This window comes from Lonchura striata, chromosome 20 (genome assembly GCF_050655825.1).
Source record: "Lonchura striata isolate lonStrDom1 chromosome 20, ASM5065582v1, whole genome shotgun sequence".
Lineage (NCBI taxonomy): Eukaryota > Metazoa > Chordata > Aves > Passeriformes > Estrildidae > Lonchura > Lonchura striata.
This window is the reverse complement of record NC_140722.1, coordinates 14,529,202-14,590,149: the sequence shown is the minus strand read 5'-3', so window position 1 is coordinate 14,590,149 and position 60,948 is coordinate 14,529,202. Positions and strand designations below refer to the sequence as shown.

General features: G+C 47.3%; 1 protein-coding gene across 3 annotated transcripts; it reads right to left on the bottom strand.

The window, feature by feature from the left end:
* Positions 1 to 1,336: 1,336 nt before the first annotated feature.
* ATP9A (ATPase phospholipid transporting 9A) lies at positions 1,337 to 54,711 on the bottom strand. 3 transcript variants are annotated; one of them, XM_021534034.4, is made up of 28 exons: positions 54,534 to 54,711; positions 46,495 to 46,639; positions 46,064 to 46,177; positions 44,544 to 44,652; positions 39,386 to 39,444; positions 38,478 to 38,529; positions 37,380 to 37,474; positions 36,141 to 36,221; positions 35,879 to 35,954; positions 33,776 to 33,852; positions 33,018 to 33,178; positions 32,203 to 32,345; positions 31,262 to 31,374; positions 29,030 to 29,242; positions 23,635 to 23,796; positions 20,163 to 20,255; positions 18,926 to 19,009; positions 17,529 to 17,699; positions 15,184 to 15,282; positions 14,840 to 14,929; positions 13,849 to 13,993; positions 12,153 to 12,217; positions 11,244 to 11,399; positions 10,833 to 10,897; positions 10,020 to 10,128; positions 8,711 to 8,768; positions 6,412 to 6,615; positions 1,337 to 5,295 (listed from the first exon to the last, which is right to left on the bottom strand). In XM_021534034.4, exons 1-28 carry the CDS (start codon positions 54,599 to 54,601, stop codon positions 5,159 to 5,161), a joined length of 3,144 nt encoding a protein of 1,047 aa, XP_021389709.1. In that variant the 5' UTR covers positions 54,602 to 54,711; the 3' UTR covers positions 1,337 to 5,158. The 3 variants fall into 3 exon arrangements, with proteins under 3 accessions (XP_021389709.1, XP_021389710.1, XP_085414439.1); XM_021534035.4 differs by having other exon boundaries at positions 29,030 to 29,239; XM_085558313.1 differs by lacking the exon at positions 54,534 to 54,711 and adding an exon at positions 51,305 to 52,309.
* Between the last annotated feature and the right edge of the window lie 6,237 nt (positions 54,712 to 60,948).

The window sequence follows — 60,948 nt, the reverse complement described above, 5'->3', positions numbered from 1 at the left end:
CAGCAATGCAGGGATGAAGAGGCAGGGATGAAGGTGAGGACAGAGCAGCTCAAAGAGGTTTTCCTCTCCCCAACGCTTCATGTGCAGGGAAGCCTCCACAGCTCCACAGGCTCAGAGGCAGAGCCAGACACCCAATTCCAGCCAGCACCTCTTCTTTCTCTTCAGAAGAAAGGAAAACCAGAGCCACACCAGTGTCAAATACAAGCCCAGTTTGGAGAACAAGGCCACTGGCATTCTTTGGTAAAAACTTACCCCAGGATGTGTGATCTCCCAAAAGTCTGCCAGCCCCTGCAGGGTTCAAACTTCTTGCACGACCACAGCCACATGAAGAGTGGAATGAAACCCCATGGAAATCTTTGACATTTCTACTATTATGCAATGCTTGGGTGAAAAAAAAAAAAATTGCTGAAATTCTCCTTCCCTTCCAGAGTGAGTTTAGAAAAACTATTTCTAGCTTTTTTAATTACACATTTCACCATTAAAAAGAAACCGTTCATAAATTAAAGGAACCACTATCCAGGCCTTATGTAACCTATTTAGAGTGGGAAATTGGTAACACTTGGGAGCAAAGTCTGTTCCTGTGATTCTGGAGTCTAGACCATTCATTTGATGTGTGCAAACATCACAAAAATGGTTTATTTAATATTTGCATTAACTACTTTATACCAAAAAAAAGTTAGTCATTAAAAAGGGCATCTGTGTCCTATAGAATCTAAAGGAACACTTCCATAGATGGTCAGTGATCCCAGGGATAGTTTAACACTGCTTTCAGTACACAGCCTCCCAAGTTAGAAATTTACTTTATCCAATTGCACTCTTAATTTTCTTTTTTTCTTTTTCTTTTTTTTTTTTTTAAGAGTGTTTATGGCTCTATTACATTTTTGGTAGAAGATTGCTGTACTGTGTTTGTACTCACCATTAGTGATGTTTCCCCTGTGGAGAATATTCAGTGTTAAATCCTGCCTCTCCCCCTGCTCCTGACCCTGGGACTGCTCCTGTGCTGAGCCACTCACTGAATCAAATATCCAGAGATGAGAACATGCCCAAAATAGTTCCTGATGCTGCTGCACCACTGCTCTTCCCAGGGCAGGACAGATCTGTGTTCCAGTGAAATCCCCTCCTCATTCCCAGCTCTGGCTGCCAGCAGCAATGGCCACCCCTGTTAAATCCAAAGCTGGCCCTAGGAGGGATTTAACCAAGCAGCTCTGATCACTTCTTGGAGATGAATTTCCCACACACAGGTTAAAGGCCCAGGGTACAACTCCCCTATATCCTGACAATTCCCATATATCTGCGACTGATCATGCCAGGACTAACCAGGTGCATCATACAGGGGTGAAATAAAGAAGTTGCATAAAATTTATTTTTTCCACCTTGTTTTACAACATTCCCTTTTAAGGTCTTACACATCTGCGACATGTAACTCCACAGAACAATAAATAATTGGCATTCATGTTTCTCTTGACTCAGGGTATTTACAGGTTGTTTAGCTGGATGACAGGTACAAAACATCAGCAACACAGTAAATACCATTTTGACACCAGAATCCATTTCCCCATTAAAAATTAACACTGATTTTTTTTGACAATTTTAACAATTAAAAATATTCTCAAAGGCATATAAGTACACAAGTTGTCGTAGGCAGTAGTAATGGACCATATTGGCAAAGCTGTGAACCACAGGATTTCATGCAAATCATAGAGTTTAACCCTTATGAAATAACTAATAATAAATACTGAGCCCATCCTGCTGACGTGGGCCCTGGGCTGGGGACACTGAGCTGCACCAGGCAGGGCTTCACATCCCTGGGGCAGAGCTCTGCTTGCACACACCAGGGCCTGGTGATGCAGCAGAGCTCAGCTTCCTCCACACAAACCCCACAGAGCAGCTTTAGGGACCCCCCTGACCTGGGAATCCCTGACAGACCCAGCTCAGCTCCAGCACAGCTGCCCAGGCAGCCCCAGAGGCCGAGGCTGGCCCGGGCTGGGCTGGGACAGCTCTGGGAGCACAGGAGAACAGCCCTGGTGCAGCCCCAGCACACAGTGCTCACCCCCAGGGACAGCAGGATGCTCCCAGGGGACAGCAGGATGCTCCCAGGGACAGCAGGATGCTCCCAGGGGACAGCAGGATGGTCCCAGGGACAGCAGGATGGTCCCAGGGACAGCAGGGATGCTCCTGACCACCCTCCAGCCAGCTCTCATCAGACCCTGCACAGACAATGTTGGGTTTCCACTGCCCCACGAGCTGAGCTACACAAAGGTTTGCACAGAGGAACAGGAGAAGCTCAGAGGAGGAGAGAAGTTCAGAGGGAAGGGGATAGAGAGGGCTGTGACACACCTGGAATTGCTGCAGAAAGAGAACAGAGGGTGCCACAAAGCCCCACCCTGCAGCAGCTCAGCACGGGCAGCAGGAACAGGGTGAGACTCCACGGGCACCCAGGGGCATCACCTGGAGCAGCCCCAGAGCACACAGGTCACACAGGAACTGCTACAGCACAACCCACACAGAAAAAGGAACAGCAAGAACACTGAGGCCACAAACAAGATACTACACAGAAGAAGAAAACAATGCTTCACTCCCCAAAAGTACAAATTATGAGCGTACCAGAGGAAAAGATGAAATTTCCAGCAGAGAATCCATTTATTTTAATGTACAGTAAATAGGGACAGGTGTATTAAATTTTGCTTTAAAAAACATTTTAAAATAACTTAAGAGAAATGGGTTGCAAACATAAAGTGCTGAACTTGAAAAACAGAATTCTTCCTCTTTCCTGCTGTTGGTTAGATAGCAGTTTTAGTCTCTGACTGCTTTGAAAAAATGTAGTGTATATCCAGGCAGAAATGACTTCTGGATTTACTACCTTGTGCAAAAACACAAACTGCAAAGAACATAATCCACACCCCGAAACACAGCTCTAGATCACTATCAATTCTACTAAATATGCTACTAAACTTATGATGCAATAAATACAAATGAAATCACAGTTCACTCCCTTTCTTGGTGTAAGCTAACAGTTTGCAAATATGGTCCACTCAGTGTAAACGGTATTGACTCGAGGAAACAGTGAATTCTACCATTTATATGTCTCAAATATTTACACACAGGAGCTTGGCACTGCTGCTGTTGCAGGACACTGAAGTACCAACACACAGGAGAGAGGGGCAGGGCTGGGCACCAGAGCCCACTGGGCTGCTCAGTCACACCTGGGGATGAAAGGAATTCCTGGTTCTTGTACTTGAACCAATGAAAGCAAATTAGATACTGAGAAGTTCTGCCCTAGGAGGGTGGGCAGGCCTGGAATAGAATTCCCAGAGCAGCTGTGGCTGCCCCTGGATCCCTGGCAGTGCCCCAGGCCAGGCTGGGCAGGGTTTGGAGCAGCTTGGACAGAGGGAGGTGTCCCTGCCATGGCAGGGGTGCCACTGGGTGGGCTTTAAGGTCCTTCCAACCCAAACCATTCCATGGTTCTGTGAAATGCTGTCTGGGCACTCCAGAACAGTGACATGGCCAACACTGCCCGGTCATGATGAAAACAATGCTGTGGACTTTTCTGGCAAAATGGCATTAATGAATTCACAGGAGGCTGTGAGCCCACCTCCCAGCAGGGAGCCCAGGATCTGCTCAGGGACAGGAGCCCAGGATCTGCTCTGGGACAGGAGCTCAGGATCTGCTCAGGGACAGGAGCTCAGCCCCTGGGCTCTTTCCCTCCTGGGCAGCCAAGGAACAAGGGCACCAAGCAGTGCCAGCTCAGCCCATGGTTTCTCTGATGTGGGAAGAAGACAGCAAGCAACTAATTTAGCACAGACTGAAGGGCCTCCGAAAAGGACGGCTGCCACTAAAAGCCCATCCGTGTCTGATGCACCAACCCAGCTCTAAAAGGTCCCTGGAAGTCTCTGTCCTCCTACTGAGAAGCCCAAGTATGTGTGGCTCTCCTCATGATATTATCACATGGACCAAATTTTATAATAATGGCATAACTCATTGAGTTTAATTGTTGAAAATTAAAAATGCCTTAATTTGCTCTGCACACAAGCCTAATGCCTTTGTATGAACCCACTCCTGTGAGTCAGGTTTGGTTTTTAGAGTCAAGCGAGTGCGAGGCTCCAAACCTGCCTCTCTGCAGGGGCATGTCATTAAAACATCCACCTAGGAATGCCTCTGCTTATTTGCAGCTCATCCTCAAAGTTTCACACTAACAGGAAACAGATTTCATGGAGCTGTGAGGAGTAGCAGCTCTGTGACCTCTCCTCTCAGTCTCCAAGGATTCAAGACACGTCTGCCACATTGTCTGCAGAACAGTACCGAGTCTCTTCTCACGTTGTCGACACATTTCAAGGATGATCAACTGCAAAGTTCTGCTCCAAAGAGGATTTGCTTTAGTTTAGATAATTTTCTCCTACACAAATAAATACACAGTAAAACTATTATGTCACTGCTCCTTTTAACAGGAAGCACAAAAGCTAAACAAAACTGAATTCTCTGTTTTTGAGCTACCACTTCTCTGTCTTTATCAATGGCTGGATACCCCCAAAATCACTGGGGTGACCACATTTCAAGGGAAGGAAAATCTCAGGCACACTCAGATTCTCCTGCGTGTGTAGATCCGACAGGCTGGAGCCCCATTATGGAAACAACATGCCATAAATCAGGAATCAGCTGTCAGCAGTGTAGTACATCACCTACATTAAGGGATTTCCAAGATGTAAAAAGAATGTAACTGCTTGAATCAAAAATACGAATAACATAAACTTAAAAAAAAGTAACACAATGCAAAGAACAGTGTAGACACTTAAAAAATTCACTTTAAATTGTCAAACGTAAATTCCAAGGTCAGGTAGCAGCTTTGAACCATGCAAGAGAAACCCATTGCCATCACAGTTCCACGCATTTGCCCCCAGTTAAGTAGAACAAAAGTGCCAAGAACTGGATTAACTCAGAGCCTCCACTCTCCAAACACTCCCTTTTGGCATCAGGGTCCCATCCAGGGCAGCCTGAAGTCGGTGACAGAGATCACCAGGTGACAGAGATGACCAGGTGACAGAGATCACCAGGTGACAGAGATGACCAGGGCTCCCGAGGCAGGGACGGGGCGTGCTGCTGAGGGGCAGCTGGGGTTGTCTCTGGGCCCTGGGCAATGTCTGTCTGTGTGCCAGGAGCAGCCCTAGGACGTGAGCTTGGAGTAGCTGGGGGGAGAAAACCTCCGTCGCAGGTACTTGAGGACGTAGAGGGGCAGGCAGCTCACCAGGGTGATGACAGTGACCTTCCACAGGAACGACAAGGTGGCAATGAAGTAAACATCTGTGTGGAGAAACGAGCACGGCGTCAAAACCACGGGAGGACCTTCTGGGAAGGGCTGCAGAAAAGCAGCTCAGTCCACCACTGCTTCTGCTTCCTTCTGCCCGTGGCACGGGGCTGGAACTGCATCATCTTTGAGCTCCCTTCCAACCCAGCTATTCCATGATTTTACAATTCTTAAAGCTGCCCCACCCCAAGATCAAAGTTCACATGACACCTGGCTCCTCACTCCTGTGCCCTTCTCTTCCCCAGAAGATGCAGAGATGTACTGAGCAGTGCAAGGAATGTGGCTCTCACAGGTAGCTGCCCTCCCAAACCCCACTGAAACAGGGACATTCTCCAGGCACTGCCAAGCACTGCACATCCTCCCACTCTGGGAGCTGCCTCTGCTGCTTGGCCGAGCCCAGCAAACACAGCTCCTGACTCAAAACACCTCAGAACCTTTATAAAAGTGTTAGAGCATCCTCCAAAATGGAACTGGTATAACCACATGCAAGAGACAGGCAGGCAGGGGGAAGTGATCCCTGCTGCCTTCAGCTAGCAAAGAGCTTTATGGAAGAAGCAGTGACATCTTGTGGTTCCTGACTGAACACTGAACAAGCCCATGGGTCTGCAGCTCAACAGTTACTGGGGCAATCTGGAACTCCTCACCCTTCTTCCTCTACCCAGGGAATAGAGTTAGCTCTGCTGCAGGGAACTAAAACACCAACAACCAAACCCGTAAGAGAATGGTCGCAGTGAACAGATAAAATAAGGTAAATTTTAGGAGGCAGCTCCTTCTCCCACTTTGAAAGACCAAATCTTTCAATACAACAGCAGAGACTTCAATCTTCCACCTCAAATTCCCATATGGAAATAAAGGTCACTGCTACATGAGACAGCTGCCACGTCAAAGCATGGATGAGATTCACTGGGTAGCACACTGCTGACCACTTTTACCTCCTCTAGCATTTTGCTGTGGGAAGAAACCATAAAATATCTTCCAAATACCTTCAAATCACACAGGGCTTACTGTGGTACCACTGTGCCTCCTGTTGGCCCCACCACAAGCTTTTTGCTCAGTGCAGCCCTGTCACCATCCAGACCATGAACTGACTGGAGGAGAGCATGAAACCTCACCAATAAACTCGTGCAAGAAGACCAGGGAAGCGATGTAGCAGGAGAGGCTGAGCAGCTCAGCCACGATCATCAGCCAGTGCCACGTCTGGATCGTCAGTGCCACCATCAGCAGCTCGGTGAGGATCAGGGACGTGAAGGAAATGGCAACAATGTGCACAAATTCGGATTCAAAGAGGAGGAGCGCTCCATACATGATGATGCTACCTGCAAGGGAATGGAACTTCTTCAGTCAAACACTCAGCTCTAAAACCCACAGTTAGGTCTTGGAAAGGCTGAAACAATCCTATCTTGAGGCTGTTTTTCATGAAACCTGAGGAATGTAATGACAACAAATCAGTTACTGTTTAGGAGACAGAACTGATGAGAAGGCAGGGAAAAGTTACAGCAGAGGTACCCAAAGTTTTCTAACAGTCTATCATACATGACACACGGAGATAGGAAATTAATACATGCTGTTTTGGCAACTGGAGATCTCCAACATCATGAAACTCCATCCTCCCACAAAAGCACTCGGTCACTACTCAGAAGCTAAAGGATATCAAATTCCTCTATATCCTACCACACTGCCTCGGTGCCAAGAGGCAGCCAAGTGTTGAAAAGCTCAGTGGATAAGTGTGAGGCTCAATTTGCACTGCTGGGCCGAGGTCTCTCCCCTTTACACCTCCCCTAAGCAATCCCATTAAGGCTCTGCTAACGAGGCATTGTCTGTGCTCCCATGCTGGCTGGCAGGGCTCGCTGCAGGCCACCTGCACAAATAACTCATGTGAGCAGCGTGAGTAATCCACACCAACATCCATCACTCGGGAGGGGAAAAGCTGCGAGGGAACCCAGCTCCAGCCACAGAGTTCAAACCCAGCTGTGAACTTTCCAAACTTTCGGGCTGCTCAGGGCTTGGTCGGGCTCATCTCTGCTAGCAACTGGCCCCGTTGTTTGGCCGCTGTTTGCTGGTTCTCGAGCAGAGCACTGAAGTCACTTTAACCAAACCCTGTAACCAGAGAGTGCTCTCAGCTCAAGGAGGACTCTTTCCCCCTGTGCATCACCCCCTGGCTGCAGCCTTCCAGCACTTGGGAGTGTTCTCTCAATGCCTTGGCTTTGCCATTGTGTCACTCAGCATCCCAAGCTGTGATAGACTTCAGAAAATAAAGCCAACAGAGATCTGAGACTCCTAGATTCACGCCCTGCTGAGGATGGCAATGTCAATTATATCTGTACGAATAACCTGGTTATTTTGGCCCCTTATTATGATGTCACCCTGATTTTTTCAATATTTTCTAAAGCCTTTTGAGTGTACATTCTTGTAACAAACTTTCTCACACACTTTCTGTAAATAACTGATAGTTTTTGCATTCCTTCATAGAGGCGGAGAAATTTGATGGACTAGTAGTTTGTCCAGTGTCATTAGAAAAGTGGCACTTTCACCCTCCAATCCACTGTCACTTTTGGAAAACTGTAAATGCTGGAGTCAGAAAATAAACTTGCCTTTTTTACCTTCACAATATCAGCGGCACACGCAGTGCTTTCATGTGTCCTGTAGTGACAATTATCCCTCTTGTTGATAAAGAGGAAACAAGGAATTTTGCCACTTCAGCTTTTAGCTCCACATTATTGACCTGGTTTCTAAAATTCCCTGATTAATAGTTACAGAGAGAATTTGAATTTGAGGGTAATTGATTAAAAAAAAGACAAAATGAAAGAAAATACCTTCTTAGATAGATACCCAAATTACTACATCCACTGTTGAAAATGCATTGTAATTAAGGCATTTACTTAATTGCTTTAGCAGCCTAATTAGAGTGTATGAGATATGATCAAGAACATGAGCTTGACTGTGACCCTGAATTACAGATGCCTGAGAAGCAACCAGAACTCTTGCCACTTCCAGTTTTGGATAAAACACAGGTGCTCATTTTCCATGTTGACAAAAACCTGCAAAATGCACAGATTGGAGAATTTTCCCAAAGGAAGGGCAGGGAGGGTGATGAGCTCTGCTTTACAGCTGGGGTAACTGCAGCACTGCAAGGAACGTGCACGGAGTGACAGCGGATGGTTCTGATGGGAAGAGGCACAGTGGCCTGAATTCTACATCACAGGGTTGACCAATTACTGACAATATTTGGGGTTAGATAATTTTTTCCTTTGGTAACGCTACCGACATTTTCCGAGACAAAAAAAAAATATTTATTCATCACCACAAGGATGCTTGGGGAAATTAATTTTGTGCCTTACTTCTGCAATACCAAAACTTAGACAGCCACACACACTACAGCATCTGAAGGCAAAGCAGAAGTTGATTTCTTACCTTGATAAATGCTTATCAAGACCCAGATTAAAAATGTTTTGTATGACAACGGTCGTCCCTGGGTGAGGGAAAAAAAAAGACAAAGCTCCATTGGGGTTTTCTTTTATGAAAATTCACTTATTGATCAACTTAGAAATTAAGAAGATAATCGGAAGGTGCGTTAGAAAAGAAAATAAAACAAATCAAGCAACGCTGAGGTAGTGCCCCTTTATTCTCATTTTTCTGGGTGCATGAAGGGGCTGTGAAGGCTCAGGGCTGCCCCAGCACAACCTGGCCCTCACTGCACACACAATTAATCCAGTGCAAAGATGCCTCAGGAGTTTAATCACCGCCCTGTGGTGGAACAGAAGATGTGTGCACACACATCGATGTGAACACATTAATACTGCATTTCTAGACACACACAAATCACCCTCATATTGAAGGCAGATAGATTTTAAAAATCCATCTCCAGCCAACACAGCTATACCAGCACAAAACCCCCTATGTTTAGACCAGGCCTAAGGATGGTTGAAGAATTAGTGGTTTATGACATAAGAGACAACATCCAAGTGAAACCAGATGGAGACTTATTGAGGCTCTGGAAAAACAGGCTGTGCTTCTCAGAGTATCTGTTTAACAGCAATCCTTGAGGGAAAGGAGCTGGGGAAGATTCAGTCCACCCTTTCCTCCAACTAAGAAAGATGTTCCCAGGCTGCATACCCCAGTTATTCAAAACATTTTCCAGGGAGGAAGAAAAAAATATTTAAAAGGAACCTAAGACAAGAATGACCTTCCTGATATTTCTATGGTAAACATAAAATAAAGTTTTCTTTGTTTAAGGAGAAGGACCTGACTTAGATGCTAAAGCTACAAGAATGGCACAGCAAGCCAACTTTAGATCATGCTCCAGTCAAATTTCTACTGAAGAAACTCTGGGATAACCCCCTGCCTCCATCAAATGAGCATATCCCTTCCCCTCTTCTATTTTCTGGCTTCAGGACAGGGCCAAATCCCCAACAATTTCTCTTTTCCCTTTATTATGGAACAAACTGGTAATATTAAATCCCTAGAATTTCCCACAGAATGAAACTTCTACTTGCCCAGCCGTTTCTAATAAATTGCATTTCACGCAGCATTCAATAAACAACTGCCAGGAATTCTTGCTCTATCTGTTGATTGAAATGTGACTTTAACAGAATTTTGCCTGAAAATGCCTGATAAAGTTCTGGATCTCCTGGCAATATATATGACTTTACACATTTACAGTTTCAGATCAAGATGAGGCTCTTGCCTTCGAGCAAAACACACAAACAAGAGTCTCCCATACCTTAAGAAGATCTTTGTAGAGCTCTGGGTACAACATTGCAACTTCAGATTTCACATCCTTGTCCAGGACAAGAGAAAACACAGGAAACATGGTGTAAATTGTGGAGTACCTGGGAAGAAGGCAGGAGAGCAGTAAATTATCTCAGGTGGAGATGAGCAAAGAAATGCTAGGCTCCAGAAATGTACAGATTATAAAAACTGGCAAATGGAGCACACCAGAGTTCTGCAGCTAGGGCAAAACCATCAGGATTGGCTTTTTGAGTGAGTTTTGATTAGGAACACATACACAAGTGACTGGTTCAAATATTGCAGCAGGTTCTCAATGGAGCCAAGGACTGACCTGTGCCCATCCAAAATCTGCTCTGCAGCTCAGCTCTGATTCTGTTTGCATCAGAAGGCAATGGAGGTGAATTTGCTGGTTTCTAAATTATGTACTAGAAAGTATAAAAAGCCATACCGGGATCACAGTTGCAATGCCCTGTTTTAGACAGTTTTTGGACAGGAACTAAGGTTGGGTTGTCTCCTCCTGTCACTGCCTCTCACTGCTGCACAGACACCAGCCCACAAAACTGCCCCTCTGCTCCTTATGGGATCAAAGGAACATTCCTGGAGCATGGGCAGCTTCACAACCATCACAAACCTCCTGCTGGAAAGGTTTCTGCCAGTGTCTGCACGAAGGGGACAAGGCTCACATCCAGCTCCTGAAGCAGAGCTGTGAGCAGCGTGGAGATGTGTGGGGCTTGCACATTCATCAGCCCAAAAGTGTTCATTGTGCAGAGGTTCTCCTCATTGCCAGTAAACACTGAGCTCTTACCCAATGATGAGGAAGCCTTGGTAGAGAGGAACTGAAGCAAAGTAAAACACTGATGAGAAGACAGCCTAGAAAAGAAATGAGCTTTTTAGGCACTAAAATACTGCTGTAAAAGTAACAGCTTAAAATACACTCTGTTCAAAATGAAACATCCTTACAGTGGGTTCTCCCAATTCCTGAAATGAAGATAGAATATTGGAATATCAACCCTTTTTATTCCCCTTTGGAGCAGTTGCTGGTATTTGTCCAATACCAGGAGTTTGCTCATGTGTTTTCATATCAAAGTAACAACCTCAAGTCCAAACCCATTAAAATTTTCAGAAGAAATAGCAGCATTCCAAATGAGACAGGATCTTTCCTTTAGGATTTGGCTTCTCCACCTCTTTTGGAGAGCCCCTCTGGCAGCCCCTTTACCTGCATGGTGCTGATGCAGAGGCTCCTGTGGATCACAAACTGGCTGAGGGCTGCAGACCTCTTGTAGCTGTTCCTTCCATGGACCATGAGCAAACGACCCAGGTGCTTGAACTGAGTGATGGAGAAATCAGCTGCCAGCGATGCCTGCTTCCCTTCCTGGGAACAAGAGCCAGGAAAAGCACAGTGAGACCATTTCAGCACTGGAAACAAGGAATGTCATGTTATTGTTGAGTTATCACTGACAGAATTTCCAGGAATATTTGCAGTATGTTAGGTGAGGGAGAGCATTGCCTCAGTGCTTCTCCTTCCACTGTGGGTTTTAAGCAAAGAGCAAAAAATATGAGGAGAATTCCCATTTGAACCTTGGCCTCCAATTCCAAGCAATCTCTGGATTCTGATTCACAACACACATGTTAACGTGACACTCCTATCAAGTCAGTGCTGAACAAATTCTCAGTCCCAAAAGTTCACACAATTTTGGCTCACTGCAAGCAGAGTCTGTCTGCTGCTGCCAATCCAGTCCTGCAGCTCCACACAGCCCCAGGTGCAGGAATCAGAGCTCTAACCCACAGTTTGTTTTGCAAACTAATTTGAGCAGTTTTTAATTGTGCATGTAGGGTATATCTTATCAGTGTAATTGTAACTCCAGCACCTGAAGCATCAAAAACCCCCAAAACTAACCATGAGGGTACAAATTGAGGGATTCTGCCAAGAACCAAATAATGAATTTGAACTCCCTTTAACAGTATTCTCCTTTATAGCCAAATTATTTCTCATTATAAGGCTACTGGTCTGATGATGATTCGTGTGGGAGCTTGTTCCCTTTCTTGCACAAATATCTGAGGATTCATTTAAGAGTTGCTTGAAAACTGGCCACAGAAATTCTGATTAAAGATGAGGTAATCTCACCTTTCCTTCAACTCCAACACCACAGTCAGCCTCCTGAATCATGCTAACATCATTCCCTCCATCACCTGCAGGGCAGAGCACAAACAAAACTGGGAGTTTAGCAACAGGGGCAACCTGCAACCCCACCAAAGTCATCTGCAGCACACTGGAATATTATGAGAAACACTTAACCCAATCAACAAAAGTAAGATTTTTAAACAGAAATCATGAATTTAAGCTCTTAAGTTTTGTTTTAATAGACCCCCCAGATCAGTGATTGATGTATCTCACTTGCAGGTGGTACATCTACAGTGCTGTGACACAGCTCAGGTTAACAGTGCTGCTTAATCTTGAACAGATGAGGTCCAAGCTCTGCTTTGCAAAGATGCCACCTGAAAGGTGCTGAGGAGTTTGGCACTGAATTTCCATGTGCAAAATTTCCATCATTTTCTCTATCACCCCACAAAACCACCGCTCCCTAAACCACCATTTCCAGGAGGCGTGAGATTGTGGGTTTTTTCTCTCTCTGGGGGTTCTTATAGGTTAGGGTGACTATAAGAGAAAAATCTGAACAAGTCTCTGCTTCTTTAGCCTGAATGCAGTTAAATGAGGAATCTTGGAATGCTTTCAGTTGTGTTTTTAAGGTTGTTTATTTCTTCTTACCTATAATATTTTCTTTTTGAATTGCTGTGGTCTGCCTAGCACAGAAGTTATAGCAGTTTGGCTTCGAGTTTTGGGTAGCTCCTACATTATATACTCAAAATTATGTGTACTATGTTTACAGTTCTTGTACTAATACTTAAAATTTATGTTGGCCAGTGTGTCTCTATCTTAAACTATTAGAAAAGTGCTACTATCACACTAAGACATGGAGGACAAGAAGAAGGAGAAAAAGGCTAGGACACACCTAGATTCCTCTATCTTGTACCCCCTTGAACCTCATTCTAAAGATCTTAAAAATCTGTTTTTTCCACCCTGTGTTACTTCAAATATCACACTGTTGGAATCTGAGGTATTGATGATTCTGAGATTGTAGAAAGTCTCTGTCTGTCAGCCCCACTGCTAAAGCAGAAGCCATAATTGGTCTGTGCTGGTTTCCAGGTTGTTTATTCTGTTTATCTCTCACATGTTCTGCTGCCCTGCCCAGCTCTGTCCTGCAGGGCAGCGTGTGGGGCTCTGCCCTCAGTGGGATGTGACAAACATTAAATACCAGAAACTCCCTGGGCTGCATTTACAAGAACGTGCCAATATCTGTCACCTACGTTGGACAGTGTGTCCCCAGCCTGAACCAACAGAAAAATGCCAACACCACAGTGAGACATGGAGGGCATGAAGAAGGAGAAAAAGGACAAGGCACACCCAATTTCCTCCATCTTGTCCCCTTTGGACCCCTAATCTAGAATCCTAAAATTTTATTTTTGCACATTTGATTACTGCTTATATCAAACACTCAGAGCTTGTAATACGTCCTGTAAGATTGAAAACTCATTTCCATGGACAGAGATCACAGACAGTGTCTCTGGGGGCTCTGTAGAGCCCCCAGAGACACTGTCTGTGATCTCTGTCCATGGGTTCCTCACCCCTGCCAGGGTCCCAGACCTGCCAGGGCAGCCGGAGGGAGTTCTGGCTGGGACATGAGATGACATGAGCTGCGAGTTGCCTCGAGGGGAGGCGTGGAGCTGCCAGCCTGCTGGCCCTGCCCGAGGTTGTCACTCACCCACGGCGCAGGTGAGCCTGCCCGTCCTCTCCTGCAGCAGCCGCACGATCTGGGCTTTCTGCGTGGGGGCGCAGCGGCAGCACACGACCGCGGGGCACTGGCACGCCAGCTCCATGAACTCGCACTCGTAGTACTTCAGGCACACCTGGTTTACACACAGCACACACCTGCCTTGCACCTGCTCGCTGGGCACCAGGCTTCCTCCAGCCCGCGCGCCGGGGCTGCTCCCACTGATGGGAAACTCCCTGGAACAGAGGCTAGGCAGCAGAGATTTAATCAACTAGGCTAGAAATACTAAATAAATACTTTAATAAAGTAGGGATTTATTAAAAGGCCTTCAAAGGATATATCTTGGGCAGTACGAGAGCCTGGGCGTGGCTCTGCCCAAGATGGACAGCGTGTCACGAGTTTCACACTTTTATAAGTTTTGGTCCGTTTCCACATTGGGGTTCATTGCCCAATGCCAGCTCCAGGTTAAGCAGTCCCATCCTCCCAGTTTGCTCCCCTCAGTTCCCTGCTCTTTGCACTTTTTGGAGCTAGAGCTACAGCGTGTCCTTGGTTCTGGGCTGGAAAAGGATTGTTCTGTGTGCCTGAGCTGGTTCTGGGCTGGTTTAGGATTGTTCAGTGTGCCTGAGCTGGTTCTGGGCTGGAGAAGGATTGTTCAGTGTGCCTGAGCTGGTTCTGGGCTGGAGAAGGATTGTTCAGTGTGCTGAGCTGGTTCTGGGCTGGAGAAGGATTGTTCTGTGTGCCTGAGCTGGTTCTGGGCTGGTTCAGGATTGTTCTGTGTGCCTGGGCTGGAAAAGGATTGTTCAGTGTGCCTGAGCTGGTTTTGGGCTGGAGAAGGATTGTTCTGTGTGCCTGGGCTGGAAAAGGATTCTTCTGTGTGCCTGAGCTGTGAGAACTGCTGACACTTTACATGGAGTTCAGGGTTATACACCAATGCAGTGCAGAATCTGGAAAAGATAAGAGCCAACCCCTAGGGCATCAGTACCTCCAGCGAGTCCCCCGAGATGACCAGGGCACAGTCGTGCTTGCGGCGGAAGGCGTTCAGCTCCAGGTGGGCTTCTCCTCGGTTTGTCACCTGGGGGAGGATGGAACTGAGCAAGGTGTGCTCCACTGGCGTGAGAAAACAGCAAAGAATCCCAGAGGGAGCAACAGTGACACAGCCAGGACAGGCAGCACACTGGGTTAGGGCACGCAGTCACAGAAACAGAAACTCGGGTAGAAAGCTGGGTCAAAAGAATAAAAATACCCTGCTGGCAAACAGCTGGGATCTCCCAGCCCTCCTGTCCCAGGGCCTGGCCCCTCGAGACAGGGGCTGTGGGTAGAACTCACGAGTCTGAATATATGGATGTCCTGTGTCCGTGTCACCAGATGAGCGTTCTTGGCTGTACACGTGGCTGTCTCCAGCTTGTCCCCTGTCAGCATCCACACCTAAAATCCAAACATTCCATGTGTCAAGTAAAGCTCAACAGCCACGTCTGCAGGACCTCTGCAACAGCACCTGCCTCTTCAGGATTAAAAAAGGACTGGTGAAATACACGTACAAATCATTCTTCTAAAAAACCCCTATTTTGAAACACGCAGGAAAATCCTCACACGTGAAGGAAAGCAAAGCTTTTAAAGAGGCTGAGACACAAAGGAAGTTACAAACTCTGTGTCACATTTTTCCCGCCTGCAATATTTCAAGATTCTGCTGATAAACCCACAAAACGCAAGCTAAAAAATAATGTGTATTTGTGTGTTAATGTGTCCCTCCCCGGCCATTTCTCAGCCGGGCCCTGCTGCAGAAAGTTCCCTCCTGGCCCAGCCTGAAATGTGGATGATGCAACTGGGGTTAGCTCAGTGCTGATGTGTACGTCTGGAACACACTCACTTGCTTCAGGGGTTTTTTTTAGATTTTTTTTTTTTTTTTTAAAATCTACACTGCTCCTTTTATTTTGTGCTGCTGAGGGGAGGGAGTTAGAAAGCAATGTCAGCAGCAATGGCTGGGAATTCCTTCTCCAGTGTAAATATATCACAGTGAGGGTGGTTTTTTCCACTGGTGTTTTTATTCTTTCAAGACACTGCCCAAGAATATTTAATGAAAAATACAAAAACATGAAGAAAATCCCAAAACATCAACAACAACAAAAAAAAAAACCCCAAACACACAAAGACTCATTCATTTGTCAAATAACCTGAGGCTGGAAAGAGATTTGATCCTAACTGGTCCCTGTCATGAGCTGCAAGCCCCCCTCCACTCTGGATTCACTCCTCACCTGATAAACAGGGCAGTGCAAGGAGTGCTCAGCACATCCCACACCTCCACTCCAGCTCCAGCCAAGCTGAGCAGAAAGGGAAGAGGAAAAGCCCTGGCAGTGCTGGGCCAGGGCCACAGCATCACTGAGGAGCTCAGGTTCCCCTGGTCTCACCTCCCTGCTGAAGTCTCTGTTTACAGGGGTGGCCCCAAACAAAAAGCATTTTGGAAGCTTATCCCAAATATTGAATTTCCTACCTCAGCCCCAGACACACAGCCTTGCTTTGCATTCACAGCACTGCTTCAGATTTTTGTTCACTTTGCAGCTTAAAGCAGAGAAACCACAACCAGGACCTCTCACCTATTTTTCTTACCCAAATCTGAATGTTTAATACATTTTTTCCCCCTTTTGCAAGGCTGACAAAGTTTTTAGAGAGAGAACCTAGACAGGCACCACAGCAGCTTGCTCACTGCTGAGCACAGCTCAGGCTGTAGCTGTGGAGTCACAGAAAAGCTGGAAAAACAAAAATCCAGTCCCTGATTCTCTTGGCTCAGACTCCCCTCTAGTGGCTACTGAAAACCTGGATATCCCCAGCTCCAGGCCCAGCACGGGGGCTCGTGCACCACAAAGCAAACACAGCCCAACCTGCCCCGTTTCGTGCTACTCCCTGGAGAACTGCCCCAAAATTTCCTGTTGGACCCTCCTCCTGCCCACACGATTCCTTTCTCTGCCAGAGGAGCCAGAGCAGGCGAGGGGATGAAAAGCACAAGAGATGACACACTTAACACAAGAGGTGTTAAGATTTACTACCTGCAGCACATTCTGCTCCCAAAGTGATGCTTAAAACACCCACAAATGAGACGGAGTGAAAATTTAACAGGGTAGAAATCCATTTAAGTAAAATGTGCCACTCGGAGCTTACTAAATATGCTGTTTAGTCTAGTAACTGCAGCCCTAAATAAACTACCCAAACTAAAGAGAAAAAATGCAAATTTCCACACTAAAAAATAAGAGATAAGAAAAATTCCTCAGACCTTAAAACAAACAGAGCAGAGTAACCCAAGAGCTCTTTCTATACTTTCTAACAAAAACGAAGTAGAAGTATAACTAGCTATGAGTATAATATAAAATCAGCAGAATGAATATGCATTAACCTATTGTAAAATTCTATGCATATAGAAATTAGTAAAGATAATAAAAAAGAATTGAAAGTTCTCAGAGGTACGTATGTCTATTAAAAAGCAATAAGTCCTGACTTGTGCCCACAGCGCTGTGAATAAACACACCCATTCCCTACAAATCTTTATTGGAATTGTAGGGTTTCATTTTTCATCTGCATTTCACAAGGCCCCCCAGCTCTGAACGTCCCCACCGTGGGCCAGTGCCACACGTTCCAGGGGTCCCCAGAGCTGCTGCTGGAGCAGCCCGGGCTGGGCAGACCTTGATGCCAGCGTTCCTCAGCGTCTCCAGCGTGGGCCTGACGTCTGTCTGCAGCTGGTCCTCCACGCCCGTCAGGCACAGCAGCTCCATCTCCATCTCCAGGCTCTCGATCACCGTGGCCACCTTCAGCGAGCGGTCGTGCACGCTCAGCTTGGCCTGGACGTAGCGTGCCTGGGGACACACAGCATGCCCAGCCTGAGTTTGGGGACATGGGACAGCCAGCCTGGCTTTGGGGACACAGCACAGCCAGAGTGGCTTTGGGGACACTGAGACAGCCAGCCTGAATTTGGGGACACTGGGACAGCCAACCTGGCTTTGGGGACACACAGCACAGCCAGCCTGGCTTTGGGGACACACAGCACAGCCAGCCTGGTTTTAGGGACACTGGGACAGCCAGCCTGGCTTTGGGGACACACAGCACAGCCAGCCTGGCTTTGGGGACACAGCACAGCTAGTGTGGCTTTGGGGACACAGCACAGCCAGAGTGGCTTTGGGGACACTGGGACAGCCAGCCTGGCTTTGGGGACACTGGGACAGCCAGCCTGGCTTTGGGGACACACAGCACAGCCAGCCTGGCTTTGGGGACACAGCACAGCCAGAGTGGCTTTGGGGACACTGGGACAGCCAGCCTGGCTTTGGGGACACTGGGACAGCCAGCCTGGCTTTGGGGACACAGCACAGCCAGAGTGGCTTTGGGGACACTGGGACAGCCAGCCTGGCTTTGGGGACACTGGGCTGGCCAGCTCCAGGGGGAAGCACTCCATCTCCCTCTGGGGCCTCCAGCTCCCCTAGGGAAGGTGTCCCCGTGCACATTTTGGAGGCACATCCTCTGTCAGGTGCCCTCCAAGGCCTCAGAGGTGGAACCTGTCGGGGCTGCTGAGTGGAAGAGGCTCAGGGAGCTGCTGCTGCTGTGCCCCTGGCAGCTGAGGTGGGCAGCACAGCCACACAGAGGCACAGCAGAGCCTGCCACAGCTCCCTCCCACCACTGGCAGCACTTGCAGAAACAGTGGCACCACAGAACCCTGAGCAGTTGCACCACATCCCTGCATTAACTGAACAGTTCCCCTTCCCATCCCGCCTGCCTGCAGGAGCCAGGCAGTGCCCTGGGCAGACACCCAAACCCCACATGTGCAGCCTGTGCTGCCAGGGAGCTGCCTGGTTTATATTCTAGTTATTCAGGATTCAGGAACTGCTTGGGAGGGTCTTCCCTGGGATAAACACTTCACAGCCATCACTTGAAAAGCAACTTTGATAAAAAGAGTATCAAGACATTTCAGAAAAACAATTCTAGCAGAGAGCTGGGAGGTGAGAGGAAGTATCATCACAAGAGTTTTGTGAGAATCACTTCAATGACTGTTTGTTTAAAAACAAAGGAAAACAACCAAATAAAAACTTACCTCAAAGTCTTGATACTGCTCTTCTGTCAGAGACTTCTTGGCCACGACAAGAACCCTCAGGCCTTCCCGAGCCATGTTACCACACTGCGAAGAAGGATCACGTTGTAAACCATAAACTCCACAGAAATGATTTATGCACAGCAGTGGGAGATGGCAGTGTAAGATAGCAGGTTAAGAAAATAACCAACTCGTTTGAGCAACCCCAGTGAGTCTACAATATCTGATAAAGTGCACGATAAACTCGAGAGGAAAGAGGGGATCTGCAGTGCTTTGTGACCTAGCTCAGTGATCAGGAAGAAAAATGTCCTCTCTGCTACACCAGGGCAGCAAAAACAACCCCAATGATTAGATTTTCTCTGTCTAAGTAAAAGACACGAGCCTGTGATTTGTAGACTTCACATGTTTGGCAACCAACTCTTGGAAATAAGACCAAGATATTATTATTTCTCTGAACACCAGAGAATCAGTAAGTGAAGCTACTTTTGAGGATGCCCCTGGATCCCTGGCAGTGTCCCAGGCCAGGCTGGACAGGGCTTGGAGCAGCCTGGGATGGTGGAAGGTGTCCCTGCCCACGGCAGGGGTGCAGTGGGGTGAGATTCCAAACCATCCTGGGATTCCATGAACTCTGTGCCACCATGACTGCTGCCCTGACAAACATCCCCCAGTATAAAGCTGCCAAATGCAGGTTTGAAATTAGACCCTTCAGGCTAAAACAGATCCAAACACAGAATCAAGCCCAGCACAAATTTGGTGAGCGTCCATCAGTTTTGAGCAAAACCCATTTTATTCACAGGACTTATTCCCCATTAAATTTGCTGAGTTTGCCACTGACACCCTTGCTCCTGTGGATGCGTTTGGCTAATCCAAGGAATTGCCAGGATCAGAACCTTCTGGCTTGCAGCCTTTTCAGCAGTTAAGTTGGCTATTTCACCCCTGCTGCTGTGGCCTGGAGCAGAGCAGCAGGGGCAGAGAAGGGACACAGAAGGGACACAGCAGGGACAGAGAACAGGGACACAGCAGCAGGGACAGAGCAGGGACACAGCAACAGGGACACAGCAAGAGAGACACAGAAGGGACAGAGGAACAGGGACACAGCAGCAGGGACACAGAAGGGACACAGAAGGGACACAGCAGGGGCACAGAAGAGACACAGCAGCAGGGACAGAGGAACAGGGACACAGCCAGGACACAGCAGGGACAGAGCAGGGACACAGCAGCCCTGGCACAGCCCCCATACCTCCTCCTCCAGCCAGTCGTTGTACTGCACGATGCCAGCCATCACCACGTCTGCCCCCTTCATGTAGAAGGTGATCTCTCCTGTGGATTCATCCTGCAGACACAACACAGCAGTCTCAGCTGGGCTGGCACTCACACACCTGGGGCAGGTGAGGGGCCACCAGCTCAGCTGCTTGTCTGGGGCCAGGAGGTGCCTGCTGGATTGTAACTCAGCTCCTCACAGCAGGAATTCATGCTTTACACAAGGGGCATCAGCTTTTTAATCAGCATCTCCACACAGCAGAGCCCTCCCAGCCCTGCCTGTGCCTCCAGAATAACCTCAGCCCTCACCCTGAAACCTGAGCCCTCTTACCTGAAACAGCAGAGCAGATGCACAAAGCACAGCAGAGTAAAAATCACTGATTCACCTGCTCTCTTACACCATATGTAATAAGCTTAGATTGCTGCCTGCCTTATCGGATACAAGGAGTTTATAGGCTGCAAGCAAAGCATATTTACAGTAACACAAATTAAAAAGCCCCTTCTAAGCAGGCAGATACATAAAGAGGCCACAGCTCTGAGTATTACAAGCTAATGGAAACCTGGAAATTTCCTCAAAGGAGATGAAATTATGAGTAAGGAACAAACTGCTCTGTAAACCTAGACAGCCACCAGGGATAGGAGGAAAACAAACTTAAACTGCAAAACCAAAAAGCCCAGGAAGGTCTGAAATAAACAACTGTTGGGACCAAAGTACTTTAGGAATAAGAGAAATTAAAGAAATGCCAAGTGGATACTTCTTCATTCTTTCATCTAGTATTTGGGTAAGTCTGTTCCACCATTACAGAAATTAGTGGTGGAGGTTCTCACACAGGAATAGGTTAAAAGCCCCAGGTCCTGTGGCACTGGCAAAACAGAGTTTAAATCCACAGGGGGAAAAAAAAAAAAACCCTACAAAAAAAAACAACACCGCCACCCAAAATGTAGCACCTGATATGGACACTAAAACTGAGGAAATGAAGAAGTAGACAAGGATAATGAAGCTCCTTTGCTGAATATTTTTGCCAAGCTCACAGAGATATTCACAAGGAAGATGCTTGTAATTGAGCTCAAGTATGGTTTTCAATTCCTGGAACATCCAGCCCTCACAGAGTGATACACATCCCACATCCCCAGAGGAAAACGGGTGTCACTCTTCCAACACTACCAGAATGTGCTTAAATAAAATACACCACTTCTGCCAGTAGCCAAAGGTAAAGGTTTATCTATGAACTAATTTGATTAAAGAGTGTCTAACAACATCTCTGTAGGAAACTGAATAAATCTGCACTTCCCGTGCTGCAGAGCTGGCTCAGGATAGTTTAGATTTTTTGTCCAATATAAATACTGCATCAGCTATCTCCCTGCATTAGTCATTTCCTCTGCCTGAGTTCAGGAGGAGGTTAGTGCGTTCTCAGATCGTGGCAGCATCACTCTATAAATCTGCACACAGATTTGCCAGTTATATTGTTTTGGGGAAGCATCTTTTTCCACCATGGTCTGCCTCTGGCCACGGTTCAAAGGCTCCTTTCAATTCCAGATATGACAATAGCACTATCTCTGCTCTGCAACAAAGATCATTCCACACGGGTAAGGGGAAAAAACCCAAAGAAAACGAAGGATGGAAAATATTGTGGTCAAACAAACAGGCCTCCTTCAAAGAGGAAGATAAGGCAGTGCACACTGTGCTGGGGAGGCTGCTTGGGTAGAACAGGGTTTCTCAGAACTGAAATAATCAGGTACAGAAATGACAGCTGACTGCAAGGAAACACTCAGATATTGTAAAAATATCCCAAAGCAGGCAACATCTGCCACTTGTTACCACTATTAATTGCTTTATTTACTGAAGTTGTGTTGAAGGAGATCTGTTCCCTGGGGCAGAGCAGACAGGATGTGCAGGGAGATGGTGCCTGCAGGGACAGCACTGCTGGGCTGGACACATAGCTCTGCTCACACGCTGGCTCCAGGCTGGGCAGGAAGCCTGGCAAAATTCTACAGGGCTCTCAAGAGCCCAAAATTGCAGTTTTTAGGACAGGCAATACCTGTGCAGGTGAGCAGGAATGTTTCCCTTTGGGTTCTGCTCACGGCAGTGCTGGCTGCAGCTTCATCTCCCTCCCTGGGTGGATTTTCCTCTGGATGCTTCATGCTGCTCTCCCTCCCCTATTTCTGTTTTTTAAACAGGCAGCACAGTTTAGGAGAAGCACTGAAAAGCTGAACACCCTTCAAGTTGTGGATCAAACCAAATGGAGTGCCTCCACATACACATATAAATATTTAATTGAAGCAAACTTTACTTGATAACTACCTATTTAAAAAATGTTTTGTTTGGTTCTTAAATGGAAATTAAACCCTGCTTGAAGATACTATTCTGGAGTATAGAGAAATGTGGCAAAGTAATACCCAAGGTCTGCTACTCAACCCTAATTCTGCACAGGGCACACAGGGAGCTGATTTTAGTGGCTTGGAGCAGCTGAGTGGCTACAAAATAAAGACAATTCACAGAGAGGGACCAATGCTCCTTTAGAGGTATTTACAGTCAGGACCTAGGCCTGATGTTGCTCCCACTGACCACAAGTGGGAGTTTTGCTGGTTTTGCCTAAAATACAAACAGCAAAATCCAAACAGAGAAATACAAACTAGAAACCTTTTCATTTCTAGTGGGGGAGAAGATAAATAGTAGGTAATTTAATAGGAATAAACTTCAAATCAAAGAAGGGAAAAAAAACCTCTTATACTCATGATGAGAAGATTTCAGTGCATTCACTTCTGTTGAGCATAAAACCACAATTTAATGAAACTCACCCTGGCTTTGATGGTTTGTCCACCTCTTATACCTTTGATAAAACAGCATTTCTTCAAAAGCTTGCACTTGCAATAAAAGCAATTTAGTCCTCCCTCTTCTATTGATAAAATTTTTATTTTAGGTCGCGAAAAGATTGCCCAGAGTCTCCACATAATTTTCATTCTAGAAGTAATTAATTTGAAGAATTTGCACTGGACTGGATACGCACTGCACTTGTTGCAGGTATCCCCAGCAGCACAAGGCATTTGTGGGAACACTCAGGGTATGCCCAGGGCATCCCCTGGCTCTCTGAACTCCCAGATTTACCACGGGGATTACTCTGTACCATCTCAGCCCCTCATCTCCCTTCCCCTGCCACCCCTGCCCTTGGCCACATGTTCATATTCTAGAGTCTCCTAAATTTTTCCCCTCCCAGGGAGGGAGTGGATTGTTGATACAGCCCTGGCTGGCTGCCCTGCTGTGTTCTGGTGACACCTCTGAGCAGGAGGCCAGCCCAGGTGAGCCCCAGGTGCCCCCAGGCTGCCCCAGGTGAGCCCCAGGTGCCCCAGGCTGCCCCAGGTGCCCCCCAAGGCTGTCCCAGGTGAGCCCCAGGTGCCCCCAGGTGAGCCCCAGGTGCCCCAGGTGTGGCTGCCCCGGGACTGGCAGCCCTTACCCGCACGATGATGCCCATGCGCTTGCTCTCGTAGGTGAAGGGGAAGATCTGCAGGATGGTGAAGTTGAGGATGTGCCCCCCTGGGCTCCTCAGCTGCACTGAGGACTGGTCTCTGCCCACCAGAGTCAGGCCCACGCTCTCTGTCCACTGCACCAGGGCCACCTGCGAGGAGAAGGGCACAGTGAGGGCTCCTGCCACACCTCCCCAGGGCAGGGACAGAGGCGGCTGCAGAGGATTCATCAGTCATTAATTCACAGTCATTAGCTCTGTGGTATTCTCTATGTGTTTAGCAGTACCAGCTCATCCACAAATTTCAACGATTTTGCAGTGATCACCAAGACAGCTGAAGGCTGGCTCAGACACTTCTTAGCACAGAACCCTTCTCCCTAAATATTAAAAAACAAAACAAAAAAAAACCCTACCAAAAAAAAAAAATCCCAACAACCCCAAAAAAACTCCCAGATTGTTCAAGGTTTAACTGAACTGAGGTGGGCATAATTTTGATTGTAGCCTCTACTATTTCAGGACCTACAAAACTGAGTTCTTTGCAAGCTTTTGCTCAATTGCAGCCAGAGCCATGCCAGCAACCAAAGCCTTTCCTTTTCTTCCCTGAGAATGCCCCGGAGTGCCCAGCTCAGCTGCCACATCCATCTCAGCCTGAGCTTGCTGAGATTTACCTCCAGAAGCTGCCTGGGCAGTAACAGATGGAGCAGCAGCTGACACGAGCCCATCTATCACTGGCCCCAGAAAGGATCAAGGGATCCTTTCCCTAAACAGACATGAAATACTGGAAGTGTTTTACAGTGACATTTTCAAAGGCACAAGAGTGCTGGGCACATGGTTGCTGTTGACGTGAAGGTTAATTATCCCTCCTGCCTTTCAGGTTCTGCCTCTACTGCCTCAAGTGACCACAAATACCTCAGTTAAAAATGAAATTGATCTTGGAAAATCACATACAAGAGATACAAATAAAATCAGAACCTGTAAATACTTGCACCGAGTTAAGATTTTATTGATGAATTGATACCATTGGAACTAACTGAAGCTTTTGTGAACTCGGCTCCTTTTCATCCAAAAGCTCAAAAGAGAACCTAAACCAAACTTTTCCTTTCACAAAGTAGTCTTAAATTGTCAGATTTAAAAAAAAAAAACAACCAAGTAATTGAGTTGGCTTTGCCTTGAAAGACCTTTAAGTCAATTTGAATCAATATTTGGCTTAATATTAACAAGTTTGTGCAGGCTTACTCACAAAGATTATGACAAATCAAAGGCTCTTTCAAGCTTATCTTTCTCAGAAGTTTCTACAAGCCATCCGCAGTGCATTAAAGTGTGCAGTCAGATAATCCTCCTAGCAGCCTCCCAGAGCAGAGCTGGAGCTTGGCTTTCTAACACTCTGGTTAATAAAGAATTATTGGGAATTATTCCCAGCGTGACGCTGCGTGACGTTCAGCGTGTGCAGCCCTGGTTGCTCTGCCTGGGCTGGTGAGCTCCAAATGCCTGGAGGTACAAACCTGGTAAAGATCTGCTCTGCACAGACACCTCCTCCCTCCTTCCCTGCCAGCATCTCACTGATTCCCACCTGCACCTCACTGCCATCCCTGCAGCTCTGAAGGCAAAGCCCCGTGCGGAGGGACAAAGGGACGAGCAGTGTTGGAGGTGGCAGCAGGGCACTGAAAGCTCTCCTGGCAGTGCCTGGCACTGGGCTGGGATGGGCAGCACACCCAGCTCCAGCTCAGACACAACGGGTTTGCTCTGCAAACACGGAACTCAAGCTGCTCTCAGCCACAGCACAAAGATGAGAAATGTTCAAGATGCAAAAGTGCATTTACAGCTTAGAGGAAGGAGAATTAAAAGCAGGCTTGAGATCCCTTGATTTAAAGGGAGCCCGTGCTCACTGATGAGGGAAATCAGTGAAGCCCTGCCAGCATTTTTCAGCTCCAGCCAGGCCAGGCCTGACTGAGACCTGAGAATTTCAAAGCACAGCAGCCCAGCACAGCGTCCTCCAGCTCTGCTCTCCCCGACAATTAAATTAGCCAAGCCACCACTGAAGTGAATATCGACTAATAAATTTCATTCTAAAGAGACAAATTGATCCTCCTGTGCCATGAGCTGCTCTGCAGGGTCCCCTCTGGGTTGCCTAGGCAGGCAGACAGCAGGCAGAGACCAATTGATCCCGCACCCTTTCATGTGCTGGCAGCTGCCGCCCTGTCAGGGTTAAAGACTGTTTGCCCAGGAATCCCAGGCCTCTTATCTCTGATCAGATTATATCTATTTCATTTCCCCTCCTAGTTACTGTATGGCTACAACTGACAACTGGCTCGCAGAGCCCCAAGGCTGTAACTGATATCTGAATAAAGATACTTCAAGACTTCTAAATGGCAGCATGCACAGGAAACAAATTTAGGAAATCCTGCTTTCTGTTACAGGAAATGAATCCTATGCCAACTGGTAGAAATTACCCTTGCTGTTAAAGTAAAGAGAACACAAGTTTTTGTACTCATTTCATAAACTGACCTTCCCTGCCATGGCAATATTTTATTGATATAGGATTTCAAAGGCTGGCTTTAACAGGAGTCCAAAGCCATTCCCCTACAGGGAATGTTATTTAACAGCATTACTCCCTTTTCAAGGGCTCCACTTGTGTAGGTCCTGCATTTTGTACCATCTAGGATGACATACAGAGCACAGCTAAATAATATTTGTATATCCAAGACCTACAGACAAGATTTCCTCAGTGCAGCAAAGCATATCTGATTTCTGAACCTGCTGTAATTCTCTACTTAAGATATCACAAGAAAGGAAAAAAGAATTTAAACAATAATCTTGGAAGGATTAGTTATCATGCTATAGTAAAATAAATAAACAATATCCCCCGGGTATTTCAGACAAATTGCTGTGTAAATATTTTAAGGACAGAACTGTATAAAGAGTAAAAGTAAAAGAAAAATCACTGACTTCACTATATACCGCAGTATATATGTAAATAAACAGAAATTTGTGCAAAAATAGCCTGTAAATGCTTTAGGAGAAAAAGAAAAAAAAAATAACCTTAGATGCAGATGACAAAAGCGACCATCTGGAAATCATTGAGAACTGGTTTCAGTGCAAAGGCAGTTGCTTTCTGCACACTGCCTTTTTGGGGAGAGCAAGCCTGCCCCAGCCCACGTGTGGGACAGGACACCCACACCCTGCCAGGGAGGAGCTGCTGCTGGCACTGCACTGCAGCCCAGCCACACAGGGGCACAGCAGAAATGCAGCCTTGGGCCAACGCACGAAGAAAATGAATATATAAAAACGCATATGAAACCAATGAATTGCCTACTTTGGGAGAACAACATGATAGGGAATATTCTGAATGCATGTAAATGTGCAAAGCAGCTCTGTGCCAGTCTTTCAGCAGCACAACAGCCCCAAAATCCTCACTCAGCTGGGCTTCCAACAGTGCATTTAATTCCCTGCAAAGCATTTCCCTAACAATGAGGCAAGCCAGCTTCTCTTTTGATGGCAAAGGTGGGAAGGTTGTTATCAGAGGCAAAGCTGGTTTCTTTGAGGCAATACATGGAAGAACCCTTTGAATGTAGTCAGAAGGGTGATTTGATCTCACACTGTCAGTGGGATTCTCAGGGGAAAACTCAAACTTCAGTGTCCCTCCAGCACAGAGCAAACCTAATTGTACAAATTAATAGACAGCAAAATCCATTACTTTTGTTGCACTAAAAGGTGCATCCAAAAAGCATAACCAATATATGAAACCACATTTTATTCCTCTGTCTTTGTCACAGAAGGAAACAACACTATAATTACATTTCCCAGATTTTGCAAGGGGTGGCAAACAGCATTTAAGTGCTGCATTGAACCTGATCTAAACACTCAGTAAAAGTCTCCAGTGAGTCTCGGAAGAGCTCCAGAGCTTCTCCCCACTGTGCCATCTGCACAGCCTGGCTGCTGGCAGAGAGCTGGCAGGGCCCAGCTCTGCTCTCCAATAAACCTGTGCACTTCAATCCCTCCCCAGAACCAACCTGGGCACTGGCTCTGCCCACCTGCCGTGGGATGTGCCTGGTTACAGTGGTTTACAGCTTTTCCCTGGTCTGGAAGGTCACACACCTCACAGAGCTGAGCTGAGCTGAGGGAGCATTCCAACCCCCTTCACAACTGTCCTCCCCCAGACAAGAGATCACTCATCATTTACCAACTGTGGGCAAAGGGATTCCTGGCGTTGAAATAAAAAATATACCCAGGACAAAAGGTGCAGGAACACGGACAAAATTCTGTGGTGCAGAGGCTGACAGAACAGCCAGATACCAGTCAGGAGCTTCAGGCAGAGAGGCAGAACAGCTGAGAGGGCACTTCCAGTCTATGCCCAGCTCCTCAGAGCAACAAACACATTAAAACACCATCCTTGTCACTAAACCCGAGTGCTCCCCAGGTCACCGCGGGGATTTTTGCAGCCAGCCAGGTGGCACAGATGGTGTGAGGGCCCCTGTAGAATTCCTTCAAATCAGAGAGTTTTGGGCACGTTGCAAAAGGCAGCCCTCAGAGACAGCAGGATGGCGATTAGAGCTAAGCAGTAGCTATAAGATTTGTCAGCAGAAAAATTATACATGTAGAAAGAAAAGACAAATAGAACCATGGTCTGTGTATTAACGCTTGGGTAGAATAACTGCCCAAGTTGCAGAAAAGTATAACTAGTGAGATATTAGGAAGTTCTAAGCTTAATTAATTGTATCTTAAGGTTTACAAGCAAGAATCATATTTGAAATAAGCAAGCATTGTTTTAACCAAAGGTACGTGCATTTATGGTGATTGGATAGAACTACCATCAATATGCTTTTGTGTAATTGGTCAAAAAGCTTATAAAGTGAGTTGTAACATTAAGTTCTTGGTCTGCTGGCTGGGATGTGAGCTGCTGGCATCTTCCCATTGTCATAACCATGTAATGATGTTGAGAATTTCTGAGAGAGAGGGCATGATTTATGTCTGGAGTGAGAATTGAGCTGCCCCTCAGACCAGACCCCTGATAAGCGGCCTTGAAGGGGCCTAGAAACCTTTGATAAGAATTCAGTTGTGGCGCAGTTAGAAATGATGTTAAGGTAACTACAAAGTAATGAGCTACCTGAGTGTGAATTAGGGTAGAGCTGCAGTGTGAAAAGCCTGACCACCTTAAGGCAAAGGTAAACAACGTTAGAGTGTCTTTGTAAACTATATAGAAGTGTACCTAAACTGCCACCTTCTCTCGAATAAACGGAGAACCATTAACCATACTGGTTCCAAGCGCGTTCCCTGTTTTTTGAGGACCGCGTGTTCCTAACGAGAGTGATGCTGAGGAACAACCCGCCGGAGACGCGTTCCGCGGCCATCCCCTCCCGCGGCCGTCTGCCCGCGGCGCCGCGCTGACCTCGTCGGGGCTGGAGGCCTGGTACACCCTGCAGGAGTCCTCGTAGTGGCGCTCGGCCTCGGCCTGGTCGGTGACGCCGTTGGACTCGTAGACGGGCGTGACGTTGTGGCACAGAGCGATGGCCTTGACGGCCTCGTGCACGCGGCTGCTCATGCTGCGCCGCACCTTGGTGGCCAGCGACGGCCCCTTCACGGCCGGCGGCTCCTGCGCCTGCTGGGACAGGGCGACAGCAAAAGGGCTGTAAAATCACCGGCACTTAGCGTTAGGAGGAAAAATAAGCTTAGCAGGCCCTGGGAAAATAAACGCCCTAAGCGCACGGAGAACTTGTACGCGCTAGAACTGCACCTGTACATGGTAAATGATATAATTGTTGGATGTGATCATTGTTTAGTAATTAAATATAATTGCTGTTTAATCGTAAGAATAATCATGAGAAACTGTGGTCAGGGGCCTAAGAAAGATCACGAGAAACTCATGTCAATGTATACAATGGAACAATATAAGTTTAATAATGAATATGTAAGTTATATAGATGATAGAAGTTATAACGATAGAATATAAAATACATTCAGCTCGAAAGCCGTGTCAGAGACAGATTTGGGTCTGTACCCCTGATTCCCTGAGCTCTCAATAAAAGCACCTGCATATAATCATATCCCATGATGATGTGTGTTCCCAAATGCTGACAAGGGGACAGGCAAACCTCTGTGCTGGGATTGTACAGACAGCCACATCCGCATCCCCAAAAACCAGGCACAACCACACCCTCGCTCAGCCCGGCCCTGGCAACGCCCCAGCGCGGCTCAACTCCTGCAGCGTCCTCCTGAAAGCCCCCAAAAGACTGAAGTTTTGGGACATTACACCAACCAAAAGCCTCTCTGCTGCAAATCCACCCAAAGGGTGACACGCTAGCCTCAAAAGGCTCAAAGAAACCTCTTTTTTACTCCATAAAAAAACCACTGCTTTGGGAAATTCAGAATCGCTTAGGTTACAAAAAGATTGAAGTTTTGGGACAGTACACCAAGAAAAAGCCTCTTTGCTGCAAATCCACCCAAAGGGTGACACGCCAGCCTCAAAAGGCTCAGAGAAACCTCTTTTTTACTCCATAAAAAAACCACTGCTTTGGGAAATTCAGAATCGCTTGGGTTTCACGTGCAAGAGGATATAATTGGTGAAAACACAAAACAGATGACTCGTATGGAGCTAGAAAATCTTAATTACATTCATTTATTTTTTAATACTATTTATAGTATCAGAATGGGAGTCTTCAGATAATTGCACAATTACTAAATTATCCCAGTTGAAGAAGGGACACACAGTGATCCAGTTTCCTGCTCTGTTAACCTTTAGTGTCAAGAGGACAGAAGTTTCACTTCCAGGTCAAAGGGCCACAACATGGTAAAAATAAGAGCAAAGAATAAGATCTACAGTTCAAAATGAATCATTGCCAGCAAATGCTTCTCATTATAAGGAATCTTACTTGGTAATTATGGAAGTTTTATGAGACATATATCCATTACCAGGGTACTTCCACATGTTATTTTCTACACTAGTGATTAGGTCCCATAAGATCTTCAAATTTAGCATCTAGTGATTAGGTCCCATAAGATCTTCAAATTTAGCATCGCTGCTCATCAGCACTGCTGCCAAAATCCAACAGCAAAAAGACAGAACAGTATAAAGACAGAACAGTATAAAACACTTCAGCTGAAGTGCACTTGGTCACTGCTCACATACTGGACTAGCCAGTCACCCAAATATTCCTGACAAATACTGGACACTTTGGCAAATAATCCATCAGTAGTCAAGTTTTCTCTAGAGATTCAGTGTAAAGCGAAGGCAAATAAAGCTGAAGTCTGGGGATTTGTGATTTGGGGTTTTTTTGTTGGTTATTTATTTTTAAATACGGTTCTGTCATATAAGGGTCTCAACGGCAAGAGAAGAACCAAATGCCAGGAAGGAGAAAGAAAAGAGATAGCTGGATATCTAAATAAAAGTTATTTTAGACTCAGACCTCAGCAACAGGACACAGGCACACACACTTGCAGGTGATGTGAAACAACCCACAGAACATAATGAGCAATCTGAATATTAATTATGAATTAAACATCCACAGACCTTCACGCTTCCCCAAAAGCAGCTCACAAGCAGATCCCTACCACATGAATTCAGTGCTGGCACAGTGATGTGGAACTTTGGGGTGAGGGAGCCAGGGAGTGCAGCTGCTGGTACCTGTGTGTAGATGCTGAAAATGTGGCTCTGCACCTCGTCCATGGAGTCCAGGCCGTAGGCCACCGTTCCCAGGTGGAGTCTCTTGAAAACCATCTCATTCTGGGTGAGAGTCCCTGGGAAAAGAGCACCGTGCATGGGAGCAGCTGCCAGCACAGCCCCTGTCCTGCTGTGCCTCAGGCACCCCCTTTTGATCCACTTGTCTGTCCACACTATAAATAAAAGCAGGTAGGGATGGAGGATTTCCTGGATTTCCTCCCACCACTTGGAATCCCACTTTGGTGCTGCCTTCTACCAGAACTTCACTGTGTGTCCAAATTAAACCCTGACCGTGCAGCTGAACCATCACTGCCACTCCCAGCACAGCCAGGCTGGCAGAAATCCCAAATCACAGACCTGAGGGCTGGGGGTGTATAAACAGCAGTGAGATTCACCTCACACTCAGTGCCAGCAGGAGCTGCAGTTCTGGTCCCACTGGAACCAAAAACACTGGAAGCTGCTTCAGTGGGACCAGGATTTTATGTCACACCAAACTTTTCCTTACAGCTCAGGCCCTCAATTCAAGCTCAGGTTCAGAAGTGTAAGGGCAGCAGCAGACAGCTTCTGCCTACATATATAAGTTATCTTAACCTGGCTTTGAAAATCAGCTCTAAAAAGTTGATTTTAATTTTATTTTTACCCTCAGCTTTTGTTGTAATAACGTGCTTTAAGTATTCCTTCAAGTAGTATAATATTCCTGTCCTACCTTACTTCCAGCACATTCAGAACCAAAAAAAGCAGAACTTCTTTTTCAAAAACTGATTAAATCATATTATCAAAGTGACAGGAAATGCATATTTCTTCCAGTCCAAAGAAATCTCACATTATCCTCTTTTCCTGGCCAAAAACATAACAAAATCCAAACCACATGTCATGACTCGAAGCTGTGTTTTCTGCACCAGTACCTGTTTTGTCTGTAAGCAAATAGGAAATCCTCCCCAGCTGCTCAGGGATGGTGCTGGACCGAACCACAGTGCCAGGGATTTTGGAATCTCTGCGGATCACCCAGCTGTACACAATCTTCCCCATGTCCAGATTCACACGTAAACTGCACAGGAGGAAAGAGAAAAAGGAAAATAAAAAGCTACCACCAGGTAAACTTTGGAAAAAGTCCTCGTGAACTGCCACAGTGAATGAAAAGACAACGAGTTCCACAGTGAGCCCGAGGTGCCAAAGGAGAGTTTCAGGAGAAGTTTATTCAGAGTCAGTGCTCTGGTGGCCAATGTAATTACGGTGTGATTCAAAGACAGATGACAAAATTGAATGAGAAGAGCAGATATGATTTGAGGGTGGACAGAGTAAGTGATGGATACCAGAGAGCAGATTAGAAATGGAACTGAAATGAATCCCAGTCCTGAACCCAAAGTAATTTACTAATCTACTTACTAATACAGTACAATTTAATATCAAAGTTTCATTGCCCTCTAAATGTATTCCCCTACATTCTGTACAAAACACCCTCCATTTCCATTTTTTGCTCTGTTCTTATCACAGCAACCTCCTTACACTGAGAGAAGTGAATTTAAATGCCTAATGCACATCCTGAGCCAGTGAATGGGCTAACAAATGGAACAAATTCAGCAGAAACAACAAAGCAATTCTTATGTTTGACCAGTAACTGCACTCCTGGCCTTGCTCACTGTGACAGGAGGAACAGGAAGAGCTGAGGTGCCCGAGCAGGCTGTGCTGTGCTGGGGAGCATTCCCAGCTGTCCCCTCACCTGATGGGAATGATGTTGGAGAACAACAGCAGGAACCTGATGATCTGCAGGTACCAACGGCCTGCAAAGTGCTGAAGGGCCACCATGACCAGGGACACCACCACCAGAGCCCCAAAGAGGATCTTGGTGAGACAGTTCACCTCCAAATCAAAGAGGCCAATCTAGAACAGCAGGAGAGATTTCAGGCACACAGACGAAGGTGTCAGCTTAGTGCAATGTTCAAAAGGAAGTGAGCTGCCACTCCATTCAAAAATCCATTCCCACTAGTCAGCTCCTCTTCTTTTGAAACACTACAAACATATTTAAATTTATAATCAATACTCTTGCCAGCTTATTGAATGAGATTTCCACCCCTTAGCAGCTCAGCAGAGGATGCAGAGGTGTGGGAGGGCTCAGGCTGCCGCAAGCTGCAGGCTGAGCAAACGTCCCTGCACCGTGGCTTAGCTGTGCTTCAATGGCAGAATGCAGCAAAAGTAGCTGTTCTATTCCAACAGGGACTGCCTCATTAGAAACATGTACAACAATGGTTTTGACAACCTTAAAAAGAGCGTCAGGACACGTGTATAATAGGATGAAAAAAATCAAGAGAAATAGGTTCTGTTATGGTAACTATCTTAAATCACAGGCTGGAAAATATGAATTATTCCTATGAGGTTCTCCCTGTAGTGTGTACATAGAGTATTTGGAAGGATCTTCTTTTAAAAAATGATCTGTTTCTGACCCTTGTTATTTATTACAAATCTGTTTCTTCACCATACCTTACTTCTTGGGTTGGAAGTATTCATCACACTGCGCAGCTCCCTGCCCGTGTAGAGGACAACTCCCACCACAGTACCTGCACACACAAAGGTTTTCTCCATCAAAATACTTCTCAGGTGGAGAGCATTTTCAGCAGGCTAATTTCAGAAGCAACCAGAAATTCAAAAAGCTGATATCTGCAATACAACACCTATAAAAACACAGACTGGAACAGGAAACATCCTCCCAGGCAGTAATTCAGTCCCAGGGTTGGGCTGGATGCAGCATCCCAGACTCCAGCAGCTCATGGGAAGAGCAGCCAGCTCTGCTCCATCTTCCCTGACCCCCTTTTGATCCACTTGTCTGTCCACACTATAAATAAAAGCAGGTAGGGATGGAGGATTTCTTGGATTTCCTCCCACCACTTGGAATCCCACTTCGGTGCTGCCTTCTACCAGAACTTCACTGTGTATCCAAATTAAACCAGCTCTGGGCCAGGGTTATTTATTGGTAAAGGCTGGAACAATCAGAGCAAATCCAATGAACTCAGAGCTCAAAGACATAATTGCCTCATTTTACAATCTACAATTTCCTTTAAGTGTTTATCTAAACACTGCTCCTACCACAAAGTGAATCATACCAACTCCTGCCTTCCTGGAACAGATGGAGCTGCTGGGAGCCCATCAGTGAATTTGAATGCTCTGTCCCACAGTTGCTAAAGAGCTGAGAGCAATGAAGTTCTCATTTTTCTTCTTGCAGAAACATATTTCAGTTTAGCACCATAAAATACAGGGTTTCTATGGTTTTTCTCTTAAAGACTTTGCAAAGAGCCATGAAGAAAAAGCTGTCTACCATCAACAGTTTAATAGCTGCTATTGCCCAGTGTTAGGAGTCTCTAAAAATGGAGAAAACCAACTCTAAAAAAAAGCACTGCTGCCAATACATTGATACTTTATACTCTCCTGTTCCCTGCTCTCACTTATAATCAGTTTTAACAAGCTGCAGGTGACTTATTTTTAAATAAGGCTGATTCAAGAGAGGTGGTTTCTAAAAATACGCTGAGAAACACTCCTTTAAAAAAACCCCCCCAAAAACAACAACAAATCCTCGGAGCCAGATGGCAGGTGGTGGTAAGATCATCACAATTCAGATCAGCAGATGGCACAGCTACTCCAAATCCACTGCAAACAGGCAGAGTCAGACCCAGCCCTCCTGCAGCAGATGGAGAAAGACACATTGCTCTGCTTCATCTTACAGGGGCTGCCCCAGCGAGATGGCACCACTCACAGCAGAAGAAAAATAATATCCACATTTTCTCCTAACAGAAATAACCTACAACATGCTATTTGTTGTTACCACAGGAGAAACAAAATCCAGTATTGTATTGCTAAGTCAGTCAAAATGAGAGGAAGCACCTGCCAGGACTATTAAAAGCTTGAGGAGCTGTAAAAAAGGAGTGTTTCTAGTTGGTTTATGGCCATTTCAGACAGACTCAGTGGCATAAACCATTTGAAATTATATTTGCAAATGCACTGGCAAGTCTCTCCATTTGACAAGTTTCATTCCAGAGCTGGACTCCAGAATTCCACTCTCCTCCAGCTACTGCCCAGCAAACACTCTGGGCAGGAGAGGAGCAAGGCTTTTACTGTGACAAGCCTCTACAGGGGGGCATTGATTCATCTCAGGCCTCGGGAGTTTATCGTACACATGAGTCAAAATCTGCCAAAGACTTGATTTATTTTTTCCTTTTTTAAGAGTATATAGGACAAACTCAATGGAAGCACTTACCTGGAAATCTTTCATCTCAGCTTCTGTTCCCAGAATCCATTTGACACCATTTCTGTTACAGATTAGGATGTCAATGTGCAGGGCAATTAAGTGCTATTCTGCTCCTAGATGCTAAAGAAGGGCCCCAAAGGCCACTCCACTTCTTTCTCATCTAGAAATGTCCAAGGGGCAATTAGATGTCAGCTCAGCTCCCCAGAGGTGTCAGGACAAGGGGGAAACCTCATTCCAACTGCTAATTTCTCCAACTGACAGAATTATTATTCCATCACAGAAATACCTTTAAAAATTGTTAACATATTCCCTTAAAAACAATTTTACACGGGTCTCCACCTTACCTGATGCAATCACTGTGCTGGCCCACAGGGTGTTTTCTATGCTTAAACTTTCATTTACTGCAGGGTCACTGTCTTCCTGCAATGGATGAAAAGAGAAAAATAAACTCGTCAGTAATGGAAAAGAGCAGAGGATGAGAAGAGTCCACAGAGGTGTTTGGGGAGGGGTGCTGGGCGAGCTGGCAGAGGATTTCGGATAGGATGGAGAAGTTTCATAAGCCCTGGTGGCTCTCTGGCTGCCTCCACACCCTGCCAGCAGACTCACCCTGGTGAAGGTCCCCACGAAGTTGTGGATGTCAATGTTGGGCTCCTCTGCGTAGACGTAGGAGCGGATTTGCAGCAGGTCCTGCCAAGCAGACACATCCATCAGTCCCACAGCTACAGCCACCCACAGCCTAGCAGCACACAGGGCTTTACCAGAGCTGCACCAAGAGTCACTCGGCATGGTTTAGAACCAACTCCTCTCGATACCTGCGGCACCCCCAGAGCCCCCCAGACAGCACAGCTGGGCAGCAGCAGCACTGAGGGGATTTCAGTGTCCACCCCTGGCACTGCTCCGTGCCCAGGAGCAGCCCCGCAGCCTGCAGGCAGGGCTCGCAGGTTGTTGGAACTCAGAATGGCCCTCAGACATTTTTAGAGGTTCCAGGCCTTGGTCAGAAGCATTTTAGATCCCAGCAGGCAGCTGCAAACAGCTGTGATTTTGGGTTTGAGCCATGGAATGATTTACCAACTTTGAAGGTGGAACAAGCAGTCACAAAGGGTTAGATGGGATAGTAAAAGTAGTTACAAAACAGAAGGGAAATTTTTTTAGTATTGTACAGGGAGGTTTTAGCACCTGTCCAGGGGGGTTTTTACTTTGTACATGGGGGTCAGAAGTTCTAAGATGGAGGAAAGTGGGCTGATCCTGTTATTCTTCCTTCTTCTTCCTTGCCTCCATGTTCTTGGTGATGTTGGCACTCACAGATTGGTTTAGAGTAGAAAAGCACTTTGTAATATAGGTAATAGGCATTGGGGAAAAACTGTAACCATGTAACACGTAATGTACATATAAAAGATAGAAAATCACCATTTAATATAGGTAATAGGCTTTGGGGGAAAACTGTAAACATGTAACATGTAATATATAATATAAAAGATAGAAAAGCACCATTTAATATAGGTAATAGGTATTGGGGGGAAACTGTAACCATGTCACACATAATGTCCCATATAAAAGACAGCAGCAGCCCTGGGCGGGGAGAGAAGAAGCAGTCGGGGTCAGAGAGGATGTCAGGGTGTGTGTGTGCCTCTGCCTGAGCTGTGAGCAAACCACAGCAGCCCCAGGAGAAAATCTTTGAGATAACTTGCAATAAACTGCCTTGAGACCCAACAACAGAGACTGCTGAGCCTTTCTTTGGAAGCAGGGTTGGAGGAGAGACTTTTCCAGCACACGAGACCCCAGAGCAAGCCCGGGGTCTCGGAGCAGGTGAAGCCCCCCCTCCCAGCCCAGCTGGGGCAGGCTCACCGAGGCCGTGGGCAGGCGCTGGGTGCAGCCCACGGGCAGGCGCAGCTTCCAGTCCGTCTCGCCGTCCAGCTGGTCCGTGCGCAGGAAGCAGGAGCCTGGGGATGGAACACAGTCAGGGACCCTTCTGCTCTGCCCAGGCACAGCCACAGCTAACCCAGGGCATGCTTCCCCCCCAGGGCACTCACAGCCTTCTTTTGATAGCAAAAGGGTTTTAACATCATGGGCATTTAGGGTTAAAAGGAAAATTAAGCTTAGTAGGCCGTGGAAAAATAAATACCCTAGGTACATGTAGGCCTTGTACCTTGCTAGAACTGCACCTGTGTAACTAGTACGTAATAAATGATATAATTGTTAGATGATGATTGTTCAGTAATTAAATATAATTGCTGTTTAATCGTAAGAATAATCATGAGAAACTGTGGTCAGGGGCCTAAGAAAGATCATTAGAAACTCATGTCAATGTATACAATAGAACAATATAAGTTTAATAATGAATATGTAAGTTATATAACAATAGAATATAAAATACGTTCAGCTCGAAAGCCGTGTCGGAGTCAGATTTGGGTCTGGACCCCTGATTCCCAGAGCTCTCAATAAAAGGACCTATACAGATAATGATATCCTGTGATTTTGTGTGTTCCTGAACACTAACACTTTCTCTGGAAACAGGGTCTGATTTACATTTGTTCGTAATGAACGATGGCGTTCCTGCACCCCATTCCTTTCCTCCACTAGGCCAGAATTCTCTGTGCTATACTTTTTAAGACACTTGAAATGTTCCCATTAATCTGTTTTCTAACCCTTCTGATCAAACATTTCCTAATCCCACACTTAACAAAACAAGCCTGAACTGTAAGTAAATATATCTAAAATGCAACCAGATTCATTTACCCCAGACTCAACCCCTACATTCTTTCATTAGCAAACAAAAGTAGAGTATAACATCCTGAGAAGTGGTGGTCCATAAAACCACTTGAGTTCCCCCTCTCTCTAAAATTTTACTATTATCTATTTCTTTCACATTTCCCAAAGATAATTTTCTCCAAACAACCAGTGAAAGGTTAATGGCCATTTTGACAATTGGTTCCAGATGTTTACCATTCTTCTCTGACGTCCTCAGGAAGATCATGTCAGCAGGGACCCTCTGGTTCTGGGAGGAGAAGAAAGGCCATGATTGTGCAGGCAGCCCTGCACGCGTGTGCAGCGCCCTGCCAGAGCAGAGGCACAGAGAGGATTCCTTTGTCAGCCTGGAGCCTGGGACTCTGCTCTGAATACTGAACTCGCTCCCCTGCAGAATTCCAAGCGCAGGGCAATAACTGGTGCCAGCTCCCACTGGCCAGACCCAAGGGTTAGGTTTACAAAAGGGCTGCAGAGTAATTCTAGAAGTATGAAGGAATCTTAAACTAGTGCTGGTTTCCTTTCAAGGAGTCCCATGCTAGCAGAAAGGTTCTATCTGCAATCTGCAGCTACCAAGTTTCTCATTTTCACTGAGAGTTTTCATACTAATGGTTTTAGAGGTCACAGCTGCATGCAGAGAGTGGGTGGGAAAAACATAAAATCAGTGGATTAAAAAAACCACATTAGAAGTTGTAGGAAGGGGGAAATATACCTGTATGTACCAGTACCTACAGAGAGATCACTGGGCCTCCCAAAACTGCAATGCCAATACCCAAAGAAACACCTGGGTGCTGCATCTGTTCCAGCTATTTAACCTGTGTCCAACACTCACAGGAAGGATAGGGAAGCTCTTTCTCTTGCTCTAGCATAAGTAAAAAATGAGGTTATAGGTGCATGCCTCATTTGTAAAGATATCTGATGTTACTGGTGAGGTGGGAGAACCCTGTAAAGGGATTAAATATTTAAACTTATATTCAACACCTGCTATTCTAAGCCTATTATAAAGCAAGCAGGAATTCAAAAGATCTCATTTTCTATGGTCTTACACAAAAAAAAAAAAAAAAAAAAAAAAAAAAGCTTTACACAGAAAGATGAATATAAAGGCAAACCTTTTCCACAATGATGAGGTCACCCACTTGTATGTTAGAGCTCTTCACCTTGACAGTCCCTGCAAAGGGAAGGAGCTGGTGTTAGAGCAGAGCAGGACAGGGCTTGGGGTGCTGTGTGCTGCTCCTCCCCTCCCTTCCTTCCCCTGCACTGTGGGGGCAAAAATGGAAAATGTTTCCACCACAAGAGGTGGGCAATGCTGCCCTGAAAAGAATCCTGAGCCCACTATCCCCACTAAGGGGTGGGTCCCAAAAAAGGGCTGAAATCCCCTCATATAACAGCCCCAGCCAGTCCCCAGTCATAACTCTGAAACAACTCCTTAAACTCCTTTTTGTCCTGCTTAACTCATGAATCCAAAACCACTTTCAGCATCGGGCAGATGCCAGAGCGAGAACAGAAAGCTACAGCAGGGAACCATCAAATCCAACTCCTCTCCTCAGGTGCCTGAGAACGTAAGGCTGGACTCCCAAGCCAAGGCCTGGAAGTTGGAATAAAACAGGTCCATCAAATTCCAGCCTCATTCCCTGCCCTGCTGCAGCTCCAGGATCTGGCTCAGCTCTGCCACCTCTGCTGTGCCTCTGGCAGGACTGGCCAAGCAAGCAGAGAACAGGTCCTCCAGAAATGGTGTAAATATTTATTCCTGTGCAGCTGTCAAACATTTCCCGGTTGCTTTAAAACAGGGGATTAATTTAACAATTGGCCAGTAATTTCGAATCATTAGCCAGCTCTAGATTTGGCTCCTCAGACTAACTAGTGATTTATAATCAGTTAATTTGAACCCTGCCTCCACGTGTCTGTTATATTTCAACAAAAGCCTCTTTAATCTGCTGTGATTTGAGTGGAAGTGGGGGAGGCACGTGGAGCTCACCCTGGCACGGACAGCACTCGTACTGTACCTCAAAATTCACGGGCTAACTGGCCAGATAGCAGCTCAGGGGGAAAGCAGAGGGGGAAAGGAGGGGGAATAGAAATTAGCACAAAGCACAAAGGTCATTGGGATTTTACTACTGGCAGTCCCTTCATTAGCATCCTTCTCAGGATATGCTTCAGTGTTTCTGCTCCAAATTAACAATGAAAGCCATTCTGGGCTGGGGGCAGCCTGCTGCTTTGGTGACACACTGTGTGCCTAACAACATGCTTCATCACTGCTGCTAATAAATGCAGACTTCCTTGCATGCTGTAATTATTCCTACAAATTATAAGCAGTCATGGCCCATTTCACAAATATCTCATAGGTCTTTCGTGGATTCTGGAGTTTGCCGTGTGAGGTTTTTTGGTTTATTTAAAAAAAAAAAAAAGGGTAAACAAAACGAATGCTGGGCTAAAGACATCTCTGCCGGGGCAGGAAGCAAACTGGGGATTAAGAGTCCATTACGCCGGGGCTTGAAAAGAAAAGCTGCACTCCAAGAGGATCAAAAAAAGCATCCCTGGCAGTCCTCTGTATGGGCTATACAAAGTTAGGTACTATGACACTAAAAGGGTCTGACAGATAACATCTCTTCCTCTCCTTTTAATACGGTTATTCACAAAGCAACAAAAAGTGCTTTTGAATATTCTCCTGGGCAAAGGGAGGCGGGGGAAAGCCCGAGTGCTCCCCCACACAGGCACAGCCACTGCCGACCCCAAGTGCAAAAAGTGTGGATTTGTTTAACCATATTTTCTGTATTCTCTCCGAGAGCACGAGGATTTATCTGGGGACTGTCAGAAGGAGCAGAGCTACCTGCAGGGTTCAGGCAAACTTATTTTGTGAGGTTTTCCTTAACGAGGTTAAAAATCACTCTGCAAAAGAAAAATTAATGCCTGGACAAGGCTGCAACGTGATGATTTCCTATCATTACGCACATAAAAGGCTTTTGGGATCATTATGCTGAAAACAGTATCATCTGCTTTAAAATCTTTCCAATTTGAGAAAACCCAAAGCAGCTGGAGCAGATTTGTCTTGTTCACCAAGCCTCCCAAGCTCAGCTGTTGGAGGGTAAAACAAAGAGGGGACCTTTCTAAGCAGCACACGTTTTTATAACTCCTGGATAAATGAGATGCCCTTTTTGGGTAGCTAATTCTGCTTCTGCAGCCTCCCTGGCCCCGTGGGTGACATCTCTGCAGTGTGCACCACACGTCCTGCTAAGGAGGCCCAGGACCAGATGTTTCCTTTGACTCAGGACTCCCATAAAGCAACTTGCTTGAATTAGTTTTATTTTGATCTTGGGAATTCTGTAATTCCCTTTTCTTTCTGTGGGGAAACTGCCACCTAAACATCAGATGTTTTCTCGTGCATGTTTAAAACCAGCTAATAAGCACAACTGGTTCATTTCCCAGAATTGCTCTGCTATTTAATTATTTTTGTAATCATAAACTCCTGGTTTTCTAAGTGCAACTAGAAATGCTTCCTCGAAATACACACAGGTTTATTCAGCATTTATATCACTTTCAGTTTGTACTTAAGTTAATCAGAATAGAAGTTGGTGTTGATCACTTTTTAAAAGGAACTAGTCTTGATCTCTCATTCAAAAAAATCTGCTGTTAAAATTTGTCTGGTATTCATTTCATTCTCTGCTGTATTCTGATTTATCTTTTTTAAAGTCAAGGAAGTAAACATAATCAAATGCAAACAGTTTGCTCCAATTTAAGCTATGGTTATTGAAATGATCATCAAATTTGCAGCATGATGGATGTACCAGAAAGCAGATCATTTCAAGTAAAAAATATACTGGCCAAAAAATATTCCCTTTTTTGCCCTGTGAGCACTTAGGTCAAAATTTCACAATAGATCTGAAAAGCTGCACTGAAGTACAGATCCAAACACTTACTTTGGAATTAAAGATGAGGCCATAGATTTACTAAACCAAATTAAACGCATCTAAAAAATAAAAAATAAGGTGGGGGTAGGTTTTTTTGATGCGCTGCACCAAACTTTTGGCTTTTGTAGCCTTATGCTGTGGAGCAGGACTCGCAGAGTTTGGGAAAATATTGGTTTTTTTATGGCTGGTAAATGCCAATGATCTGTATCTTAAGTAGCACCCCTCAGTAGGAGGTCCCTTCCCACTTCTCTGTGGAGTTTCTCTCTATTATGCAGCGTTACCCAGGGAGGGGGGCTGCAGGAGAAGAAAAACAAGCCAGGAATTTGCAAGCACAGTCCGAGCTTTCCATCAAGCAGATCAGGACACAGACCCCTGAACACAGGGAGGCTTGTGCCTCATGAATAGGGGATTGAAATTTGATTATTTTTTATAACAATCCAAACATCTCTCCTTTCAATGCACAGCTTTCCACTAAAAAAAAAAAAAAAAGCTTTCCAGAAGTCTGCTGGTTTCATCATTTTAGAACATAAATGGATCATCTGGGTAAAAGGATAAAGAAGGTTTAGGGTGGAGGTTTTTGTCATCAGGTCTCAGCACAGGGCTGTGCCAAACCCCTGCAGCATGACCTGTGCTGGTGAACAGCAGCAAAAAAAGAAACAGCCTGCAAATAGCCCAAGTCCTGCTGTCAGCTACACTGAAAATTAATTGTTCAGATCAGCTGTTCTAAATTTATTTTGGTATTTGCTGCCTCTACCTCTGAGCTGGTGACACTCTCCCTTGAAAACTCAGCTCCTTCCTCTGACTGTATAAAGGGGTGAGATAAAACAACCCCCAAATTTCCATCCCCAGCCTCACCAGGCCCTTCCCTGCTCCCAGGTAATTCCCAGAGGAGCTGAGGTATAAATCAGTGGAAAATGAGATTATCAGCTCTCCCAAAAAATTAAGTTCTGAGATTCGGTGAGGGACAGAAAATTACTTTTCTCCCCAAACCATGTGACAATCATAAATAATTTTCTATGTTGTTTTTCTACTCTAAATTATACTACAGTCCCATTCCTGTTTCTGCAAAAATTCATGTTAAATACAGTGGCTTGAGATTTTCAGCTAGTGCCAGCTGCCAATCCTCCTTGGTTTCTTTCACAAAAATTAGAAAAGTTAAAGGACTGGGGGGAGGGAAATCATTCATGGGAAACGTAATAGCAATATGAAAAGAACTAAAGGAGAGGTCAGGCCCCTTATAGATCATTGAATAGAATCCAGAAGGCAACTCTTTTATATCTTTAAATAGATGTAGTACACCCCTCTTGCATGAGGCTTTTGTTGGTTGCCAAGCATTTTAAGTGTTGTACTAAGAACATGTTATTAAAGGGGGATTTAATATTCAGAAACTCCAAACTCCCCAGTTTGGAGTTGCCTCATAACTCCTGGCATGGGAAATGTATCAGCCTTAAGCAATTACATTTGAAAAGCAGCCTTATTCCTACAAATGCAGCCTATTTTTACTACACCTCCATCACTGCATCTTAATTCAGGGCTATCAACTTCTATAACTAAGAAACTGGAAATGGAAAAGCAGCAAAACTTGCTCAAATTCAGTTCATTCCCTTTTTAAAACAAAAGCCTGGCCTCACCATCTTTGCCGTGGCATTAGGAGTAAGTCCGTAGTGAGGCAGCACTGGACTGCTCACAGGAGAATTTCAATTCTTTGTGAGGTACAGCACGGCTGGAAACAAGGGCCAGAGCTGGGCCAGGCTCAGCTGAGCCCCAGCCTGGCTCCCTCCCAAACCCCAAACCCCAAACGGGGGCTCCAAACTCCTCAGGCTGGCCAGGAGCTCAGGGGGATGGACAGGAAAATGCAGGAGCTGATCCTGCCAGAACTGCATCAGCTTCTGCTGGCAAACACACCCCTCACAGACATTTTAGGGTCTTTTTAGGCTCTGTAGGGTGGGGATGCCCTGGAATAGAATTCCCAGAGCAGTTGTGGCTGTTCTGGATCTCTGGCAGTGCCCAAGGCCAGGCTGGGCAGGGCTGGGATGGAATTCCCAGAGCAGCCGTGGCTGTCCTGGATCCCTGGCAGTGCCCAGGGCCAGGCTGGACAGGGCTTGGAGCAGCTTGGACAATGTAAAGTGTCCCTACCATGGATGGGGTGGCCCTGGATGATCTTTAGGGTCCCTTCCCACCCAACCATCCCACGAACCCCTCAGCAAACCCCAACTCCAGCAGAGCCACCCAGGAGCAGCCCCAGATGGCAGCAGCAGCAGCGTGGCCACGAAGGCACGTGCGCGGGAGCCCCGAGCCCCCTGCCAGGCCTGAGCTGTGGCTGTGGCTGGCAGCAGGGCAGGATCTGGGGCCTGGAGCCCACCTCTGGCCGTCAGCTTGCTGTAGATCTGCGAGTTCACCTCCTTGTCCCGCACGTAGCAGCGCAGCTCCTCGGCCGCCTCGCGGATCACGGTGACAGCCAGCACAAACCCCTGCCAGCAGCACGGGGGGAAAGAGCAGGGAGCAAAAGGTCAGGCAAAAAATCACCTCTGCCTCCGAGACAGCAAGATTCATCAGTGCCAGCACCAGCAATCTGCATTTCCTTTTTCTGTCCCATCTTCCCGAATCGGCTGCTGTGCAACCCCCAGCACCAAACACATACCAGCTGCTTAAAAACACCCTTGGAGCTCAAGAAACTTTCCAGTTTTAACATGATGCTTTCCCCAAGCACATCTCTGTAAAGGTAACCCCCAAGCAAGTCTTTGTAAACTTATCCCCAAGGAAACCTTTGTGGAGTTTCCCTGAAGAATGCAAGTACCACATCTCATTTCACCTCACAGCTGAGTAACTCAGAGTGAGAAATCCAGGCTAAGGCAGATCCCTCAAATCTTGGTGCTCAGCACCTCAGAGCCACTGAAGTCAGCACATCTCATCTGGGAGATTTGTTTGTACAGAAATGTATACAGAAATCTGTATAACTCCCTTTTTATACATACAGATACACAGAGGATGCACGTGCCTTTGTGTGGATGTATGCAGACACTCCACCTACACAAATAACTCCATAGAGATATTATGTGCTCTACTCATGGCATAATTACACGTTTGCCTGATTAGGGCTCCAGTCCTGCTTTTCTGTGCATATGAGCAGTCATTTCATTTCCTGTTGCCATGAGGAAACGCCTGCATCACATCCTTCACTGTATAAAAAATAATTAATGCAAGCCAATTCTTTATGGGCTTGGTATCACAAAGTCATGTTTCTAACAGAGACTATTAGCTCGGACTCACTAAACAGTTAAAACACTCCTCATGCACCAGAGAAAATGAACTTTTTACAGCTTGTGTTGAAAGCTGAGACCAGGTACTGATTACCGCTGTCAATAAGGAACTTCAGGAAGGGAGCAAGGTGACATGAGAAACTGCAGATTTCTAGTGCTTACACATATCTAAATGTGTGATCTAACTCATTAACATAGTAATGAAATGCATTCATTCATTTACCTAGAAATTCCTACCTGCTTTCCAAAATAAAACTAAAAAAGCATCAGCTATTTTCAGCTGAGGTTCCAGCTGTTTGAAGAGTCTTTAAATAATCACCCCAAAATATTCCCATATGTTCCAGCTGACTGTGTCATCTCATGTGTCATTCACGGAGAATCCAGGCTTTAAAAAAATGGAATTTTAACAGCAGTGTCCCAAAGCTGCCCTTCCCCTTCTTTCTGGCTTTTACCAGGGATCTCTCTGCACTGAAAGCTGAACCCAACAACATGCACAGCACAGACTGTTAAAATACAAGTCAAAAATATTATTTAAGGCACAAACACCCCACAGAAAAGGCAGTGCAATAAATTTTGTCAAGCACCAAAATGTTCTTGGATAAATAAATGTTGAGTGACCTACCAGAGGAACCCAGTATGTGTAAAGTGCTCCAAGCCTCATCTCAACCACGAACTGAGAGCAGGCCAAGAGCAAGAAATAAAGGTTGAAGAAGTATTTGAACTGGTTAAACAACACCTAAAAAAAAAAAAAAGAAGAAGACAAAAAGAGGAGGGAGGATGTTATGCACGTTGAAGTAACCACCAGAAGCATTTCTGCATGCATTCCTAGTGACTAAATGCTGACTTGGGGCAGATTTAAAGCAGTCCTGGACGCTCAGGACGCTTCTGTGTCTGGTCTGCTGCTGCCCTGGGGCAGTCTTGGCATGAACTCTACCAAACACAGCCCCATCATTTTCTCCAGCCCCACATTCTGCACTTATCTACTGTGAAACCACTGGAAAATGGGGATAGCACTGGGGTGGGATGACGAAAATGAACTGTAGTGCTGCTTACCCCAGGGAGGAAGGTGAAGAAGTTGTACTTCTGGTTGTTGATGACATTGCGGGGGTACCTCTGCTCCCTCTTCTCGGGGTGGCCGAGCCAGACAGTGCGAGGCCTGGGCTCCCTCCTGCCACAGCACCTCAGGCACTCGCAGCACCTGCAGGGGACATCCACCCACCGTGAGCTCATTCCACACAGCCCTGCACTGCCTGAACAGCCCCAGCTGCCAACAGGACCCCCAGGCTGGCACTGAGCCCACCGGGAGCTCTGCTCACAACGGGAGCTCTGCTCACAGCTCAAACCAGGAGCTCCGGGAGCTCTGCTCACTCCAGGAGCTCTGCTCACTCCAGGAGCTCTGCTCACTCCAGGAGCTCTGCTCACAGCTCAAACCAGGAGCTCCGGGAGCTCTGCTCAATCCAGGAGCTCTGCTCAATCCAGGAGCTCTGCTCACAGCTCAAACCAGGAGATCCGGGAGCTCTGCTCACACCAGGAGCTCTCTGCTCACACCAGGAGCTCTGCTCACACCAGGAGCTCTGCTCACAGCTCAAACCAGGAGCTCCGGGAGCTCTGCTCACTCCAGGAGCTCTGCTCACAGCTCAAACCAGGAGCTCCGGGAGCTCTGTTCAATCCAGGAGCTCTGCTCACTCCAGGAGCTCTGCTCACTCCAGGAGCTCTGCTCACACCAGGAGCTCTGCTCAATCCAGGAGCTCTGCTCACTCCAGGAGCTCTGCTCACTCCAGGAGCTCTGCTCACTCCAGGAGCTCTGCTCACTCCAGGAGCTCTGCTCACAACGAGAGCTCTGCTCACAGCTCAAACCAGGAGATCCGGGAGCTCTGCTCACTCCAGGAGCTCTGCTCAATCCAGGAGCTCTGCTCACAGCTCAAACCAGGAGATCCGGGAGCTCTGCTCACTCCAGGAGCTCTGCTCACTCCAGGAGCTCTGCTCACTCCAGGAGCTCTGCTCAATCCAGGAGCTCTGCTCACAACAGGAGCTCTGCTCACAACGGGAGCTCTGCTCACACCGGGAGCTCTGCTCACTCCAGGAGCTCTGCTCACAGCTCAAACCAGGAGCTCCGGGAGCTCTGCTCACACCAGGAGCTCCGGGAGCTCTGCTCAATCCAGGAGCTCTGCTCAATCCAGGAGCTCTGCTCAATCCAGGAGCTCTGCTCACAACGGGAGCTCTGCTCAATCCAGGAGCTCTGCTCAATCCAGGAGCTCTGCTCACTCCAGGAGCTCTGCTCTCACCAATGCAGTGAAGGAAACCCTGCCCTGCCCCACTTCACCAATCCTTACTCCAGGCACAGACTCAAATCCAGGTCAAGCCCTTCAGGGAAGATGCACAGAGGTACCAGCCATCCTTCCTGCCCCTTGAAAAGGCCTCTCTGTTCAAAATCACCCCTCCCTGAGCCAAAAAAGGGCAATTTTCTGCTGCCACTGCTGCTTTCTGGAAGCCAGCCTCTCCCCAGGGCCCTTGCTCCTGGAGGAGCAGACCTGCTGACATTTGGCAGATTGATCACCAAAAGCTCTTACAGATCATCCTTCCAGAATGTACCACAAAGGTCTGTTCTTGATTCAAGTGTTCTGCCCCAAAATTTCAGTTCAATGGACAGCTGACAAGGAAACATCTACTGAAGGAGGTGCATAAAGCACCCTGGAAGTCCCTGCCTTGCAGAGATACACACAGTGCACTGAGCAGAGCCCACAGCTCACCACAATGAAGGTGCTCACCTACAAAGAACTCAACTTTTCATGTTTCAAGCACTGCTGGCTGCAAATACAAAGAAGTTTTACCAGTTAGGTCAGTTCCCTGAGTACAGAAGGGGACTAAAACTCAACTTTGCTTCCAGAAATAAGGAGGTGTCACCACATGATGCAGTGCTCCCTGAGCGGGCACAGGCAAGAAGAATTCTCACAGTTTTGGAACTACACAGCAAGCCCTTCTGCTCAATCAAATTATTTGGACACGATTCTCTTTCATGAAGAGCCTCAGACAAGCCCTGGAAAGGTGGATTTTCTCTCTGGCAAGCCTCAGGGCACAGATGCCCCCGAGCACAGGAAAGGGTTTTTCTCCTGAAAGGAGCCTGGAGAGAGCAGAGCTCTGCTCAGCACCCCCAGCAGTGCTGCAGCAACAGGGAACACAGGAATCCCAGCTCTGGATGCTGCTCCTCCAGCTCCAGGCTGAGCCAAACCCTCCCCTCCAACACCTAAACCCAATTTCTGCACTGGAATAATGGAGCTGGTTTCATCTTCAGGCATCTATAAACCACTTCTGATTTCCTGCAGCACCACGACTGCCATGCCTGCTTCCCTCTGCATAGAAACATCCCCTGTACTCTGCATTTGGAATTTTTCTAAGGGAATTTCCTTCTTCACTCCCTAGCTAGTGCCATACAACCATAATTAATAGAAATACCCTAAATAGAACCACTTCAAAAATTCATGCTTGCCCCTGAAACTCTCAATTTTTGTTACCTCTACAAACTATTTTTGCTTGTTAAAAAAAACTAACTAGCAGATTCCTTTGCCCCCCACATTTATGTAAAAAATCCACACTGAAAGGCAGTTCGGTACCAAGACCAGACAAATAGCAAAATTGTGTTAAACACTCAAATTCAGAAGCTCTACTACAGAAGTGTATTTTATCAGCTGGATACCTTTCAGCTACAGTTTTGTGTTTGCAGGTGAAGACCTAAGACAAATAGCCACTTGCATCCCAAATATATTTGAATAAGAAGTACTGGAAATTGTACTATTTGGATTCCAACAGAATATAGATATGCTCTACAGGGAAAAAAGAAAAAGGGAGAAAAATGTGGTTTTCCTTCTTTCACAAAGGAGAAAAGGCTCCAAAAAGAAGCTTTACCCAAGGGAGCAAATCTGGTGTCCACACAGCCTATTTCATCACAATGTGCTTTCCAGTTAGGAAAAATCAGTCAGTCCTTGCAATCAGCCATCTGAAACCATTTACCTTTGTTTATTTTTGAGGCTGGGCCTCTCACAGGGATTGTACTCAACAGCAAAAATAGCCCCACACCTATATCATAATATTTACAATAGGGTGACCCCTTGTAGCATTTCCACCACAAGCACACTTGCTGCTGTAAGAATGGTGATTTACAAATGCTGTGCTGCTACAGGGTTTGAGAAACAACCCCAAAATAATGCAGCTCCAAGAATAAGCAAGAAAGGGCACGGGAGAATCTGCTGAGTAAAAATAACAGGTTTGTGAAATCCCTGCTTGGCTGGAGTCAGTTTTTGCAACCTCCTGAATTACAGGGAAAGCAAACTGAAAATTAAACAAACTAATTAAGCAAACAAAAGCAAAACTTCCTGCCTAGCAACTTTTGAAGGCAAATATCAGGAGCATCAGTGCCCAAGTAGAGAATATCCAGAATTTCTGCTGGGAGTCTCCTCCACAGGCATACAGCAGGAAGTTTCTGTCAAGTATTTAAGTTAAAAATTCCCAAAGAACAGAATACTACAAGCAGCAGTGGGAGGTTCCAGCACCTGAACTGGGGAGGTTCCTCAGCACTCGGGAATGCCAAAACATCCCAGCCCAGGGCTGCAGCCTCAGCCAGGAGCTCCTGTGCCAGGGGCTGGAAATCCTGACAGCAAACCCTGACTTTTATCCCACAGCATTTCAGGGTTTTTGTTCTGAAAGCAGCTGGTATTTAACCCTCACCACCCCGTGGCTCTCCCTCCTGTGCTCTGCACCCAAACCTGAACAGCAGCAATGTTATCCCACAGTCATTGCTCCAGTGCCAGCCCATGAACTGCTGAAATAAGTTAAAAGTTTGGGTAAGAACAGATTATAATTTCTCAAGCACAGAGCCATGTGCTCATTCTTCCAACCAGATGTTTATCCCTCCTCCCAAAGGTAGCCAATTGACTTAATTTTATAATTTTTAAACTTTTCAGTGATGCCTTAAACTTCACTGGGAAAGAATCAATAAGATCATTAGTTCTCCTTTCCCTTTCTCCTCTGGAAAAGAAATAATCTTAATGTAAAAAAGAAAAATCTATTCATATGGGCACCAGAAACAAAGTTCTCTGGCACATACAAACATGTTTTCAGATTAGCTTTGGTGCCCATTAAATAAAAAGTCCTTTTAACTGGAGCTGTCAACTTTTTCCAGTTACTTTATTTGCTCCTTCCTGCAAGAATTTTGCAGGCATTGTAGCTCTGTGATCTGCTTTTTCTCTGGCTACCACCCCTATTTTTAAGCTTAGAGAGGCAGATAATGAGGGAAGGAGCTGCTTCGTTACTACAAAATTGTCTGCTCAGGGGCAGTGGCACAGGAGGAAGTTTTTGGCAGAGAATTATTTGCATTAGTAGGAATAATAAACCATTTTCCATCATGAAAACTAAAGGCTGCATCCTGGAAAGGGAAAGATTGTCTATAAAAACAGCTGAGAGTTTACATTACTGCTGAGAAACGCTGATAAAATTAATGTGCACTTTCCAAGAATAGGAATCACAACGTTACAGAAATGTCAACAGTTTTCTGTAAAAGTTTGGGAACACGTTCCTAAACATTTCTCCTTTTCCATTTTGCAGCTGAAGGACTGAGGAACAATCCTGCAATAACCCCTGAAGTAGAGAAAACTAGCAAGTGAAGGTAAGTAATGGACTTTAAAAGTTACCACCTTACAGAAAGACCATGAAAATACACCAACACATCTTACATGGGGCAGCTAATACAGCACTGAGCAATTCACATTTTAAATCATAACTCGGCAAAAATAACAACTGGAAGCAAACTCACAAATCCTCAAATACAGTCACAGCCACTGAAAAGAATCTCTCAGGATGCAAAGTGTACCTGAAACTCAGGCCTGTAAGTGAGGCTGCCCTTCATCTGCAGAGGGATCCAAGCGAGCAGGAGGAACAGGAGAACAGCTCTGCGCTTCACCTGGGATTATATTTGCTTCCAAAACCACGTTCCTGGTGGTGATGTAAGAGGCAGTAACACAGCAGAGTGACTGCCAGTTGCCAGGTGAACAGCCACTAGCAAGAAGCAGTTTTATTTATAAACGCAGTGCCTTTGCTGGAGAGGTATTTGAAGATGAAATGAAAAATACTCCCATGTAAAACAAACCCAACGGGGAAAAGGTGTCACATTTGTAGGTGTGCAAACCTACAGCCAAACGTGTTCTGAGGGAGCATTTGTCAAATTACTGCTGAAGTTCACTGCCATATTTAGTCATTTCCAAACTGAGCCCATTTCTCAGATTTTGTTCTGTGACCCTCAGGGGCTGTGCCTGGCACCTCTAACACACAAACCAACCCCCAGGTGACATTATTCCAAAAGCAGGGGACAAATTTTCCATGGCTAAAGAAAACCAGAGCCATGCACCACCACCTCACCCTTTTGTACACCTGCACATGAGACACTCCACGTGGAACATTCTGGAACATTCCCGCTGCAGGCAGCTGGGGTGGCTCGGGAATGGGCCAGGAGAGCTGCAATTCCTGCAATTCCTGCAATTCCCTGGCTCTGGGAAGGCAGCTCAGCCCCAGCCCTGCGTGCGCCAAGGCACACCCACACAGGCTCTGCCAGGGCAGGAGCTGCCATCCCTCTCTATTGACTCTGACATGGAATTTGCCATTTTAAACAGAGCCAGAGTACACAGGCAGCACAACGGCATCAGCAAGTGTTGCTGTAAAGCTCCTCCTTCCCTGCAGCTCTGCATCCAGGCCTCTTCCACGGCAGCAGCTGCACGAGCACAGCACTTTGCTGCTTTAAAAGGAGCCTCGCAGGACTGGGACTGACACCAGGAGCTATTTAGGGGAAAACTTGTGTCATGTGCTGAGCGGGGCACCCGGCAGCTCCTCCCTGCCAGGACTGGGTCCTGGAAGCTCAGGGGAAGCTCCCACCAGGGCTGCTGCAGCTCCTGCCAGCCTTCCCTCCTGGCTGGCACGGCCTCGCAGGGCTCCCTGTGTGTGCAAAGCCCTGGGATGAACAAACACGGCTGAGTTTGGCACGGGAGTTCAGAGCTCAGCCCCTGATGGCAGCAAGAAGAGCCCCGCTGAGGCTGTGCTCAGGAACAGATCCCACTCTCCCACTCGGTTCTTTAAGCTCGTGGCTTCTCTCCAACACAGTCCTGAGCTGTCTGAGCCATCACTCATCTCTGCAAGGCTCCTGAGCCAGCTCCTCCCCAGCTTCCTTTCAAAGCTTGCCAGGGGCTGAGGGGAATGACAGCCTTGCCGGATGGCACCTGCCCTACAGGTGAATCAGCCATTTCCCACTTTTATTTTAACAGAAACAAAGATTTCTATAGAGACATTCATGACCAGAAATCTGCTCCCCACTCCAGAAGGCCACACCAACAAAAATCCGTCTGAAAGCTCATCCCCACTGCTGGGGGACCCCCACAGTAGAAACCAGCTGGGGCTGTGCTGAAGTGAAGCCCATCAACACTTGCTCATCCTGGGCTCTCATGTGCATCGAGGAACATAAATTGGATGGCTTTAGTTTGAGTTTTTCCTCAGAGAGAACAGAAGAAAGGAGGCCTTCATTATGGCTTAGGATTCCCAGGACTCTGCTCTGGGTGCGACACCAGGGACCCCTCGACTTGCTGGATTTCTTCTATGGTCTGTAACACTGGCTTGGATTGGCTCAACCTTGATGCTTTTGCTATCCATCACTTGATTAAATACCAAGAGATCACACCACTAAAACAAGGGTTCATCCTCTATGACAAATCCCACCCCCAAACAATTACTGCACCAAACAGAAACCCCAAATCCAATTTATTTCAGCTGCTATTGAGTAAAACGCCTAGGCGAGCTTCCTTCCCGTGCTGCTGGAATTCTTTTGCTACCACTGGAAAGCCTCTCAGTGGCTGCTAATCAGGCAGGATCCACGGGCAGTGAACCATAGCTGGGGTTAGCTGGGGGCAGGTTCTGCTAGGCAGCACTAACCACATCGGAACACCCAGGAGGCTCTTGCTGGAGATTAGGGAACTCCAAGAAAAGAAACCACTCGAGCAGCTTGGAGAAATTTCCCAGGCCCTCACCTCTGCCTTCAATCACGCCAGCAAAGGCAAGGCCGTGGTGGCTGCACCCCGCGGCCCTTGCTGGGCGGTGTGTGTGCTGCAGCAGCCATCCCCGTGCCTGGGTCACACACACCGCCCTGCCCCGGCTGCCCTACAGCACCGCCCACAGCCCCACAACAAGGAACGAACCCAACCTGAACAAATGCACAACAATGCCGGTACAGGGCTCTGAACCCAAACTACCAACCAAAACCAGAAACAAGGCAAACGTGTACGTTTCCCCTTCTACAACAGTGAGGATTTCTTTCAATATTTTGGTTTGTTTTGCTGACATCACTCGCCACATTTAAGAAATTCTCCAGGGATGACTGAAATGCTGTGATAATTGACGGCCAGTGACTCGGATACCACGTACACCCTGCTGTGTGCAAGGTGTGTGCGATTTCATCATGGAAGACTATTGGGAAACCATTTTTCTTATTTAACTTCCTGCACGGGAATGCCGGTACGAACACATCCACGCGTCTCCTTTCGAGACGCGTCGCACAGCCGGCTCAGGGCAACATCGCCCGCAAGGACATTGTATTGCTGAGCTGCTACAGTTACCGGAGCCGGGCCTTTGTTACACCCGGCGCCGCCGGTCCTGCGCTCCTCCCGGCGCCGCCGGGGGATTCTCCAGCACGGCGGGGATGAGCGAGGACAAGCAGGACCGAGCCGGACCGAGCCGGGCCGGGCGGCGGTGACACATCGGCGGTGACAATCGGCGGTGGTGACACGGCCCCCGGCCGGCCCGGCCCCTCCGGGCGCTGCTGCCCCGCCGTGCCCGCGGCTCCGGCGCTGAAGGCCGGGCCGGGCAGGGCCGCTCCCCGCCGGGGCTGGCCCCGCTCCCGCAGCCCGCCTGCATCCTGCCCTGCGCCGGGCGTGCCGCGGCAATGGCGTCAGGAGCAACCTGTCAGCGCCGCCTGCCTCCCCCTCATCCTCATCCTCATCCTCCTCCTCCTCCTCCCGCCGCCCCCGCCCCGCGCAGCCCGAGCCGGCCCCGCCGCCGCTCACCCGCCGCGGTGCTTGCTGTCCATGCGCTTCTTCTGCCGGACCGGCTGCAGCGGGATGTTGTCGGTCATGGCCGCGGCTGCGGGGCGGAGCGGAGCCAGGGATGCTCCGGCTGCCGGCAGCGCCCAGCCCGGCCGCCGCCGTCTGGCGGCACCGCCGAGGGGCCGGCCCGGCGCCGCCGGCTCCCAGCACGCAGGTGCCGCTGCCGCCCCGCCCGCCCGCTCCGCCCCCGCCGCTCCGGGCACCGGGCACCGGCACACCGGGCACACCGGGCACCGGGCACCGGCACACCGGGCACCGGCACACCGGACACCGCCGGCACCGGCACACCGGGCACACCGGGCACCGGGCACCGGCACACCGGGCACCGGCACACCGGGCACACCGGGCACCGGCACACCGGACACCGCCGGCACCGGCACACCGGGCACCGGCACACCGGCACACCGGGCACCGGGCACCGGGCACCGGGCACCGCCACACCGGGCACCGCCACACCGGACACCGCCGGCACCGGCACACCGGGCACCGGCACACCGGGCACCGACGGCACCGGCACCGCCAGCACCGCCACACCGGGCACGGCCGCTCCGAGCACCGCCAGCACCGGGCACCGCCGGCACCGGGCACCGCCACACCGGGCACCGGCACACCGGGCACCGGGCACCGCTGGCACCGGGCACCGCCAGCACCTGGCACCGCCGTACCGGGCACCGCCTCTCCGGGCACCGGGCACCGCCACACCGGGCGCGGCCGCTCCGGGCACGGCCGCACCGGCCGGCAGTGATGCTCCGCTGGCCCGGCCCGAGCGCCGGCGCCCGGCGGCTCCGCGGGGCCGGCTGGGGTCCGGTGGGGTCAGAGCAGCCGTGCCCCGATCTGCCCTCTCCGATCTGCCCCGATCTGCCCTGCCCTGCCCTGCCCTCCGCCCCGTGCTGCCCGTTCCGTGCCCCCGCTCGTTCCCCGTTCTCTCGCAGCTCGCTGGGCGCTCCTGCCCCGCCTGTTCCGCCTCCCGAGCTGCCCCAGCTCCGCTCCCGCCCGCGGCACGGGCTGGGATCGCGCTGCTGCCGCTGCTGCTCGCAGCCTGCCTGCTCCTGACCTTCACCCGCTCCTCCCAACGCCCGTTTCTGCATCCAGAGTCAGATGTCCTGGGCACTTTTAGGCACAAATTCCTCCAGCACTTCAGTTTCTGATTTCAAGCATCTCATTACACTATGGATTACAGCAGCACAAAACCTGCAACTGATGTTTTCCCTTACAGTTGAAGCAGAGTCATCCTGACATTTTGCAATGAGGGCATTTCAGCAAGACCATGGAGAGTTACACCAATTTCAGGCACCAGTCTGAGGTGGTTAGATAGGTATCTCCAATGCCATCCTAACTTGGGCTGTCTTGTTACAAAAACTGTTTGTAGGGTTGATTTTTAGGCTGTATTTCAATTAAGTGATACCATGTTTTAATTTATTATTTCCCAATCTACTGTTCTTACCCCCTTGTAGAGACAATTGAAGTAGAAACAGAAATCCTTTCTCCCACAAACAGTTTGGCTCACAAAACATATTTGTTTTATTTTTTCTCATATTCTACACCTGAATTTTTTTTATATTAAAGGGTATGATGCTAGAATTCACTGCAAATCATAATTTCATAAAAGGAGCAAGAAGAACCTAAACAGGACCTTGTCAGACTGTTGCCACAAACCCACTGCCCTAATGCTGTACAGGCTGGAATGCCAGTCTGAGCCTCCAGCCTCGATTAAAGCAAAATCTATCAAATGCCAGTTTTTATTTGCTTTGATGTGAAAGTGGCACTGGATTTGAAAACACCCCACATTCTTTTATGCCCTTGACACCTTTGTACTCAGACAGAACTTGCTCCTTTCCATGGAGCAGCTGAAGCTCCCCCACGTCACTCCTGCCCCTCTTCAACATCCCAGAAGGTGGGAGAAGGAAGCACTGGCTGCTGTCGGGTGGCTCAGCCCCAGAAATCCCAAAGGAGGAGCAAAGGGATGCCCTGCAGGCTCCCACAGCATCTGAGGAGCCAGACAAGCGCTCAGAGCCTCCTTTATGGGCGCTCTGTTCTGCTTTGTATTGAGACACTTCTGGTTTTCAGTTAGAAAATCACTCTGGAGGGTCTAGACCAGGCTGTAGCCCAATGGACTAAACCCTCTCCTTGTCATATTGCTGCCAAAACATTTGCTTTGCTGGAAGGATCCCTTGTGATCTCAGCAGCACTCACAGCAGGTACGAGCCCTCCTGGTTTCCAAGCCTTTGATTTTCAGTCTCCTACTGAGAAGGAATGCCCAAGGGAAAACCTCCAGCCTCAGTCAGAGAAGTTAGAATTGTTAAATCAAGTGAAATAAAACTGATTTTGGTTTTTTTCCCCTGATGCCAACAGCATGTTTTGATGCTCTATTTTTGCAAGCACAGAACTTGAGGCTCACAAAGGAGCCCTGCAAGCTCCAGAATGAATACTGCATCACTACTAATTAAAAGGAACTGAGATATTTTCCGTAATTTTAAATCATTATCTATATTATTTTGGTTTGGTTTTTTTTCCAGGACTTTTTCCCCCCCAGATGATCAAATTAACAACAGAGCAAGCAGTTTGATGTGATCCCAGCAAGTGATTTATCTTAGAACCAGAGCTGGGCCACTTGGCCCCTCTGAGGTTGTCCCGTCAGGAGAGTCCATCAGGGGCTGTCGCCGTTCTCACCTGTGCACCCCATAAATCCCATTTCAGCCCAGGAATGGTTTACTGGCAGGTCCAAGGCTGAGGCTCATTTTGCACACAAAGGCTGGGTGAAGGCAGCAGGCTGTGGACTGGGGTGATTTTCCCCCTTTTCCCTGAGCAGGCAGCACGAGCACACCCGCTTTGCCAGCAGGATTATGATGGTTTTTGGACTGAGTCTCCCACGGTTCAGGCTCCCATGGACCAGTGGGAGCTGATCCTGGCAAAGCCTATGGACACAGCTGGCTGCAGGTGCATCTTAACCACACAGAAATTCTGTGTCCATCAGTGTCTGCCACAGTGTCCCACTGGGTTTGGGAGCCTCTCCTGCCTCGTCCCTGGCCTTTCTCGGCTGCAGCTGCAGAGGACTGTCCCCTCCTGCCCTGCAGCCTTGCCTGCTGCTCTCTGCCCACCACACCAATTTCTCACCCACCTGTGAGGCCTTCAGGGCCCCACCGATCCCCAAATGCGCCCAGGTCTCTCAGCTCCACCGATCAAAGAACATGGAAATAAATTGGATTTTGGGGGCCTGCCCGTACTCCTTCAAGGAGCAAGTCCTGGTGCCATTTTCCCACTCAAACAATGGATGGGTGGTTCTGACAATGCATTTACAAACTGAACTCATTACCTGTTTAGCACAATATGCTATAAATTTTCTTCCATTATAGTTTGCTACTAAATAAATAATTGGTGGTTTTATGCATAGGACTATTTTTTTTTCCTGATGAATACAGAGGAAAGTCATAATAATTATATCCTGTTTGACTTCTTATAAGCTGAAAGATTAATTCAATTTTGGAACTATTTTTGGGTTTGTTTATATATTTACCCTAACCATAATATCAAAATATAGAGAATTCTGACATCTAAGGAGTTGCCTCAGATTAAGGGTGTATGACTGGTTGAACAAAATGTTTATAATTCCACAAGCAGCCCGAGCTGTACCACTATTCTTTGTACCTGTTCTTATCTGATTCCATAAGTGCATGTTTCACAAACACCAGGGTGCACCCTCTTTGTCTGGAAGCACAGCCCGTTGCAGGTGGCATTTGCAGCTTTGTTCAGGGCTGGTTTGCAGCTGCCCCGTTTGTGAGCAAGGCAGGAAAAGGGATTTGGTTGCCAAGGGCAAACGGGCAGCACTCAGCTCCTACACTGGGATCATTCCCCGTGCTCTGACTCACTCCCAGTGACAGCAAAGGGTTGGTTTGGGGCTGTGAAACATTACAGGCCTGGGCTGTGGTATACAACTCCCCAAAATCACAGCCTGGGCTGTGGCATTCAGTCCCCAAAATCACAGCCTGGGCTGTGGCATTTAACACCCCAAAATCACAGCCTGGGCTGTGGCATTCAGTCCCCAAAATCACAGCCTGGGCTGTGGCATTCAGCACCCCAAAATCAGAGCCTGGGCTGTGGCATTCAGTCCCCAAAATCAGAGCCTGGGCTGTGGCATTCAGTCCCCAAAATCAGAGCCAACCTGCCAAAGCCAAAGCTGCCCTTTCCCAGCCCAGCTCTGACACTGCTGGGATGGAGCACTGAGAGCCAGGTGATGCCTCAAGTTTTAGCTCTCATATTTTCCAGATTCTGGACTGCACTGGTGTAACTCTGAACTCCATGTAAAGCAGTTCTCCTCACAGCTCAGCACACAGAACAATCCTTTTCCAGCCCAGAACCAGCTCAGGCACACAGAACAATCCTCCTCCAGCCCAGAACCAGCTCAGGCACACTGAACAATCCTTTTCCAGCCCAGAACCAGCCCAGGCACACAGAACAATCCTTCTCCAGCCCAGAACCAGCTCAGGCACACAGAACAATCCTTTTCCAGCCCAGAACCAAGGACACCGCTGCAGCTCCAGCTCCAAAAAGTGCAAACAGCAGGGAACTGAGGGGAGCAAACTGGGAGGATGGGACTGCTTAACCTGGAGCTGGCATTGGGCAATGAACCCCAATGTGGAAACGGACCAAAACTTATAAAAGTGTGAAACTCGTGCCTCCCCATCCATCTTGGGTGTAGCCTTGTCCTGCCCAGTGCATCCTTTGCAGGCCTTTTGATAAATCCCTATTTTACTCTTTAACCCTGGCCAGCCCCTGCTGCAGGCAGCCTCTCCACCATCCCAGGGCAGGAAACACAAGGCGAGCTGGGCCATCGGCAGGGTGGGATGGCTGCAGCAGTGCCCTCAGCCTCCACGGCATGCATTCATCTTGGAAATTTATCTCTGAGAGGGCTGAGCTCAGACAAGACTACTGCCATTAATTGGGGACTTAAACACTCCCAGATTAGCGGGCACTGTTAACACCTGCAGCTCGGGCCTGCACCCATGGCTTTGATATTATTTTTGCTTTTGACAAGTGGGCGATAGCGGATATCCTTTAAGCCCATATTTAATGAAGCCCTCCATAAATCCATCAACACTTGCTAAGGGAAACGACAATAAAGCTCCCCCTGCCACGGGCTCTGCTATGCAGGGAACATTTGGCGTTCTCATAATGAAGTTTCAGAGCAGATACTGCTCTGAGGAAGTGCAGTCTTTGTGTAGGATCGTTTTCTTCCTCGCATAATTGCATGTTGTGGATCAAGAAGAAAACAACCCTTTAGCACCTAATTTTTAAAACCATAATAGTCAAACTGTCGTTCAGCTAGGACAGCTGTCAGCTTAAGAAATGAAGAAAGAAAAAAGGTTTTCTAGGTAAATACACTCCCACTTGCATTTTATGTTTGTGTTTTGTTAGTTCTTGACATGATCTGGCTATTAGCTGTTCTGTGAATTCTTGGCATATTGTTTTTGTGTTACACCTCCCGTGAGTGTGATAAAAAAATGTAAAGCTATAAACTGAAAATATTTGTTACATGTGCAACTTTTATAAAAAGTAAAAGAAAAAAAAAATAAAATCCCTACATAATGTAGTTATTTTGTCATTTAAGATTGGAAGAATTTAGGGGAAGACAGAAGAATAAGTTATGAAGAAATTTGATGTTTTTCAAATCTGGACTTCGGGACTTGAGAGGGGTGGAGTACTTTTAACACATACAGAGATTTAGGTACCCCGAGGCAGCAAATCACCTGAATGTGTGCTGAACTTTAAGGACCTAAGTAATCAAACTGGTTTCATGGGAAAGAGAACCAAAACAGTGTGTCAAAAAAAAAAAAAAAAAGTTATGTTTGGTATTCTGAACATCTAGACTGCATGGAGACAAATTTTTCTAAAACAAACTCTGCCAAGTGGGTGGACAGGAGTGTGCAGGGCTGTAAAGCCAAGGCAGGTAACCTGATTTACAAACATCCTCTGTCAGCACATGCACAGGACTGCAAGGGCAGGGAAGAGGGGGTGAACAGAGGATTTCAGAGCTGATTCTGTATTACCACGCTGAGAATACAGTTTGTCATTCTTTTCCCCAGACATTCTGCTCACAGCACAGCGTGGTTTGTACCTGGCCCTCCCATTCCCGTGAGTTCATGAGCTGAGTGCTTTGGCTCTGCTCAGCTTTGTCCCCTTCATGGAAAGGGACTGCCAGGGAGGTTTGGATCCCCATCCCTGCAGGTGTCCCAGCAATTCCTGGAGGTGCACTCAGAGCTCTGGGCTGGGGACAAGATAAATAAACATAAATATTTATTAGCACCAGATATTGTGAATTTTACTGGATTTGGGGTTTTAGTTTTCTTTAGAGAGACACACAAATGTTTAGTCACGTCTG

What these genes read in the sequence shown, in the direction of transcription:
- ATP9A (XM_021534034.4), bottom strand. Translation starts at nt 54,601, where the DNA reads ATGACCGACAACATCCCGCTGCAGCCGGTCCGGCAGAAGAAGCGCATG. An exon ending in GTGTTGGAGTTGAAGGAAAG is followed by an intron (nt 11,400 to 12,152) that starts GTGAGATTACCT and finishes TCTTGTTCCCAG; the next exon opens with GAAGGGAAGCAGGCATCGCT. An exon ending in TCTGCATCAGCACCATGCAG is followed by an intron (nt 10,898 to 11,243) that starts GTAAAGGGGCTG and finishes TTTCTTTTCTAG; the next exon opens with GCTGTCTTCTCATCAGTGTT.